The sequence below is a fragment of the Rhododendron vialii genome, chromosome 5a, assembly GCF_030253575.1.
Source record: "Rhododendron vialii isolate Sample 1 chromosome 5a, ASM3025357v1".
Lineage (NCBI taxonomy): Eukaryota > Viridiplantae > Streptophyta > Magnoliopsida > Ericales > Ericaceae > Rhododendron > Rhododendron vialii.
This window is the reverse complement of record NC_080561.1, coordinates 25,903,066-25,968,563: the sequence shown is the minus strand read 5'-3', so window position 1 is coordinate 25,968,563 and position 65,498 is coordinate 25,903,066. Positions and strand designations below refer to the sequence as shown.

The window sequence follows — 65,498 nt, the reverse complement described above, 5'->3', positions numbered from 1 at the left end:
GGAGAGAAGAGGGCCTTAGAGATAATTATTAAAAGACACCTAGTCCATCAAAGTCTCTTTTATTATCATGAGTTTTCCTTAATCTATAATTCTAATTAGTTATCGTAATGAACCATATCACTTCATTGGCTTATCTGATAGTGGAGTCCCACATACACAAAACGTGAAGGCTAGTGGGCCACACTAATGGGAAAAAACTAACATAAGGTACTTGTTTTTTTGAAAAATAATCAGTTTTTCCCTATGTCTTATATTTTGTGCTCCATCTATTTCAAAAAGTTGATTCATTCTTCCATTTTGGGATTTCAATAGAAAAAAAATTAAGTTGTTTCCTTGTTTGCCCTTCATTCTCATATTCAAATTCAAACACAAAAATATTGGGGGGGGGGGGGGGGGGGAATTAATTAGAGTTTAAAAAGATGTCATTGCATTTTAAAAATAATGAGGACTATTTTGATAATTCACTTACTTGGGAGAAAATATTGTCTTCCCTTAAGAAGTTTAGATTCCCCAAAAGGGACGAACTTTGGGGACAGACCGCCAGAGGGAGTATTAGTTACGCCTATGTTAATTTGGAACTTGGGGATTGGATGAGAAAGGAAGAAAAAATATTTAAGAGGGAAAGTCGAGAAGAAATTGGAGTGAAAATCGAACTTGTTTTTTAAACTTTCCCTTGTCTTTCTTTTAGTAACCAAACAATGGACATTATTTTTTTAAAATTTTCTCTTCATGTCCATTTCTTTCCCCTAGTTCCAAACACACCTTAAACATTTTATATCCCCAGTTCCAAACACACCCAGAACGTTTGTTAGTTCTAAACAATTAGAAAATAAAGTTAATTTGATGTGATGATATCGCATCTGCATTAAACTCATTACTCCCCTCGTGGCGGTAGACTGACGAGCAAAAGTGAACAAAACTCTTTGCACCAATCTCGCCTTTGATTGGATCAAACTAACATTTGCTACAGTCACTCTCTTGAAGAAGGGAGCCAAATTCATAGGTTAACTAATATTTTATTGTTTTTAACACCACATCCATTCTAAGCAATATATGTATTATTTTATTATTTTTAAGGTGTAATATTTGGCTTTAGGAGATTAAATATTCAATTTTTATTTAGTTTTATGACTCTCTTAGGATTCTTATTGAAAGATCTAGAGTCAAAAGTTTATTATAATCCTTTAGGATAAAATGATAAAAGAATAAAATTTTCGCACCTGTTCAAACGGATTGAAAAAAAAAAATTTCAATCCGTTTGAACTGGTGCAAAATTTTTATTTTTCTAATCATTTTATCCTAAAATTTTCAATCCGTTTGAACAGGTGCGGAAATTTTATTTTTCTAATCATTTTATCCTAAAGGGTCAAAATTTATATTTGTGTCTAGGGCTTTCGTAATTAAATATATGTTCTTTCATTTGATTTTATGACTCTCTTAGGGCTCTCGTTGAAAGCCCTCTAGCCAAATATTAATTATGATCCTTTAGGAAAAAATGATCAGAAAAATAAGATATTTGCACTTGTTCAAACGGATTGAAAATTGGAACACTTAATTTTTTAACTATTTTTTAATATATAAACAGTCTAAAAAAATTAAATAATCTAATTTTTAATCTGTTTGAACATTAGTTGCTTTTAAAAAAAAATTTTAATATATAAGTAGGGTTTGGTTTGGTTTGCTTGTTTTTTCTTAAATAAAGAAATAATATTTTTAATTGGGATAATTTTAATATAAAGAGTATGATGCAGTAGATATTTTAAAAGTAAGTAGCTAAAGTAATAAATTGGCTTTTTAAAGTGTAATTTGGTCCAAAATATTGAGAGCTTGATGCAGGTGCTCTTAACAAGAAAACTTCTAGATATAAATAGCTAGCGACTACTTATTTCTATAAAGAATCATTCCTCAAAATAAAGCTAGCTATGTGAAAACGATAAACAAGTTAAAAATCAAGCGACACACTTAAATAAAAAAAAAACCAAATACCACAAAACTCCTGCAAACAAGGAGCCTCGATGGCATCAAAATCAAGGCCAAGACAACACATCAAAAGCCCTAAAGCAAAACAATCTAAACCACAATCAACGTATGGCAACAGAAGAAACTGCAGAAACTAGACCGGAACAAATTCCAAAGTTCCATGACATAAGTTTCAAATCCGTATTTTGACAGTATCTCATGGAGTATCTGAATCGTTCATCTCTATATCTGTTATAGCTTGTCTGTTGGGAAAATTTGATCTGCCAGTCATAACATTGATTTGAACATGTTTTTCCTTCGCAAAAAGGGCAAAAAGTTGCAGTCTGCAAACAAACAGAAAGTCTGGAAGGTAGATATCCAGATACTAAACTCACCTTCCTATATAATTAAGAGGGTTGGTTAATGATACCCGAAGATGTACTTGGAAACCAGTGTTGGGGTATGAATCCCCCCCTTGAGATTAGAGCAGCACTGCGCGCCCTGTCAAGGTGGAAACTAAGTGTTTGAGCCCGAAGTGGCACAAACTATCTATGTAGACGTCAGGTGGCCGGCACTCACGTAGTGGATTTGACGTTCTCGTTTCAGAAAGAGGTTCAATAGGACAATGTTTTCAAGCATGATCTATGTTATCTTGTGTCTTATTGGTAGTACACACTGTACACTATGGGCGCACAAACTCATTGGTTACATATTTCTCTCTGAAAAAAGGAGGGGTCATGTACTAAGGTGGTCAACAGCGTTGTCTAAAACAAACCATGTTACTTATGTTTGTATCACTATTTGTTGGGGTAAAAAATTCATTCTTCCACTGCTTTTAATACAATTGTATTGGCAGTTTGTGGAATACCACAAGATGATATACTTGGACGGGGACATCCAAGTCTACGACAACATCGACCACCTCTTTGACTTGCCGGACGGCTCCTTCTATGGTGTGGGGGACTGCTTGTGTATGGGCTGGGATGAGCAGTGCCCCGACAAGGTCCCATGGTCTTCAGAGTTGGGACCGGAACCAGCTCTCTACTTCAATGCCGGCATGTTAGTTTTCGAGCCCAGCCTCTCAACCTATGATGATCTCTTGAACACCCTCAAAGTCACACCTCATACACCTTTTGCTGAACAGGTAGTATATAAGATCTTTTTGCCTCCATGACTGGGTTCTAACATCAGCTTGGTTTGGATCGGGGCTTAGAAACTTTCAAAGCTGATCAATTAACTCAGTTATTACCTAAGTGAGTTGGTATGTGGAATTACCCTATTGCCCTCCTTCAAAAAATAGGTTGGCAGCTAGCTAGGTAACCTGAACCACTATGAACTCAATGATATTGGTTATGATACAACAATGCATGTAAAACAAATACACTTTATCAATCAAATACACTTTAAGTGCGTGGGTTCCAGATGAAATTTTTGTTTATCAATCAAGTTAAAATTTTCTCTGAGTTCCTTCCCCAATCTGAACCGATCCAAGCTATTTACGTCCCTCACATTTGATAATTTCTTTGTTCTCTATTGAATAGCCTAGTTGCGTGTGTTTACTTAGCAATTGTACAAACTAATAAAAGGGATTGGGTGATTGTTCTTTTCAGGACTTCTTAAACATGTTCTTCAAGGATATTTTCAAACCCGTCCCACCGATTTACAACCTTATTGTGGCCACATTGTGGCGTCACCCAGGACACATTGAGATCGACAAAGTGAAAGTTGTTCATTATTGTGCAGAGGTGATTGATCACTTTCACTTATCCAATCAATAAACTTTAACTTTCCTATTTTTCAGGTAGATTATATTAATGTTGGTCTAAATGTACTAAAGGTAAACGATTGATTTTTTGTCAGGTATCGAAGCCGTGGAGATATAATGGGAAAGGGAAGAACATGGACAGGGAAGACATAAGGATGCTAGTGAACAAGTGGTGGGACATATACAATGACGAGTCATTGAACTACAAATGGATCAGCGTATCATCAGCTGTAGACGGTATGACTGAAAAAACTTCATGGTGATGCAATTGGAGGCTGGTGGCGTTCATCACCTTATAGCTCCGCCCAGTGCCTAAACTGTGTCTGTAGGGCCTTCTGAATCTTGTTTTGCCTTCTGAGACTTTGTTTTCTTTTAAAAGTTTAAACATAAAAATAGGGTCATCTTCCTTGATGTGCAGGAACGTTAAAGTAGGACGGGGATTTTCTCTATTGTATAAAGATTTTATTTGATTTGTATTTTGTTTGGCCTGTTAATATACAATGATATGCAGGTATAAAAGCTTTAGTAATTAGTACCAAGATTTTGGATAATTTGCTCTGACAAAACTAAAACCCAGGTAACCTACGGAATTTGCCTCTCATTATCTGCTACTCTATGCAAAGAAGGTCGCACACAGCAAACTGAACTTGCTAAACCAAACTACGGGAGGAGATGTTAACATGTACACATGGGGATCGTGTGAAACTTTTAGGCCATAGGAGATTCAAGTTGGATTCATCAAGCCAATAAAGCAAGACAGTCCTCCAGAACTGCCAGCTGTGTCAGTTAATGTCTCATAGTCGCACTGGATGGGCATCTCCATTTCACAGAATGGATTCTTTAGAACAAAATCTGCGTACAGTTCCTAGGTATGCTTCAAGAGCCCATCCACATGCTGTATAGCCGGCTCTGAGACAGAATTTTGTGCCTGCAGGCGAAACAGCACCAGTTTCATTATTTCTCTGCGCAAAGCCATATCCAAAGAGACATAACATTGTCCTACAAACTTAAATGAACTGTACCCTAAATTTTATACCATTCTCGAGCATACCCTGTTCAAAAGGAACTGTGATCCTATATATCAGGAAGGAACGGAGCGCAGCCAAAATCCTCATGCTGGAGTGTCTCTAATGGACATATATTGTAGCCGATAAAAAAGGTTTAGCCCAGTGCATTCTGACTAAGTACCCACTTTTTTCCGGTTGTGAATTGGACATTACTTTGAGAACTCTAAAACTAGACATGAAATGCATGGGGACAAATAGACATCAAAACCATGTGGCAGAGTACCGTATACAGTAAAAACTACTTAAACGAAAATACCATGATCACATGATAATAATGGATCTTCAATTCCTTAGTCCTTGCTGCTATATTCACCAAGTGGTTCTATGATCTCAGTGAACCATTTTTAGTCACACTAAACCCAAAATAATAACCGTAGAAGTTAACTATTATTCTACAATTCCCCTGATTATGCTCACATTTTGATCTACTTGAAAAATCTGATAATCACCCTTTATTCTTTATTATATTCTGTATATGTTAAATCTTGAGGTATATTTCAAGTTCTCTAACTCGCCCTCTCCCTCACTTCGTCCAGTGAACGACAAGTAATCTTCTCTAGTCTGGACCCAGACACCCCCAACACATACAGACCCCAAACACAAAGAAACAACAAAATTAACGCGATTCCCGATTTCTTCTGTCCACTGGCAGTGGCTTTTTCTTATGAACGGGATCATTATCACTCAAATCTCATTTTACAATAGCAGAAGAAACAAATATGTATAAGGAAAATGCAAACTATTGCTCAAGCATGCATGAGCCAATTGGTTAATGTGTGGTTTCTTCAAGTTAAAGAAAACTGGCTGCCATGAATTCAAGCCACTCCTACTTGATCTTCCTTAGTCTTCTCCTTGTGAGACATGTGAGCTTATCCAAAAGGATAGAGCCAAGAACTTCGAACCAGATCTCCAACAATCTCTACTTCTACATAATACAAATCAACAACTAAAGAAGATGTCCTCGAGCAAATTCCACAACAAGGTAACACTTATTTTCTCCATCACTGAATACTTCTGATCCTTCGCAAGGCATAATCGGGTTATGCCACAAACTTGCCAAGTCAATCTATACTTATCTTGATCTCTCACATCCTCAGATCTTTTATCCAAAACAACATCCAACTCCTATCAGAGCAACACGCCCATCACCTCGCACAACTTGATTCCATTGACTTTTACACTTTAAATCACGCGTTGGAAAACATTGTCAAAACATGTTCCTCTATTAAAAACGGAAGATAACATGGTCCCTCTATTAAAAACGGAAGACAACATGGTTCCTCTCACAGAGCTGGTTGAGGGCCTTGGCTTCTTTGCTTTAGAAGATTCTGAGATCCAAGCTCCTTATGCTCCACCACAATCAAGTTCCAATGTCAGAAAATAACAAGGAACCCTCATTTTTAAGCTCCAAAAGGATAATGCAACAACGTCCATGCGAATTATGAAAAATGGAGACCATAGTTGGATCCGAGACGTTGTAAAGATGTGGTATCCATACAACAATAAGCAAAATCAGCCAAAAAAATGTTTAAACCGGCTCAAATAGTGTGCCGAAACCAGTCAATTAACCCAATTTGGTCCAGTCACACGCAAATTGTTACCGTCAGTAGTCAACAGCTCGATCAATGACGGCTCAGTGCAGTCAACAGCTTGGCAACAAGTCAACGGCTCAGCTCGGGCCAAATAAGGGTAAATGGTTCCGGCCAACAAGGACAGATTCTGATCTGGGTTGGTCTTTAGTCGGGTCTCGGGTTGGGTCAGTGTTCTAAATGGCGGCCGCCTAGGCGCTTGGAGGTACCCTGCCGCCACGCTAATACCCCTTGGCGTTTGATTTGGCGCCCAGAGAGGTTTGGCAGTGTTTGGCGGCCGCCTAGGCGGCCTTGGCGGCCATGGCGGTCTCGGCGATTTGGCGCCCAGGGAGGTTTGGCGGCCGCCTAGGCGGCCTTGGCGGTCTTGGCGGGCCTTGGCGGCATCATCGACATCTTTGGAGGCCTTTGGCGGCCTAAAATGTATAGTATTAAACTAATGTAGATCAAGTTTTGGAAGGGTATGGAGGAGAAGAGTTAAAGAAAGGAGATGAACTTTTAACTTGGCATTAGGGATCTCCGATCTCGTTTATTTCTACTTATTGTCTTATTCAACTTATTTGCTAGTTGCTACTACTTAATTTCATTTGGGTTTGTACATTAAACTTTGCATTATGGTTATGTAGAACTTTGAACTTGTATTATAGATACATAGAATATAGTTTGATTGGATAATGGTTTGTTAAAAAAAAAAAAAAATGCCGAATTACTTGGTAGCGCCTAGGCGGCTTGGCGCTTGGAGGTGGGTCTCCGCCCTACTAGCGCCAAGCGCCATTTAGAACATTGGGTTGGGTCAAATAGCGCAGAAGAAGACAGCATGCACATGATTTTACATGTATCAAATTTTATAGGCACGTTAGATCGCATGGAATGTCGGATGATTGCGCCCTTTAGCTTATTGGACCTTTTTTCATGAGAAGAATCCAATGGTGTTCACGGAAGTTGATTTCAATCACTTGGATTGTGACAAAAGCAAAAAGAACATATTTAGTTTTGTTCCCCTGGCTCTAATAGCATTTGTTTGTGCACCAAAAACACACACGCACGCACCAAACATATAGAAACAACAAAATTGACGTGCTTCAGCAATTATCAAGAGTTTACGTGCAGCGAGTTTGTGTGCTTCAGCGAGTTTCCGTGCAGCAAAATTACGTGCTTCAGTAATCTTGCCTAAGTGGAGATTGTTGTGGAGATCTGGTTCAAAATTGTTGGCTCAATCCTTTACATAAGCTCACATGTCTCAAAACGAGATGATTGAGGAAGATCAAGACCAAATCCTCTGAAGATTGCTTGAATTCATGGCAGCCACCTTTCTTGACTTTAAGAAACTACACGTGAAGCAATTGGCTCAAGCATATGCTTGAGCACTACTCTCCTTTTCCATTACCTTTAAGTACGTGTATCTTCTGTTATTGTAAAAACTATTTGAAAGATTGGTGACATGGATGTACACTAGTATTAGAGTTTGAGTGATTTTAATTTCTCCGTAATATAGATTTGTCTCTCGTGGACGTAAACAATTGCCGAACCACGTACGTTATGTTGTTGTTGTTGCTCTGTGTTTGGGTGTGCGTGTATGTATTCTTGGAGCACAACAGTCTCTTCTCCCTCTTTGTCTTCTTCTCCTCTCATACCATTCACGTATTTTTAGTTCAAAAAAATTCAGAAACTTTGTCTACCAATTTATGTGTCAAACTACATTTTTTTATGAAAACCTACAAGATCAGTACATTATTTTCTAGAATATAGACGTGATAGTAAGCTTCAAAATCAATCCTAAACAACTGGAATGTTTGACACCCCTAACAACATTCCACCAAAGAACATTATATTTAGTACCGCAACCGCAAAAGTTAACCTATTGTTCATTCATCCATTTTCGTTTCTTCTGTATTTCTTTCTTTCTTGTGCTTCATTTGCAAGCAACAAACAAACTATTTCTCCAAAGTTGAAACCCATATGACATCTATATTTAGAAAACCTTCAGTATCCTTTTTAAGATTGTGTGTACTTCAGAGTAGTAAACATGAATAAAAAACGGATCAAAAACAAAACATGAATAAATAAATAAATAGGTAATTACACATACTTATCACTTCAGAACAGTAAAAATAAATGAATTGGTCTCTACCCATCCTTATCACTACACCTACAATCCACCTATAGGGAAAAAGGGGCATCAAGTTCAAGCAAATCTAATCTTCATGGGATTTGGAATACATGTTGGCAACTTCCCACTCAGCCTAAGGTAAGGCTGAATCAGTTGAACATTTGTTATTTTTATTTAAAGAGTCTAACAACACTTTTGATATTTTGTATTGTCCGTTTGAGATTATTTCTCATTGAGAAATATTAAATACTTGTATCTTTTTTGGGAAAGGAACTTTATGTACTTTATATTTTATCGTAAAAATTCATAAATGGCATCAATTTTGATTTTCTTTTTAGACCCCTGAAAAGTCACGGCCGACCCTGATCGGAGAGGTTAACACTCTGGGTACCATGTGATGTGTAACTGTGTCACCGATGCAGTGTCACTAATGCATTGATAGAATGTCCCCATTTATCATGTAACGGACCACATTCTACCAAGGCAACGGCAACATCACATGGTCACCAAAATGTGATCACATAGCATTAGAACTCCACGCTCATCTAAGCATGTTCACTCCTATTTCACTCTCCGTAGTTAATGATCTTCTCTGTAGCCTTTAATTGATTAATGGCATTTTATTGAATCAAGTATCACACACAATGCATGTGCGTGCACCCTCTAATCCAACATAAACTACACAAATAGGTTTTCCCTAAACAAACAACAATGAAAATTCCAATATATATACATACCAGCAAGCGATTGGAAGCGTGAATTGGGAAAATTCCAGTGGAGAATGGAGATCGAAAGAATCGGCTATTCTCAAGCTAGCGTTCGTGTTCATTCGTACCGCAGATACATAATCCTGATATCTTCCCCAATTCATGTCCATAAACATAAACTCGCTATTTGGTTTTTGAGAGTGGAAGAGAGAGATTGGAAACATTACCTTGTGTAAGATAAGACCGTCCTTGATTTGTTGATGATGTATATAGCGGCCATTTCCGGAGTCCAGCTGTGTGGGGACGGGTTTTCCTTCGTGATCCTTTCAAGTGTAGCTGCTGTGAGAAATGACGCCAGTCTTGGTATACCTGCAGAACCGGAGGGGGTTGTTCCTCCGGGAAGAAGCTCCGACGATCTTGTCAGTAGATGAAGAGAAGAGAAGAAGTTTTTGTAAGAAAAATATGCTGAGAAGACAGTATGGTATTCTTATCCAGAAGTCCAAACCGAGTCTTAGTAACAATACCCCTCCTATTTATAAGCAGAGGGGTTGTGTGTTGAACAAGATTGCCACGCGTCAAGCACCACTCGGATGACATCAGGTTGCAGAATCATTTAATGAATTTCACTTCCCAAGTTTTACAGAGTCACATGGGCCGATGTCAGAAAGGTCACATCGTTCAGACCTGTCACTTCGAATATCAGATACGACAGCTCACATATCACAAGATATTTCTAGAAGGTTCCATCATCATCTGTACTCGGTGGACACTCATCTGACGCATGATAAATTCCCAAGCTTCGGAGATTCTTTCCGAAGAACAGCGTATTCGAACAGGAGAAAATCCGAGCGTTTGGAAAGCGCGGGGTGAACTTAAATGCATCCTTGTTCGGACGCTCGGTGAGACGTTAACCTATCCTTCGGATATTTCGGCCCCCTACAATAGCCCCTCAACTCTTGCTTTTCTCGCTCGGATGAAAAGGAGGAGTTGAACAGAAGTTGGCCGAACAAAAAAAATGTAGCTCCGAAGAGCGAACGACTAGACGAACCGTCAAAGTTATTTGACCTGAAAAAGGCTTGGAATCTTTTAGGGTCGTGTTTGCAGCTTTCATTTAATGCCCCTGCAACCGCTGATTTGAAACGTCGCCAGGTGTCACGATTGTATTGGGTGGCGGTACGGCACAGCCCTCACTTGCCACGTGTCGATCATCGAGCGTTACATCAATCTCCCGCCTAAATCCAACGGCTAGGGTTCAAGCCCGTTTTGAATTCCGAGCTCAGTATAAAAAGGGGCAGGGTAGGAGAGAGAAAATCACTCTCTCTCCTTTGTCGATTGTCTTCTCTGTTCAAGCGCCGTTTCAGACCAGAAATCACGAGAAATCCGCAAATTTCGAAGGTTTTGATCATAGATTTCCCTTGATTTTCAGGTATTCTCTCCAGTTCTTTCATCTGTTGATGTGATTCGATTGTTTTCGAATGCTTTTGCCTTCCTTTTGTTGGCTTTTTATTTCCGTTTGGACTGAAACGATCGCCTGGTAACCCAGGTGTTCATGTGTTCTTCCGAACATGTGAACATCTTCAAATCGTGTTCTTCCGAACACGAGGGCACCTTTAAGTGAGGTTTTTCCAAAGGGATAATCTTTAAGAAGCTTAACAGGGCTTGTTAAGCCCCCTTAATTTTTGTTTGCCCATTGGAAACGCGTAGGGCTCCCTATCGTTTTCCTGGGCGGTACAGATCCCTCTTTCGGAATTTCTTTCAAAGGGATATCCCTCGGGAAATAGCCGAGCAGACTTGGGATCTCCTCTAACAACGTAGAACACCGAACATAGGCACGTAGACTCCTGACCATGCAAATCGCTAACGGTCTCCTCCCATGCACCGATCTATTTTTAGGTATGGAGTCTTCAAAGTCAACATCCTCGGCTGAATCTTATCGCTCGATGGACACTGGAGCTTCAGATTTTGGTAGAGCCGATCCAGGTCTGGCCGATGCTATAAGAGACTTCGCTCGGAATTACCGAACGGGGTCAAGTAGCAGAGTTCCCGAGGGAGTTGAAGGAATCGACTACCCCGCAGGGGTAACCCCTCTCCGAACAATGGGGCCAGACCCCAACATAATAGACATAGATGAGGAGTCGCCTGATAGAGAGCCTCTTCATGACGAAGCAGAAGGGGAAGAGAACGCCGAGGGAGCTGACGAAGCTGAGTCGGAAAAGGAAATTCCAGTCGCTTCTTCCAGCCGAACGATCGAGGAAACCGGTGTCTTTGGAGAATCTTCGTCTAATCCTCCCAAGGCGAAGAGAAAAATTGTTCAACTGGACCCCGACGTGATTCCCGACCGAACGGGAAGGGATCCTTGTCCCTACTGGGACTCCTTCAAAGATCAGGCCAGTCTTGATTCTTTCCGAAGAGCCTACAACGTTCCCAACGACGTCGTCATAACTCCCCTACAGGGCAACCGTATAACATTCGGTGACGAGCACGTCACCGTGCCCCTGATGGCCATCACCGAAGGCGGGATTCGGTTCCCAATGCATAGGATATTGAGGGAGATCCTGCACCGGTTCGAACTCACCCCATGCCAACTGAGCGTTAATTCATACCGAATCGTGCACTCAATAATAAAGTTGGCCGAGCTAAAGATGTTCAGGCTCGAAGCTCATCACATCTTTGAGAACTACATGATGTCTCGGAATGTTAGGTATTCCAGATATTATCTATGTTCCCGAAGAAACATGGTAAAAATCATACCCGAAGGGATGTACGACTCGGAGAAGTGGGCCTCGGACTATGTCGAAGTCCGAGGTAATTATGAGTTCCCACTTCTCGAGTACGGCATGTTCGGGGTCGCAACTCACAGGGGCTCGCCAAGTAAGAAATACGTTTTCAACTTCAATAGCTCATTTCTCATGCTTGGATATTAGCTATCTTTTCTAATTCGTTATCATTTTTTTTTTTTTTTTGTTTTTTGTTTTCTGCTCTATCCAGATACCACTAAAGTCAACAAGGACTTGTTGAGGGCTGCCAAGGATTGTGGGTTAGCTACAGCGCTTCGCACAATCCCAAGAGAAGAGAGAGACGCACCAACGATCCTCAATTACAAACCAGCCTACGGAGGGAGAATCCGAGGGAAGGTGACGGACGAGGGTGATTTGGCCTCCCGAGCAAGTTCTGAAGATCTACACGAAGAGTTTCTTCCGAGCGAGGACAGACCTCTCCGAGGAATTTTTCGATTTCCTACCGAAGGGGACCCTTTTATCGAGCAAGAAGATATGCCTCCGAGGAATCTCAAGGATGTTCTCCAAAAGAAGCAGAAGGAGAAGGAGAGGCAAAAGGCCCAGCTTCGGAAGGCTGGAGCCCAAGGTGCGTCGGGTTCGGTTCCGAGCAAGAAAACCCCACCCCCACCTGCTTCCAAAAAATGACCACAGAGTGCCCCTCCTTCCCCGAAGGAGCCTCTCGCCAGCAAGAAGGCGAAGGCTGTCCCGAAGGGAAAGGGCCAAGAAGTCGAGCTTCGGGGAAGGGCTCGAACTGAGGGGGAAAGGGAACTTGCTTCGGAAGCCGACACCCCGTGGGTGCCCAATTTCATCACCCCGACCAAGAAACAAATCCTCACCTCCGACAGTCTTAAAGAGGATCCCTCTTTGGCTTTCACACTTCACTCGGGGCTAGCTTTACCGAGGGACATACAGAGTCCCCCGTCTTTAAAGCAGCCCTGAGTGAATATTACTACCATGCTGGAAGAGTAAGTAAAGTCAAATCATTTAAGATGATTATTAGTTTAATCTCGCTTTTTGGAATAACTTTAATTCTACTTATGATCGCAGGCCACTCAATCCATCATGAGTGCCCAACTTCATCTCACCGACCACGACAAGAAGTCGAGGCTGCTGAAGCAATCGGTTGAGTACAATAAAGGCCTGGCCGAGGATTACAAGAAGGGCTTGGAGCAATCCGAGTCCGTAAGACAAGGCCTGGAAGTTCAGGTTGCAAACCTGAACGACCTAATTAAGGGACTGCAAGAGTCGGCCGAACGAACAAGGGCCGAAGGAAAGGACGAAGGCCTAGCCGAAGGGAGGGCCCTCGGGAGAGAAGAGATGAAGAAGGAGATGGAGGGGGAGATGCAGGGGCAGTTCGAAAAGGGGTACGCCCAGGCTGAAGAAGACGTGGCTGATCAAATCTTGGAAGTCCAGGGTGAGATCAAAGAAAGCCAACATCAGGAAAGCTTCATGCTCGGTTACAACAGGGGTTTCGATGATGCAGGAATCGAGCCTGATGATGAAAGGAGGAGTCTGGTAGAAATACCTCCCCTCGCCCCTGCCGAAGCTGGAGCGAAAGACTCAACGGCTGGTGCTGCCGACTCTGCCACCATTCTAGCCCCTGCAGATGCTCCAACAAACCCAACAGTTTGAACTGGACTTCCCTTTTCTTGTGTTGTTTTTTTTGTTATGATTATGGTTGGCTCCGAACAATTGGGATTTTGCCAAACCATGGGATGTAACTAAGACATGGAGAATTTCTTTTTTTGAATGCTAATCGTCTATTCGTTCAGTATGGATGTTGTTTCCAAGTATACACATATTTGCCAAGCCTTTTTATTCGGTAGATACATCACAACTCAGAAATTTTCGAAGTCTTTTCATTCGGAAGGATTGTTTATGTGATTTTGAAGTCACTAAGAGATGAACTCAGGTTTACCCATATAGTAGCCCCCTGCCCTATTGTATTACTAGAGGAATAGAATAAGGCAGTAGGATGGGAAAACTGAGCCGAAAAAGTTATCACGGGTTGCGAGAGTTTCACCCGAACAAACAAATTAGCATGGGCTTCGAGAGTTTCACCCGAACAAACAAATTATCATGGGTTTCGAGAATTTCACCCGAACAAACAAATTATCATGGGCTTCGAGAATTTCACCCGAACAAAAGATGTAACCGGAGCTAGACTAAATACCCCATGTATAAGAAGTAAAAATAAAGCAGAATAGTGAAGACAAACTTGTATGAAGTACACGACGCTCAAAAGCGTATACGCCGAACGAACATAAAAAATAAAAAATAAAAAATAATACATAAGAGACCAATACTAGCCATGGAATTTCCTAAGCTTTTGGGCATTCCATGGATTAGCAATTGACGTACCATCCATCTCAGCAAGCTTGTACACACCATGGCCGATCTTCTCAACCACTCGGTAAGGTCCTTCATAGGGATCCTTCAGCTTGGTCAATTTTGACGCTTCGGTAACCATCCGAAGGACTAAGTCCCCGACGTTGAATGGTCAAGCACGAACATTGCGGTTGTAGCCCCTTGCAACTTCTTGCTGGTACGCGGCGTGCCTAAGGTTAGCATTGTCGCGTAGTTCTTCGGCTAAATCTAACTCGGCACCCACAAGAGCATTGTTATCTACAGGGTTAAAATTCTCCATGCGGGCTGTAGGGATCATAGTAGATAAAAGGAGGACAGCCTCCATACCGTAGGCCATAGCAAACGGAGTACGGCCGGTGGACCGCCGAGGTGTTGTTCGATAGGCTCACAAGACGTGTGGAAGCTCTTCCACCCATCTACCGAGCTTCCGATCCAGACGGCGCTTCAGCCCCCGAGTGATGGTCTTGTTTGACGCTTCGGCTTGCCCGTTACCCTAAGGATAGGCCACCGAGGAATTATGGATCGTGATGTGGCGTTTTGTATAAAAAGCTTTGATAGCGGATGAAACAAACTGGGAGCCATTGTCAAAAAGTATGGCGTACGGCACGCCGAACCTTGAGATGATATGCTTCCAAATAAAACGTTCCACGTCACCAGCTGTAGTTTTGACCAAGGGGGAGGCTTCAACCCATTTAGTAAACAAATCCGTGGCTGTGAGCATATACTCGAATCCTCTAGGCGCCTTCGGCATCTTGCCAACTATGTCAAAAGCCCAAACCGCAAATGGCCATGGACTAGTGATCATCTTGAGGGGAAAGGCAGGCTGATGGATGAGAGATGCTTGCTTCTGGCACCGAACACACTGCTTGACGTAGTCCTCGGACTGCTTCACCATCTTCGGCCACCAGTAGCCATGTGTTAACGCTCGGTGTGCAAGGGATCGTCCGCCTAAGTGCGCACCACAACTTCCCGAATGGAGTTCCTCCAGAACAGCTTGTACAAGGTCGTCGTGGACGACACGTAGATCTGGTCCGGTGAATGTTCGTCGGTAAAGGTCATCGTTCGGACCAAGGAAGAAGTTAGCCGCTCGGCAACGGAGCTTGTAAGCTTCTCGCTTGTTCGTTGGTACCACTTGGTTCTTTAAATAAGCGATCACTGGGTCCAGCTGACTTAAACCAAGGGAGATGGCCATCACCTGTTCGCACGGCCGCTCAAAGCTCGGTGTTGCCACTTCATCGAAAGTAATAGTGCGACCGCCCGAGGTCTTGTAAACTGAAACAAGACCTGCAAGGGCGTCAGCGTGTGCATTGTGCTCCCGAGCGATCCATTCCACTTCTACTCGGCCAAACCCGCCGAACAAAGCTAGTACGTGGCAGACGTAGGCATTCATACGCTGGTCTTTGGCTTGATAATCTTCGTTTAAGTGACCCACAATCAGCTGTGAATCACAAAAGACATGCACCGAATCTGCGTTAAGCCGAAGAGCAAGTTGGAGGCCTGCAATCAGGGCTTCGTATTCTGCTTCGTTGTTCGTCGCCGGGTATCCAATCGAGACGACGCTTTCGTGCACCGTCCCACTCGGAGACACCAGGACGATACCTGCCCCAGCCCTGTGAACGTTGGACGCTCCATCCACGGCCAGTCGCCAAGCGTCGCCGGAGAACAGCCTCTATTGTCGCTTCGGTTTCTTTCGTCCGAGGGAGTACCGAGCACGAAGGGGCTCCGAAGGACAGTTGGAAGGGCCTTCAAGAACCTCTTCCTCTCGTTTTCGAGCTTCTTCAACGCCAGTGGCCAGAGCATTGGCTTCGTCTTGCAAGCCGAGGGTGAGCTCGGCAAAGAAATCTGCCAAGGCCTGACCCTTGATGGCCGTCCGTGGTTCGAATTGGATGTCGAAATTGGCCAAGTCTTGGGAGAACTTCAGGATCCGACTCGACGTGTCTGTCTTCCGAAGGACAGCTCTGAGTGGAAACTCAGTGAGGACCACAATCCTATGGGTTTGAAAGTAAGGCAAGAGGCTCGTTTTAGCATAAACAAGAGCCAATGCCAATTTCTCCATAGGCAGATACCTTGTCTGAGAGTCCATCATCGTTTTGCTGGAGTAGAAGATCGGTTGATGCTCCAATCCCTCTTTCCGAACAAGAACCGCGCTCGTAGCGTGATCAGAAACAACAAGGTACAGATACAGGTCTTCGTCAGGTAGGGGCTTGACGAGCAAAGGAGCGTGAGATAGGTATTGCTTTAAAGATTGCAAAGCCTGCTCACACTCCTCTGTCCATACAAATCTGCGTCGGCTCGTCGTGATTGCGCGGAAGAACGATCGGCAGAGATCGCTCGAACGTCGAATGAAACGGTTCAAGGCAGCAACCATCCCCGTGAGCCGCTGTACCTCTTTAATAGTCGTCGGAGCTCGGAGCCTCTGCACAGCCAAAATTTGGGTAGGGTCAGCTTCGATTCCTCGGCGACTCACCATATACCCTAGGAATTTCCCCGAGCTAACACCGAATGCACACTTCTTGGCGTTGAGACGTAGCTTCCTATGTTTTAGAACAGCAAAGACCTCTCCCAGATCCCGAAGGTGATCCCGAGCGAATAAGCTTCTGCAAACCAAATCGTCAATATAAGCTTCTACTTTAACGCCGAGCATGCTAGGAAACATCTTCGTGATGGAGCGCTGGAAGGTGGCGCCTGCATTCTTTAGGCCGAACGGGACAACCTTGTAGCAGAAAGTTCCCCGAGGCGAGATGAAGGCCGTCTTTTCCTGATCTTCCGGATCCAAAGCTATTTGATGATAGCCCCGATACGCATCCATGAAGCTCAAGCGTTCACATCCTGCCGTTGCATCTACCATCTGCTCAATCCGAGGAAGTGGAAATCGATCCATAGGGCAGGCATCATTGAGGTTCGTGTAATCGACACAAACCCGTATCTTCCCATTTTTCTTCGGGACAACCACCGGGTTGGCAAGCCAGGTGGGATATAGCACTTCCCGAATGACGCCAGCTTCCAATAGTTGATTCACCTCTGCAATCACAGCTTCGGTATGTGTGGCTGACGAGCGTCGGACTTTTTGCACAACCGGTCGCCTATTCGGATCTACATTCAATGAGTGCATGGCGAACGAAGGATCCACGCCCGGCATGTCTTGTGGAGTCCAAGCAAAGACCTCTATGTTTCTCATCAAGAATTGGTACATCTCCTCACGTTCGGCCATGCTTAATGAATTCCCGATCAAAAAATATCTTCCCTCTTCCCCAGGAATGGAGAAACGTATTAGCTCCTCGGTTGACCATTGTTCGGCAAGTACACCAACATCCTCAATTACTGGGGTAGGAGCGGCAGCCACGCATTGTACCTCCATACAGCTCTGTTTATTCATCACAGTGCTGATGTAGCATTTCTTGGATTGGATTTGATCGTCTCGGAGGCTCTCCTGACGTCCGTTCCATCCGACGAATTTACCACCTGGTGATAGGTTGAAGCAACCGCTTGCATTTCGTGCAGCCTGGTTCGGCCAAGAATGACGTTGTACGGACTTGGCGAAGCGACCACCACAAATTCGATCTCCAGGACGCGCGATCCAGCTCGCACAGGGAGGGTAATCAGGCCGAGTGGCCACACCGGGGCTCCCGTAAAACTGACAAGGGGAGTTGACGCCGTCCGAAGTTGAGCGGGAGATAGTCCGAGGCTCTGATAGGTGGAGAAAAACATGACATCGGCCGAGCTTCCCTGATCTATCAATACCCGCTGTACGGTTGATTTTTCAATAGTAACAGTGACGACGAGGGCATCCGCGTGTGGAAGTTGCACTCCTTTTAAGTCGTTGGAAGAAAAAATTATGGTGCTGCCGGAGCTCGGATCTTCCCACTTTCGCTTTATCGAAGCGCCCATGTTGCAGAAAGATAGAGAGGTGACAGCTCTGTCAATTTCTGAACGAAGCTCGGCCGCCCTTCCTTCAGAAACTAGCCCTTGTATAACGCTTACGAGATTGCCAACAAGAGGTGGAGGCGGAGGAAGTGGATTTTGCCGAACGTCAATCCACTGATTGAGGTGTCCGGCAGTTGCTAGCTCTTCTAGATACCTTTTGAAAGGTGGGCATTGCGTGGTGTAGTGGCCACGTTCCTTATGATACGTGCACATCCCTGGTCCGCTTCCGACGGAGCCTAAGAGTACCGTTGGCCAAACAAAGAATGGCAATTTGCCAATGATGTTAAGGAGTTTATAGATAGGTTTAGTGAATACCGTACGCTCGGCGACGTACTCGTCCGGCTGTGGTTCTCTTTTCGTTTGTGTCCAGGATTGTGACTGAGGGTGCTGCGGGGGTCGGCCCTTGTTGTTCGGCTTATTCGATGCCTGGCCCGAGCTTCCCTGGCTTCCTTGCCCTTGGCGAACGTTCGATACCTGCTTCTTTGGCCCTATTGTTTTGGCAGGTTCAGCCTTTGGCGTGTGTCGCTCGGCCATTGCTTCTTCGTGAATGCAATCCTTCTCGATTATTGTCATGAGCTCTCCCATCGTCTTAGGTGGATTACGTGAGAGGTCACGAAACATTGCCGAGGTTGGATCCAACCCATTCATGAAAGACTCGGCTGCCACTCCTTGATCACAGTCGGGAATAAGGTTATAGACCTCCCAGTAATGCTCGGTATAAAGCCGCAGTGTTTCTCCCGCTGCTCTCCGCATGTTCACCAGCATCGATAACGTCTTCGGTTGAATGTTGCTAGTAACGAAGCGTTTACTAAACTCCAATTCTAGCTCGTTGAAGCAAGAAATGGATTTGGGCTTCAACTGATTGTACCATATCATGATTGGTTCACTGAGAGTGAGCGGAAAGATTTTACACATAAGGGCGTCAGAAAAGTTATGGAGGCTCATGGTTTGCCTGAAACGACAAACGAACGCGACTGCGTCTTCTTTTGCCTTATAACGTTTCAGCTTCGGCATGACGAATCTGTCTGGCGGCCGCTCTTGTTGAATGGCATCCACGAAGGGGGAAGCCTTTGCCTTCCCGAGCTTCGAATTGTCTTCGGCTGCGACCTGCGGGACAACAGGGGGAGGAACATCAGTATGCCGCTCCGGATTCTTTCTTTTTTCTCGCCGATGGTGCCGACGGTGCTCCTCTTTTTCCCTTGGTGGCCGAGCAGATAACATTAAGGGCGCATGTGCCTCCCTCAAGCTCGTCAATGGAGCATTCCGAGGCTGAAGAGCCGGGTCAACGGGTTGATACACGGTTGGCAGGCCTGTGAATTTATCGTACAAGACAATCGTATTATCGTGTTCCGAACGGTTTCCTCGGCTTTCTATTCGCTGTCGACTGCCAGAGTTGGCAGAGTGTCGCCCATCGTGACGTTCAGAATCGTGTCGCGATCGAAACGAATATTCCCGGTTGCTACTGGTACGGGGTCGCCGAGGTGGATCATTTAAGTCCACGGGCCTCTTCCCACTTCTCTGACTCATCCGTCGTTCGGAATGGTATTGTGTTCGGACAGACTCGCCTCCCTTATTGGTTCCAGCTGTGGAGCCTGTGGCCGAGGATCATGTACTCTCGGCACGAATAATGCTCGTCAACCGAGGTCGTGAAACCCCCTGATCAAGGCGCTCAAAGACAGTGCGTCGTTCGGGAACGGCGAGTTTGGCCGTTTGGGCTGGGCGAGACGGTCTGCTTCGTTTGTGGGATCTCTTCGGTCGGCTGGGCTCAGCTCGATATTCGTGCGTAGGGGTTGCAGTCACCCCTCCATCTCGCTCCTCCAGCCGTTGTTGCAGCATGGCAATAACCGCCGCCTGTCGTTTTTGTTCGGCCAATGCGATATCCAATTCGGTAGGTGGGAAAGAAAGTTGGTGGGCCACTGGTGGAACCGTCCTAGCCTCTTGACGGGGTTCGAGGCTTATAGATCCATAGCCCTCGAGCCCTAAAGTGAAATTCTCCGGACCCGGAGGTGAGAGGTGTTGCGCCATTTGTTCAACTCAAATATGAGGAACCGAATGAATTTGAGAGAAAGAGCTTGTTAGGACCTTAATTAGTAAAGAACACGAAGAACACAAAGAACACCCCAAGAGTTGTCACGTCTTCCCCAGCGGAGTCGCCAATTGTGGGGACGGGTTTTCCTTCGTGATCCTTTCAAGTGTAGCTGCTGTGAGAAATGACGCCAGTCTTGGTATACCTGCAGAACCGGAGGGGGTTGTTCCTCCGGGAAGAAGCTCCGACGATCTTGTCAGTAGATGAAGAGAAGAGAAGAAGTTTTTGTAAGAAAAATATGCTGAGAAGACAGTATGGTATTCTTATCCAGAAGTCCAGACCGAGTCTTAGTAACAATACCCCTCCTATTTATAAGCAGAGGGGTTGTGTGTTGAACAAGATTGCCTTGCTTTCCACGCGTCAACCACCGCTCGGATGACATCAGGTTGCAGAATCATTTAATGAATTTCACTTCCCAAGTTTTACAGAGTCACATGGGCCGATGTCAGAAAGGTCACATCGTTCAGAGCTGTCACTTCGAATATCAGATACGACAGCTCACATATCACAAGATATTTCTGGAAGGTTCCATCATCATCTGTACTCGGTGGACACTCATCTGACGCATGATAAATTCCCGAGCTTCGGAGATTCTTTCCGAAGAACAGCGTATCCGAACAGGAGAAAATCCGAGCGTTTGGAAAGCGCGGGGTGAACTTAAATGCATCCTTGTTCGGCGGAGGCACGTGACGCTCGGTGAGACGTTAACCTATCCTTCGGATATTTCGGCCCCCTACAAGCTGGAACCTATTTTGATCGATCATTGATCGCTGTTCTCAGTTCTGGCTGCAGGAGTGGAGTTGCAGCCTGAAGGGAGTACCCAAAATAAAGCCCAGTGTTTTTCACTTTGCATGCTCCGCTGAAAACCCCAAAAACTCATTTTAGTTTGGAGTTTGGAATGGATCTCTAGGGTTTGACTCATATGAATAGAAGGTTGGCTCTCCTACTCGCAGTAGTAATCGAACAGCTATTAACATCCTAACAACGTATCTTCTGGCAAAAAAAAAAAGGACTTTCTAATAGGAGTGAACATCATTTTTTTTTCTAATAGGAGTGAACACCACTTTCTAAAGCCCAGCTCTCTTTTTTTTCTTGTATAAAAAAACAAAAAAAAAAAACTCCATTTTCGTTTTTGAAATTTTGGATTTGAGATATTTTCTCTGCGCACGATTTTTAACAATTTTTTTTTATTTACTATTACTTTCATTTCTCTGTATCTATCTCTCTCTTCATCACCCAAAATTCCAAAATAAAAATCGCAAAACGAACATGGTCTTAGTGCTCTTGAAGCACCTCACCGCCACACTTTGTTGTGGAGCTCACGCCAAGATCAAGTAATAATTATCGGAGCAAATCAAATACAACAAATGTTAGAATAGATAAAATTTGAGTTATGTTCGTCTTGTTTTAATTTTTACTAGTGTTGGATGCACAGTTTCAATTTATCTTACTGAGACGAATTTAAGATTTTAATATTTTTAATTACAAATAATTTGTTTACTAATATTAACAAATAAGTCAATTGCTGTAAAAGAGGAAAACTTGCTCTTGGTGGTGGGAGCGCATACCAATGTGTGGTAAAAGAGGGCAGTTGTGGTGGAGTGATGGTGGTAGTAGTGGCGGCGGTGGAGTGATGGCCGTGGCGGTGACGGCGGTGGCAACGGCAGTGACGAAGTGTTTTTGTGGCAGGAGTGATGGTAGTGGCAATGCCGGTGGGAGTAATGGTGGTGGTGACGACAATAGTGGTGAGATGGTGGAGATGAGAGTGGTGGTGACGACAATGATATGAGCGGCAGTGTGGAAGGTAGTGGTGGAGGAGGAAATGATTGAAATGTAAGCACTCATGAATTCCGACAAAAAATAAGTAGTTCAAAACTATTGTACTTAATATTTTTTTGAATGGCAAATTTTTTTTACAACCCTTTAGCCTACCTTTTAAGACGTACTTAATTTCTAAAGCAATGTAAAATGTTATTATTATTATTATTAAACCTACTTAATTAATTATTATTTAATTCATTCAATTTTAAGTGTTGAATTTAGTTTATCAAACAACCTTTACTCTTAAAAAAGAACAGAACGAGTTACTTGGAAAACTATGTAAATTTGCGCGTATACAAATGATATTATGATAATGCCTAGAGTAGTTTTCCTCCCATTCAGTATGGGATCTACCTCTCGACTCCCAAATATATCCAACCAATAGTACCAGGGACGAACGCATGAATTTAAGGTTGAGTGGACACACATTAAAACAATTATATATACATATAAAATGCAATACTATTAATTTTGCCAATATAACTTGTAAACATGCCTTTTCAAAAAAAAAAAAAACTTGTAAACATGCTACACAAAAACATTATTGTATGTATTCAATCAAAATATTTCTACAAATACAATTATTTTTCTCAAAACTTTTTGTTGGATGGGTGAACATTGTGGCGAGCTCGGCTCGGCGGAGAGAGCCACGTCAAGATGGCTAACCCAAACCTGCACACATGGGCCGGCTGGTTCGGCAATGTACAGGAGCTATGTGTTCGCCGAACCATTCTCTCCAGACCAAGATCATTCGTCAGCATTGGTCATAGACCCGGACAGGGGTAGTTTGGTTATATGTGTCGTTCGGCGGAGATCCGTCGGACCAATTGACAATTCTGCAGAAGTGTTTCAGTCGAGCCAAATAGTTCAGCAGAGTCCTTAGCTACCGAACCACCCCCGCTCCCTGACTTAAAGAGGAAGTCAGGAAGAGTCGGGTAGGAGTGGTAGGTGGCGTGATTCGGTTTCCTTAAATACACGAGCAGATCGTGGGGATCGTCAGGGCTGTGATTGCGGACCTGATTTGGTGTCACGATTGAAGAGCCAATCATGGGGCGCGTGACGCATGTACGTAGGTTGGCCTCCATGTTTCCTCTGCCTATAAAAGGAGAAGTTCCCCTAGGGATGAAGGTGATTGAATTCTAACCCTCTGAAACCCTAAACACTATTTCGAAAGCTTTTCTCTTCTCATACTTACTTGACCATCGGAGTGCCTACTCCGGACCCCCAAGATTCGGGTTTGGGCACTAACACGGGTGTTACTTGTGCATGACTCATCCTCATCCAAGATATATTAACCCAGCCACCTTAATTCCTAAAGTTCGATTGGAGAAAGCTCAGTCCCACAAATATCAAGATTCTAAATTTCTCTAGGCACTAGTCGAAGAGCGGGCACCGCCTAGCGCCTCAGCCGATTTATCGGTGATTAGTTAGCGCCTAGACATTATGCGCATTTTCTATTTTTTTTAAATTTTAAATATTATCCTACCCCTCCCAAGTTTTTAGAGCAAATATAACAATATAAGTGGAACAAAATATTAAATAACATGAAAACTCAGTAATATTGCCAATTCCAACGTTCAAAGTTCAAGTCAAATGGGTAGACTGATAATTGTCGATCTGGGTAAGTGCATCTGGGGTTTTGATATTTACCGCTTTGGAAATTTTGGATCGTGCAAGAAAAGTGTGTAGACTGGAAATGTGTATATTATAGTAAAACTATGCCGAAGCCCTTTATATTATACTACAACACTAAAGCCCTTCATTTTTTAAAATTACATCGCCTACTCGCCTATTCGTCCGCCTAGGCCCACCTAGCCCATTAATCCCACTTAGTGGCTGATTAGTCGGCCCGACACCTAGACAAATGCCTAGGCAAGACGGCGAGGTACTCCCTAGCATCTAGATGCCGATTAATCAGCCGCCTAGGCCGTTTTTTAAAACACTGACCAACATGGATAATTTTTTAATGTTTTTGAGATAAAAAAATATTATAATACTAGTAGAAATTTAAAACTTGGGTACGGTCATCTGGACTAATCCGCCATTAAGTTTGTATTAATAGTACCCCACATCATCAGAGCATGTACATCAGTAAATAGGTAAAATCGCTATCAAAAATCTTCAAACGGTAGTTTTACGTATTCACTTTACATTACAAGTTGCAACAATTCTTGATTTTTTACCTATCCCTTGATTATAATATTATTAGATTATTGGTAGGACATGTACATGAAGTAAGAGCATCTCCAGCAGCCTCAGCTGGTGGAGATTTCCAACAGACTGGCGAGGAAAACCTCCCAAAGCCACACCCAGCAGCCTCATCTCCAACTCGCTATTTAACCCGCCGCCAAAATTCCACGCTCGTTCTGGCGAGATTTTCCAGCTCACTTACCCTCGCCTTTCTCTCTCACTCTCTCTCTCTCTCTCTCTCTGCAGACCAAGCAGCTTCCCTTACCCTTGACAATGGCAGAAACGTAGATCTGGTGGAATTGACGACGGTACCTCTCTCACTATCGTCAGTTGTCGACTCCCCGGCGAGTTCCCCGGTGGGTTCTTGAAATTTTTACTGGTGTGTGCGTGTGTGTATATATAGGCGTATGTATATTTGCGTCAGCTGGATTGAATTTGTGGGTTTCAACTTCAATTTGTTGACTGGATTTGATTTGTGGGTTTTATTTTGAGATTTGATTTGGTTTTTAGGTTTGATTTAGTATTTGAATTTTGAGGGTTGAGGTTTGTCAACTGGTTTTGTTTTCTCTGTTGACTGGGTTTGTGTTGCAGCGGAGAGAGACAGAGGAGAGAGGATTGATTCAGTACAAATGGCATTTGGTTTTGCCTAGGCTGTTGGGTACCCATCTGTTAAAATGACTAGCTAAAGTCTAGAAATCACAATTTTCCTAAGCATTTTGGCTAGGATTGTACCTAGGCTCTTGGAGATGCTCTAAGACTCTTGGAGATGCTCTAAGAGGAATGAATGAGAGAAGAGGGAGAAAGTACATGGGGATCACAAAAAGAATAAAGTATAGAAAATCTAATGAATAGTTCTTCGGCACTTTTGACTAAGAAATGTAGCAAATTTGTTTTATCTTGGCATGTACAGAGCCTACTGTATGGGCATTTTTGTACTCCTTTTTTTTTATAATAAAAAATGATGAGAGGGGACGACCAGCGTAGCAACTCTCTTTAGGCGACTATAGGGGCTCCCTATCCGCCAATAGAATGTCCAGTTCGAGCCATAACTACTATCCGGAAGGACGGACCGTCATCACGGTACCACTTTAATACATAATTGGTGAAAACTCCTCCACTTTAGTCCACAGACGAGGTTCGAGTACATGCCGGGACTCGAATAATGAGCCTCACCAACTGGGCTACCACCTCGGTGGTTACTATGATGTACTTGCTCTCTGAAGGCATAAAATCCAGCTTGGTAGCTTAACTTCAAATTTGTAGACGTGGCAAGATATCACACGTTACTTTAGTCGGCATCTCTCTACATCCCACGCACCAAATTACTCCGTATAATTATATTCCTCTACGACGATTGAGTACTGTAGTGACCAAAACCGCGCCACGCCTCACTCCGACAAACTCGTCCCCATTTTTAAGGAACCCCAAGCCCCTACACTTCATCGAAACTCTCTCTCTCTCTCTCTCTCTCTCTCTACGTGTAGTAATAAGTAATGGCAGTGAAGAATTCCAATCCAACGGTCGTGATCACCAACCTCAGCTTCACGTACCCCGGAATCGATGGCCATCCCCCGCCGGGCTCCACCCCTCTCATCGACGAGTTCTCTCTCACTCTCCACTCCGGCGACCGATGCCTCCTCGTCGGATCAAATGGCGCAGGTTCGATCCCGTCCACAACTCTCACCAACCTCCCTTAGGTCGCCAAGAAAATTGGAAACGAAAAAAAAAATTGGTTTGTCTGTTGATTGATTGATTGATTTGGTTTGGTGTGACCGTGAATATTAGGGAAAACGACGATACTGAAGATACTGGGAGGGAAGCACATGGTGGAGCCCAGCATGGTTCGCGTGCTGGGGCGATCGGCTTTTCACGACACCGCCTTGACGTCTTCTGGAGATCTCTGCTATCTCGGAGGGGAGGTTTGTTTGTTTGTTTGTTTTGTGTGTGGAATTTGTGTTAATTTCATGGGAACTGTGCATTTGCATTACGTGCGGGGACGTTTATCATGTGAATTCTACATTTCCATTAAGTGTAATTGAGCTGGGGAAAGTCTATTCAATCCCCCCCTCCCCATTTTTACAACCGAACTTACAACTGATTTGTCACGTTAGCATATAAGCTCCATCATTTCGATGATTGGAAACGTTCACCTGATAGTGTGTTAAAAATATTAGTCACATCAAAATTCATATTTATATGATTTCTATAAATGCATGATCAGAACATGTTTATCTGCTATGTGAGTTAGTTTGTTTTGTGTTCTGATCATGCGTTTATTTGAAATTCTGTAAACATGAATTTTGTATTCTTATTATTTTCGATGTGTTCTATAATGTGAATGTTTTCTATCATCAAAATGATAAATGTGAATGTTTTCGATCATCAAAATGATAGAAGAGCCTATATGCTAATGTAGTAAATTGGTTGTATGTTTTGTTGTAAAAATGGAAGTTTCACTAGATTTCCCCAGTTGAGATGTGAGGAAGAAGATTGCGTAAACGGAGGCTGATTAGTTAGCTTGTACCTGTCAATGTACTGATTAAAGGAGTTGGATTAACTTTTCCATCTGCTGTCGGGTTTGTTTGGGCCCAGAATCCTAACTATTCATCTCGCAGCATTCAATTGAGCAGATCGAGTGCCCATAGCAATAGGATCGGATTTCGTTTAACTAGATTAGAGGACTTGTATGATTTGGCAAAAAAAAAATACTGCCGTTAATGTGTTGGTCGAGTTAATCTGATAATTAATGTACTATACCCATGCATTTGTGACTTATCACATGATAATCAAAATTTAATCACCTTAGAGTTCCTGTTTTGAAAAATACCATCTAGTTTTCCAAACATGAATGTGATCCAACCGTGTGGCTGCATTCTTGTGATCTATGATCTATCCATTTAGATCGTGCCTAGTTGATCTGTGTTTGTCAATTGGAATTTCATAGACTTGGCTCAAATTATTTGAATTGAGGGTGGAGGTTTTTCCCTTGATTCTTATCTCCATGTGGGAGTTCACGAGACCTAACATGAACTGCAATTCCCCTACTAGATAGAGTCACTAGTCAAGGGAAAGATTACTATATAGGAATGAAATAAGTCATACATTTGCTAGTGAACTAAAGACAACTTTTATTTATTTATTATTATTTATCATTGACACATAAATTGATTTGGGTCTCTTGGCCTGCCCTCTCTGCCATTTCGCTTTGATTTGGGGGCATGGTTCCGCAGCAAAACAAGTATAGGGGGGCTACTGTTTCAGTGGTATTCTGAGAGCAACCACTTTGTGCATATTGCCAAAGGTTAGGTCTGTCTCCAATCCTCTCCCGCGCATACCCCAAATGATTGGGGACTAAATGGATTCTGTTGTTGAGGACCTCTTAGTAATTTTCTAATGGGCAGTGGACCTCTTTCATGCGCCATTCCATTCTAAATATTCCCGAACTGGTTCTGATCTGTCAGTTGTTTCCCCACCTTCCACTCAAATGCTGCTGCTAACTGGAATTTTATAAGACCTCATTTCCCTATTGAGACTTGGCATTAACTTCTTTGGTTCCCTACATCCATTTATAGGCACTTATTCATGGTTTGGATTGCCATCGACGGAAAACTTTGGACTAAAGACAACCTTAAAGATTGGGGGTTGTAGAGTCTGCTACTTGCCTCTGCCGGCAAGTGATTAAAATCTCCCTCGCGTATTTTTTGAATGCACTTATTCTCGGAGAAATTTGAAAGCCATTTGTTGAGTCAGTTGCATCTCTAGACCTCAGCCTTTGTGAGATAAGGAAATCTCCTAGGTTGGTGGGGAATTTAATGGGAAAGTCTTTTCACAACATTGTTGGATAAATTGCTGGGGGTGCTATGGTTCACAACATATAGCACATAAGGAACTACAGGGTTTTCGAGGATTACCACATGCCTATGTCTCGTTTTGTGGATCCAAATTGTTATGACGTTAGAGTTAAAGGTTCTCCTTTTGCGTCTGTTAAGTATTTTCATGTCGTAAACCTTGACTGTTTAGTACTGGCAGATCCAATGGAGTTTTAACTCTCATTAGTCTAACAACCTCTTCTGTATGTGGGAAATAGGTATGCCTGCCTTCATCCTTTGGAAAGTAGGTGCATTTTAAAGTAATGGCCTTTGGAAAATCCATGTTTATTTTGTTCCCATACTCCTAACCCCAAAGAAACCTAATTTCTTTCATTCCGTGTCTGCAAGTAACAAACATGGCGTAAAGCATGTTGAAGGAGCAAATGTATGAAACCATAGAGAACATCCATGTTTCAAAATTTGAAGTTGCATACGAATAAAAGCTTTTCTTTTGCAGTGGAGGCGAGATGTTGCTTTTGCTGGGTTTGAGGTTCCAATACAAATGGATGTTTCTGCTGATAAGATGATTTTCGGAGTCTCAGGGATTGATCCTCATAGAAGAGCTGAACTGATCAAGGTAAAACATTATTTCTTCAGAAAATAGTCTTTTTAAGTTTATGAGCTAATATTTGTTTATTTAATCCCTGTTGTAGTTTGCTAGCACAAGCGTTTGTGGTTTCCTTATCGTTTACTTTTCAAATCTAGGGCATTCGTATAGGCCAACCTGTAAAAGATTTCTGCTTACTTGGTTTTTTAGGTGTTAGATATCGATCTATCATGGAGAATGCATAAAGTATCTGATGGTCAGAGAAGACGTGTGCAGATCTGTATGGGTCTGTTAAAGCCATTCAAGGTATCTTAAAGTTGCTTCTCTTTTTTTTATCTGGTATCTTAATGTTGCTTGACATTTAAGCTTTTTGCTTTTTGACCACTTCTTTTTGTCTGGTGATTTTATTTTTGAAATCTTTGCTCATTAAGGCTCCGTTTGATTGGGCGTTAAATGTTTTCTATTTTCCGGTGTTTGGTTGTGTAAAAAATAAGGAAAACATTTTTCATGACTTGGATGAAAATGACTTACCCTTAAATCTTCCCTAAGTTATTTTCTGAAATGAATCCTCTGCCTTTTACTACAATTCTCATTGCTCAGTTTCCTTAATCGTCAGTCTTGACCCACATTCAATTCCAATATTCTCAAATCTTTCTACTGTTTAAGAAAGCCCCCCCCCCCCCACCCCCACACACACACACACACACTAATTTGTCGATTTTTGATAATATTTTTCAAGTGCCAACCAAACACCAGAAAGTAAAAGTTTGAAGTTTGTTTTCTGAAAAAACATTTTACATGGAAAACATTTTACATCGAAACAAACAGAACCTAAAGCTACTCTTGCTACTCTACTTGTTTATACAGGTACTTCTTCTTGATGAGATTACAGTTGATCTGGACGTGCTTGCGAGGGCTGACCTGCTGAAGTTTCTTAGAAAGGAATGTGAAGAGAGAGGTGCTACAATTATATATGCCACCCATATATTTGATGGTCTTGAGAGTTGGCCATCACATATCGTATGTTCTTTCTTCTTGTTCTGTCCATACGTTGTTCATGATATCTAAACACCCAATGAGTTTTTATTTGCTAGTTTGAAATCAGAATCGTTTGTCTGTATTTAGGTTTATGTGGCTCATGGAAATCTGCAACTAGCAATGCCGATGGATAAAGTTAAGGAGATCAGCAACATGTCACTAATGGTCAGTTTTTCTTCACTCTCAGAACAACAGAATTCTAACCTTGCAGCAGCCATTCAACTTTTCATGAATGCTGTTAGATAGGGTGCTTATTTAATGTGGTTTGACTCTATGTATCTACCCTATATAAGGATTAGAAATTTGTGCAATGTTTGGCTGGCTGTTACTTTCAGTATCAAAATTTACTGGTCTTTTCCGGAATTTCTTTTGAAAACAAATTACTCATCATTTTCAAATCTTGTTCACTTTTAAGTGAAATCGGTTCACGAGGATTTGAAATATGTATGTTTAATGTTTCCTCATAAAATGGATTCTCTCAAAATATTTCGAGAAACAAATCTTGGTGACTGTTAACCAAACAAGATTCAGCAGTAATTGTGGGGTTTCTAGTTATGATCAGTGGGCTGGCTTTGGCTCTCTGGTTCACTTCTGCTCGCTCCATACTTCCTCCTCCTCGTGACCTGCACCAAGTCACTTGGGCTGGGTCCAGCCCAGCGACCCTCCAAAGGTCAAGTTAGTATAGGAAGGAGAAGTGAGAAGTACTATTTGGTGGGAACGGCATACCACATTAGGATTTCAATCCTCCCTTTATATAGAACTCACTTGACTTGCTGGTGAGGTAAGCGCGTACATGGCAAACTCGGTAACTGCCTCGGGTAACGTCACATATGACGCACCGGATAAGGCAGTTATGGTGCACATGGACTGAGCTGGCCGTAATGGTAACGTTCGCCACATGCTGTAACCTCCTCGACCTACGTCACGATGACGCATGTAGCCAGGTGGTTGGGTGCATGTGAGCGAGATGATTGCTGTGAATCATGCAGGTCGAGCCAGTTGGATCCGAGCCGATTGCGCCCGACATACAGCTAGGCAATCCGGTACCAGATGCAATGGAGGGGACTCTCACAAGACACCCGAGCGAGCAGGTTACATCGAGCGATCTGTCCCTATGAGGAGGATCCTGTCTGCCTAACGGGTCCAAACGAACCTGACTGAGCCGCACGGCTCAGTCATGGTCCGAGCCAGTTATTCCGGGCCACTACAGTAATGTTCTGCAAAACTTCTAAAAATAGCAGCTAAACAAGGTCCGGGTTTTGAGCTACGAATCCTTTGCGCTCTACGGTTTCAAAAATCCTCTCCCCCTTTTGCATCACAATTCTGTCTTTAATGTATGTTGTGGGCATATTGTGCGTTTGTTGAAGTTGTTTTTATACTTTTGAGGATGTTGATATCGTTGTGTCTTCTGGGGCTTTGGTTTATAGAGAACCGTGGAGCAATGGCTGAGAAAAGAGAGAGATGAGGAGAGGAAGAGAAGGAAAGATAGAAAGGCAAAGGGTCTTCCAGAATTTGAGAAGCAAGTTGATGGAAGTCGCGTGGCTGGGGGTCCAGTCATTGCTGCTGTACGCGCAACGAACAATGGTTGGGCTGCAGGAAGGCTGCACTCCACCATTGCCGGTGAAGAGAATTTTGTATTCAGCTCGAACAGAGTTCTGAGACAATGATTGAATTTATTTCAACCCAAAATAATCCTCCCAAGCTTAGAATGCTTTTGTCGTAGCCAAGTTGGTAATGTCTTGCGTGAGTTTTTCAGCCCAAAAGAGCATGACGGCTGCATTCTTCAAGTATAGTCTGTGTAGAGGTGCAAATAGTTAGTGGGTGTGTAATTCGTTCGAGTTTGTACTGTTTGTGCCTTCTGGCCTGAATGCTAAATGTATTGTTTATGTTGTGATGAAAGTGATTGCTGATTTTGTTCGATTGCGAAAAGTTCACAATCAAAAGATCGAATGAGAAATTTGATATTCCATTGCTCATTTTCTTGATTTTGAGTTACTTTGTCAAAAGTTGGCCAATCTTGACTACAGCATTTTTTGTGACATCAGTAAGTGTTCAAATTTCTGTTAGAGCATATCCGCAATGGTAATAATCAAAACCAATAATCAAATGTGTCACGTCAGCATTTGATTATCCATTTAGTTTATAATCAAACTTAACAACATCTACCTTCACATTGGTTATTTTTGCATCTCTAACCAAAAAAAACCCCACAATATAAAATGCACATTTGTCCAATCACAAACGAATTTCAATTACGCACCCGATCACACCAAATTATTCGTCTCGATGAGACGATTCTAATGTGGGTTGTTTTTGAGTTATTGAGTTTGGTTAGTAAGTTTGGTTATTGATAAAAGTTGTTAAGTTTGATTATGGAATGAGTGAAATTTGATTATTTACTAAAAGACTTGTAACTTTGCTTACTACAATGTGGGGTATTTTTTGAACATTGTTATTAAGTTTGATTATCCAAACTCATTTGCTTATTACAATGTGGATTAGTTTGAGTTGCTTCAGGATTTACAGTTAAAATTTCTTGTTTTACTTTACTAATTAATCTACTGAACATCAGAATCTTCGATATTCACATATGTTCTTGGGGTGCTCTTGGGGATTGTGTTCTGGAGTCACAGACCTCCATTTTTGAATAACTAATCTTTGTCTCGGGGAATAACGAAAAAAAATGAACGACAATAACATGTTGATGATTCTACTCTATAATAGGAGTAGGAACTATTTATTCCTCTCTGTCCATCAATGTTACAGAAAACAAGAAGAAATAAGCAGTCTCTTTGGGATTAACTTCTCCCCTGGAATTTGCAATTTGTAAGAAAACAGATTGGACTGTTTAAGAAATAATTCTTAGAATTTTTCCGTATGAAGAGAGAGACTAGCTAGTACTATTTCTTTCCCCTCGCAAGGCATACAATATTTTCAAGCAACACTAATTTGCAATCCAACTTCTTCGCTAAGCGTTTTGTCTGAAGACTTCCGTTTGGAAGCTCAGAACACTGCATTTCCTGGTCGCCCTTCGCTTCTTGATTCTCTTCTCTCTCATCCCCGCCATTGCTCATCGCTTTTCTCTCTTTTCTTTCCCCAAATAACAGTATATAGTCCCTTGACAATCAAGACTGACCCTACAACGCTGAGATAAAAAACAACACTATAGTTTACAACAAAGCAACATGTAGGAACCTGTTGATAAGATTCCAGGGGAAAAAAACCGAAGTAAAAGTTTGTATACGCACGTTCCAACATATAATTTCTCTTGTAGAAGCATCCAATTGAGAATCGCCACAACAATGAGCAAGAGTGGACTGAACACTGAGACATACAGAGGACCTTTTCTCTTGACACACCATGCGATGAGGCAAAATGCTAGTGCAGTACACACTGTTGCCTGAAATTATTTTGTTTATTCTGCGTTAGCACAACAACAAAAGTACTAAATTTGCCTTTCCCTCGGTTGAAATTATTTTGTTTATTCTGCGTTAGCACAACAACAAAAGTACTAAAATTTGCCTTTCCCTCGGTTGAAACATTACTGTGTTAGGAAATTTAAGCCAAAATCAAATTTAATCACATGCTTCAAGGAACCTGACTTGGTGCTATCGCGCTATTCAAAAGTCATGGTCTCAACTACTAGAGTATGGATAACTCTTTCCTTCTCTTCTGCCGCTCCACTCCTATGCCGGACTTCATCCCCTATATTCAGAGGTGAATTCAGCCCAGAAAAAAGATGAATAGCCGGGGCGGTGCAAGTGCTACTTAATCAGCAAAACCAAGAGCTTCATACTAAGTTCAAGAGCCCGAAGCATCTTTGCTAGTTACAGGCTTACAGCTCTAGTCCAGTTCTACTAGTTTTCCAATGAAAATACAAATTCGAGGTTGGATATATATATAAAGGAACTATATTTTGTACCGCATATAGAGTTGAAACGACCCTGATGATGGGGCTCAGCGACCATGTGGATAGATAACGTACCACATTGATGCCTATAATCCCAGACTCGATGCTGGCCATCAAACATATCAATGCTGAGGTTGTATAAGGAGCTGAATAGTTCAGGCCTAATTTCGCCTGAGATCATAAAGAAGAAAAAATACAAAACTTACACTAATCTAATTAATCAAAGTCTACTCTGCATATCTTAGGCCTATATATACTACTAAAGGACTTCAGGATGTCAGACTATAATCTTCATATGTGTAGATAAAGCATTTGATGTACGACAAGTAGAAGAGTTCCTACAACAATAGGGTGATCAGCAAAAGTCTAAACAGCAAATTTACCGCCACAAATGTTCGGACACATACCAAACAGAGATACATGCACTTGGGCACCACATGCGATGCACTTGGGTCACACACTCATCGATGGTTGCTGTATGTGTCAGGGTATCTGTGTCCAATGCTTTTTCCTAGTCTAAACTAGGCCAAATTTCACAATCATGATGTTCGTCAGGTGAGCAATAATTAGTGCTCAATTACCTGGATAATGAGCCATGCCCCCCAAGAGAAGTTACTTAATTGCTATGAGGAGAAAAGGCCCCCACATGAACTTCTTGTCATTGGTGGTACTGCTGGAATTCCCTTTTCCCATATTATTAGCATACTTCCAATGGATGCTTCCCATGACTACACTTCCATGATAAAATGACAACAACATTGCTCCACCCACACACACCACTGTCCCTAAAACCTTGGCTTGCCCTGCTTTCTTCCCGATTCCCACACTTTCCAGCCTGCCAATTACAGTGATAGAAATAGCGTACATGTTGCGGATTTGATCCAACATACAATTTCACACGAAGAATAAATCAAGCAAGAACACAAAGAAACGACCGAGAAATTTTTACATGGTTCTCCCCTTGTGTAATTAGGTACATCCTCTCCTCACACAAGTTTTCACTACGTACCAAATGAAAAAGAAAGTGAGCAGATTAAATCGGTTGTTGTGTACAAAATGAATTTATATCGGTTTGTACCAGTTTTGGACCCACCAAATATTGGATACATGTGATTCAAAGATATTTAAATATTGTACTTTTAGGATGAAGAAACTTACCTATGATATTCTGGTTACCCTATTTCGGATTATGCTATTCATGTAAATTTCTGTTAAGTTGATTTAGAGAAATCATATACAGCTATTGCAGTTTTTTAATTGAATGTTCTACATATTGGGATGTACGATAAGAGGGACCGGATTATGAGACGCATGGCGAAGCAAATTTACCCGAAAGGGATGGCTAGAAGGAAAGTGAGAACCGGCTCCAAATTTGACAAAGCACATGCAATGGTTGGGGTAGAGTGATCTAGCCCAACAAAATAAAGAACCTGGTATAGAGTTGCCCGGCAAATTTCGTTCAACCCAAAATACATAAGGTCACAATTGGTAATCCTGTTTTGTTATATCATTGTCAAAAGGAGTTTTTCAAAACACCTTTCTCTAAAACAGTTTTCCAGATTGTTTTCGTACAATATCCATTTCGGAGTGAAAATAGCTCACACAAATCCAAAAAACCCATTTTAGGTTTTCTTTTGAAAATTTCAATAACAAGGTTTTTTTTTATTTTTTATTTTTTTAATATATATGTATTAATCAAGGGGATTTAATACTATAGTTTTGGCTTTCTCTAACTGTTTTTTTTTCCCTTAAAAATTGCTCTATCGTTTAGAGTACTATTTTTAGAAACAAGCCTTGGGCACCCAAATACCTTTGGCTGTCCCTACATGCTCGTGCCATGCTGTGTTGTTTAAGACCGTATCGTGCCATGACTGGCCCACTTTCGTGCCGTATCATGCCACATTTAAACGTGTCGTGTCGTACCAAACCAGCCCGCTTGACATCTCTAGTATTGAGTGACATTGTGTAACCAAATTCATGCATGGGCACTCTGGCCCCAACATTTTGAAGTTACTTTTACTTTTGGAGTTCCAAATTCAATCTATTAAAGAGCAGTAGTAGCTAGAATTTATTATCAAATTATGCAGATACATTGCATGTGCCTGATTTTAAGTACTACTGCTATTACGGTAGTATTACCCTAACAGAAAGGTAGCACTAGCACACTTATGACGAAGAGATTGCAACAGATCTCCACAACTTTTGCTTTAACTCAACTCTCTCTCTCTCTCTCTCTCTCTAGCATACCGCCAACTCTAGCTTTGCCACAGCAATCATCGCCCCACTCGCCTTCTTCTTGGAGTGGTACTTGCTATAATCGTCTACTGCGTGGGAAAAAGCATACTACTACTCCTATATTTTACTAATATCTATCATATCAGCCACAATACATAGATACATCTTTAATCTTATATCTGCGATCAATTTTTTTTTATTATTTTAAGAAAATATGTTTGTGTGCATCTGATTGTTGTTACCGTGTGGAGAATGACTTCGGTGTTTCAGGTCATTTTGAGGATACCGTAACTTTTAGCATAACAAAATCGTTATGAGTATAACCAAAACCTATCATGAGCATAACCAAAACCATTATGAGCATAACAGAACCATAGCAAAGCATAACTTGTCTGTTATGCCTTGGTTGAGTTTGATTATGCTTTGGTTGGTTTTTTGGATATTCCTTGGTTATACCTTGTTTGGGTTTGATTATGCTTGTAATGAGTTTTAGTTATGCTCATAATGGTGAAATTATGCCAAAAATTACAGTGTCCCCAAAATGACCGGGGACACCATAGCATCATCCTACTGTGTGTGTGTGTATATGTGTGTGTGTGTGTGTGTGTATATATATATATATATATATATATATATATAGATGATGATATGGTGTCCCCGGTCATTTTGGGGACACCGTAATTTTTGGCATAACTTCACCATTATGAGCATAACTAAAACCCATTACAAGCATAACAGAACCCAAACAAGGCATAACCAAGGAATATCCAAAAAACCAATCAAGGTATAACCAAACCCAACCAAGGCATAACAATCAAGTTATGCCTTGTTATGATTCTGTTATGCTTATAATGGTTTTAGTTATATTCATAATAGATTTTGGTTATGCTCATAGTGATTTTGTTATGCCAAAAGTTACGGTGTCCTCAAAATGACCGGGAACACCGAAGTCATTCCCATATATATATATATATATATATATATATATATATATATATATATATTTCACATATAGTAATTGCACCTTTTTCAAATCTTTGTGGTGGCGGCCGTCGCTACTTGTTCTCCTCTGGATCTTACCTAATTAGTTGGAACACCAGCGTAGTGGTACCATTTGTAAAAACTTTATGTCCATTTCAAATCAATTGGCAATAAGTGGAGAAGTCTCAAATGTTATTAAGTGACCACTCATTTCACTTTGAAGCAATGCGAGACTCTATTTCCTTAACATCCACTTTCACGTGCAATCACATTTGAGGTCTGTTATGTGTGGTCACTTTTTGAGTCCTATCATCGTGCAGCCTTTTTACTAGTCTGTCAACGTGGGGTGTAAATTGTTAATTTTTTAAAAATGTGAGGTGGATTGGGCCCTGCTCTAATACGATATGAAAATTTTATTTCCGTCTCATAATCAATTGGCAATGAGAAGGGAGGTCTCATACGTTATTAAATGATCACTCATTTCACTCCCAAGCAATCACACAATGAAATGGGCGGAAAACCCGTCGGCAAAGAAGCATCAAGGTTTTCGGAATAGAGGAAATTGGACCCTGAAAATTGTGCGAAGTTAATGATGTGAGGAGGAGAGTCTCACAGTGTGGGTGGAGGGCAGAAGGTGGAAGAGAATGTGGGGCACTCTCAGAAGTGGGTTGCGGTTGGCAAGATTGGAATTTGTTCAAAAGTTTTCAGTTATTTTTGTGATACATTTTGTTATGAGTGGCACAACAAAATCCGCACTGCCTAGTTGTCATATCCTTAGACAACATCATTATGGATCCCATACAAGTTACATAACACTCAAGATTAGTATAGGAGTATTATATTAGTTGGTATTTGAAAGTGACGCAAAAGTATAGTACAATTGTAACATTTTTTTCTTTCAAATAAAAATCTTCAATGCAGTATTTACCTGATACTTATCCTTTGTATGCAAGTATTTGGAGTACATGCTAAGTTATATACTAGTAGTAAATAATTTCAACTTAATGCAGACAAACGAGGCCTATGATGACTCGGGCCATTTTCTTCCAAATATTCTTATGTTCAATTTTTGGGTAAGTCTGGGACATTCATATTTGTATTCTTTCTATGATTATACCATTTTCAATTCAATAATTCATTTAAAAAAAACAATGTTCAATAGGCCCTCTGGTCACAGCTGTCTCACTCTTCTTTAAAACAAGTTTTCTTCTATTCTGTTTTTTTAAAAATGTATGCCAGTAATCACGTTTTATGTTTTGATTCTGTTGTTTGTATAAATAGGAAAAAAGAAATCTAATTTGGTTCAGTTCGGTCTAGTTGTAGATTTTTTGTTTAATAACTGAAACTTATTTTACGAAGAACCTTGTTATTGGATATCCAACTTGATGTGTTGGATATTGATGCTCTGAACTTGTTATGCTGGATAGTTCTATTTCAACTGATGATGTTTTGGCTGCTATGGATCTGATATGCTCTTTCTGAAATTTTGCTGAACATCCTTTAATGCATGGTTCAATTGCTGGTTATCTGAATTTTTGGCTGTTTTTTCCTATCCTATCGAAGCTGGTTCTTAGGATATGGATGGACTTAAGATAAGTAGATCGAGGATTGAATTCTGAAATAACTGAAGCCCTCCCTAAATTGGAGGTTTTGCTGCTGTGCTGATTGTTTCAATTGGTTTGGTTTGGAGATGTTATGATGCTGGAATTCTTAAATTATTCAAGTCACACCTGGATTAGAGTTTTGTTGCTGGTATTGTCTTTCCACTGGATTGAAAGTACTAATAATTGGGCCATTTTATTCTGGGCTCATTCAATATCCATTAAATGTAAATTTTTTTTTTCCTTTTCTTTCTTTTGTAGGCTTCTTGTGGTTCCTCATTCTTTGTGGTCTATAATTGGTCTCCGCTCGATGTACCCCTTGTCGAGTTCGAATAAAATTTTGTTGCCTATATATATATATATGATGAGTTGATCTAGATTAATTATTGGGATATGAGAATTAGTGGGCATAAGGGTTAAATACTTATAAACGATTGCAATAGAAAATGGATTAGATGGATGATACGACCGATGATAAATTAAGTTGTAGAATGTTTGATGCGATGTGTAAATTATTTGATGTCTTTCCTTGAGTTTGAGTATTTGGGCTTGCGGGATACTTGCAGTGAGTTAAACAGGATTTAGTGAATCACTTGGCATGAGTGCTTGGTTACTGAGCATTGATGGGTACTACATAGATGAGGATCTTTATAAGTATTTGCAAATTAGACTATTAATGGAGATGTCACCAAAGGTGGTCTATTAGGTGGTAAAATGAGATGTGAAATGAAGGGTTGATTTACTATGTGAAGGATGTGGGTTTTTATGCTTTCTTTATTGAAATGATGAAGATGAGATTATTTACGTGTAACTAAATCTAAGTATTGGTGTGAGAGATATGCTTTGCTATGAGTGGGGATTTGAGAAATGGTGGATAAAGAGATTGCTTGCTCAGTGAGAATATGTGACACTAATTGAACAATAATGAAAGGATTTCAGTGGACGCACGGGGGTCCTAAAAGCCCGGAATTTGATGAAAGGATTTCAGTGGACGCACGGGGGTCCTAAAAGCCCGGAATTGAAGGAAAGGATTTCAGTGGACGCACGGGGGTCCGAAAAGCCCGGAATTGAATGAAAGGATTTCAGTGGAAGCACGGGGGTCCTAAAAGCCCGGAATTGAAGGAAAGGATTTCAGTGGACGCACGGGGGTCCTGAAGGAAAGGATTTCAATGGACGCACGGGGGTCCTAAAAGCCCGGAATTGAATGGAAGGATTTCAGTGGACGCACGGGGGTCCTAAAAGCCCGAAAATAAAATCGAAACGCATGACATGGTGAAACGGAGAATCTTGTTATTATTTATTATCATACTAAGATTGAAAATGTCAGTTTGAGTTGGTAACTTGGAACGTCTAATGTGTCAATACATGTTTTCTTTTATTTTCCCCTTTAGACCGCCAAATCATTGTGGCTTGTTCTCCTGATGTGTGATAGGCAGTTTTGTGTGAACGTATAATTGGTACCTCATGGTGTGATGCATTGTGAGAGTTTCATGTACGGTATTTGCTTGTCAGACTTATAAGTGAAATCTTAATGTGGAGGAGTTTTGCTAGATGTTGAGATTTGAAGTTTGATTTGGGATTGACGGGTGAGTTTCCTTGTTGTTGAGGTGCGGTATTGTTCGACTTGTCATTGCTTACCTTATGTTCTAGCTCTACATGCCTAGTGTGTATATTTTTGGTGAGAGGTTGGTTGGTTGTATGAGAAAAGGGAGTGAAAACATTTTGTTAAAGAACTCAGACTAATCTTTAGATCATTGAAATGGAAATGAAAAAGCAGGTATTTGGTTGGGTAATGCCGTAGTGGTAAGCTGAGATTTTTAAGAATATTGGTGTGTGTGGGTGAGAGTGTTGGTGTTTAAGAAATGGAGTTAAATATTTTCCAGCGTGAGTATGACATTTTGAGCTTCACTTTTGACAAAACAAGTATGCTTTTGGAAAATGTTTTTCCTTGTGATATGTCTTCACTTCTGCATGTAATTTAGGTATGGATATCTCTACGAGCTAGTGTAGCTCACCCTATCCTTTCAGGTACTCGCCATGGCACTTAGCTTGGATTGCATGGAGTGCACATTGAGACTTCCCTCGAGAGCTTCATTGGAATCATTAAGGAGGTGTTTTATCATCTAGTCTAATTCATGTTGTGTACTTTACTCACAATTAAAGGTTGTATCTTTTGGTTAGAACATATGTGAAGCTAGGTATAAACTCCTCTCTTTGATTATTGTGAAGCCCTTTTAATGGAATACGTTTGGGAGACTATGTAAAAAAAAAAAATTTAGAGAGAAGAAGAAGAAGAGACTTTGATTTTTTGTTTGGATTGGCTTGACATTTAATGGTAAATATAGTTGAGGAAAAAGATTTTTGTTTATAGAAAATATATTATTATTTTAGTTGAAAATCGAGGGCGTGACAAAGTTTGTACTTTGGAAGGCTAGAAATGAGTTGGCATGGTCATAAATAACCTTAAGGCTATAAGGTAACTTGTGCAAGTGAACAAAAATACCATCACACACCTCACTCTCTCGGCCTCCCTCTCTCTCCTTGTACTATGTACAACATATATATATACATCTAGGAAAGTAAAACCTAAATAATTAGGCTTAAGGCTATGACCTAGGTGTACATGCATGGCATGGCTAGTCTTGCTTCTTTTGGTAGCAAAATGATGGCTATGATTTGTCTAGTCAAGTTATACACACTTTGGTAAGTCAAAGGTTTATTATCCAAGGGATAATAGTTCCCCTAGCATTTATTAACCAATGGACAAGGAAATAAAGAAGGTAGGCATGGGCTTGAATGACCATTCATGGGGTATAATAATTACCCCTAAAGGTCTAAGGGTTCAATTAGGGTTTAGGAGGGTTCATAAGGTTCAAAGATGGTCAAAAAGGTCCAACTAGGGTTAGGGAAAAGTAACTAGGTGGATTGATAGTCCGATTTCTCTAACTAATCGGTTGAAAACTAACTTTACTAGCCACGTAGGGTTTTTAATCAAGAAATGAATCTTAAAGGACTAAAATCTAATTATAACAAATTATAGAAATTAAAAAGGAATATTAAAAGTAATATATATTAAGTAATTAAAAAAAATTTCGATAAATAAATAAAATTTTTATTAAAAAAAATTCCGAGTCGTTACAAAGTCTGCTATAGATTTCCGATTGAGATTTTTTTTTTTCAAAAACCACTTTGTTAGTATTGAACCTTGTTATTTATAGAAGAGATAGAGATAGATACTACCTTTCCTTTTGAACAATATCTCTGATTATCTAAAAGGTTAACAAATTGAAATATTAGTAAATGTCTAAAAAGTTAGAAGAAAATTTGAGAATTGGTGACACGTGGCAAGCGCAAGGGGTTTCTCACTAAAAATCCCCCTGCAGTACTGTAGATAGATCCTTATCAAGTTCATATTTATGTACTTATTATTATCAATATTTTGTATAAAAAGTATATAGTTTATGTATGTTAATTATCATTTGCGGTCGAATCAAACGTAGGCCATTCACACTAGAGCTAGGGAATTCACAAGAAATCCCTCTTGCAACCTAACCTCAAATTCATATTTACCTTATATTTTTGGACTATCTTTCCTTTTCACATAAGTTTAATATTCCATGTATATCAATTAATTATAGAGGAAGTTTTGGTGATGTAGGACAAAAATGGAGAGTTTTTGTATTTTATTTTTATTATTTTAGAATAAAATTTTGGTTAGGAATATTTTCATTTGGGTTAGAATTATTAACTTTCCGTATTCGGTTTGATTTTGATTTCTACCTTTATTAGGATTCTTGGTCTATAAGAATTAGGATTTTATTTTAATTAATTAGAAAATATCTTTTATTAAATGCCGCTTATTTTGACATGATTTATTATTTCTTTTACTGTAGGATTTTTAGGGTTAGTATTATAAAAAGGGGTGTAACTTATTCAATTATTCAACTTTTAAAGCTTTTGATTAATAATATTGTAGAGATTTTCTCTTTCTTTCTTGTGCGCAAGAATTGCTTGTTGCGACGAGTTGTTTATCTCGTTTGGACTAGTATGCTAACTAGTCTCTCGTGAATTCCGCTGCGTCAAGTGGTATCAAAGCAAGGCTTTGCTTGGTTCGATGGCATGAAACAAAGTTGAAGACACATCCATTGACGTTGGTCATGGTGAAGGATTTAACAGAACTCGCACCAAGGGTTTTGCCCATGGTCAACCTGTTAAACGCAAAGTTGATAGAAACCGCGTTGAGGGATTTGCCCACAAACCAATCTAGAAGAAATTAAATAGCCGTCCTAGTTGGAGGACTTATTTAGGTGCACATCCTAGTGGTTTTGAATACTTATGTCCTCATCCTCAAAATGAATAGTTGCCCCATCATACCCCTATACAGAATATATATACATATTGTCTACCTAATTAATATTTTGATATATTACTAATATATTTTCCCCATCTGCCGTAATTAATTCTCTCCCTATCTAAACAATTCCTAACCCTAAATTATTCTCTCAACCTCTCTCTCTATACCGAAATCCCTCCCCCTACTCCATTTCTTCTCAGGCGATCCACCTTCGGAGAGTCCCATGTCCGGTGAGTTCTCTCTCGCGCGCGCGCTCTCTTCCCTCCTTTTCCCCCTCTCTTGGCCCCCTGTTTTCAGCAAAAAAAAGAAAGAAATTAAGAAAGGAGTGGCGGCGGCGGCGGCGACCCACCTCCATGAACGCTGCCGTTGTCATCGTTGACAATCTGCACCCCACCGCCACAAACGTCGTCCCTCATTCCTACAGATCTGACCATGAACGCCGCCGCCCACGTCGTATTGCTCAAAGCCCGACTCTAGTGCTCGGAGATATATCTAACATTATCTCAAATTTGTTGGGTTCCCTATCTTTTCGTGATGTATACATTTGTAGGTGGGTTTTCTTCTACCATAGATGCCGCCAATGATGTGTATGGAAGAGTATCACCAAGGTTGGTTTCTATGGTTTTGGGTATTTTTTTCGAACAGTTGAAGATGGGATTTGATGAGGCACATGGGTATTTTCTCATCCATCTTATAGCCCTCCTGTTGAATCATTGATTGAAACATTTGACTATCAAAATTGGATTTGACCAAAGGCAATACTCCCTGATGTGTTTCTGGTTAGTCAGAGGAGCAAAATTGTGTAATTTTTTGATTGATTTTTGTCAAAACAATTTATGATAAAACATGATTGGTTTGGAGAAAATAATCATGAACCGGTGTTGCGCGACAAATTTCTTGGTAATTTTGTAGAAACTATTTGTGAGAAGTATGGTTGATTTGATTTGAATGCATGGTTTGACTGATCATTTTGTGGCGAAATGGGTCGTGATAAAACATGGTGAAATTGCAGAATTTTGTCATAAAATGATTGTCGTAGTTGATCATCAATTCTCATGAAAATTTATGGTTTATGGTGATTTCACAATTTTTGTCATGATTTCGGTATGTGAGTTTTGATTTCTTCGAATTTTCTCATTATTTCGATTTAGTGTAGTGTATGTCGGCAATATTTTACGATACGTATTCATAATATTTTTTTCATGGTGATTTCATAAATTTTGTCATCATTTCAGTATGCGTGTTTTGATTTTTTCAAATTTTGTCATGATTTTAGTTTAATGTAGTTCTGTAGGGACTATTTTATTATGAATATTCATTTTCAAGTTTGTAGATTATAGTTTTATTTTAAATGTTGTTTTTAGATTTTAGGTGTGAGAAAATTGGAGAGAAAAGATTATGAAAGAAAAAGATAGGAGAGAGAATGAGATAAATTAGGAAAGATAAGGAGAGTAAAATATTATAAAGATTAGGAGAGAAAAAGGGTAGCTTAGGATTTATTTGAATTTGAGGATGGAAAGATAAGTTTTTAAACCCACTAGGATGGAGACTTAAGTATTTACATAGGAAAGGACCCATATTTAAGTTCCCCACCAATCTATTAACCAAAACGTCTCCAGAGGATATTCTTATTATCACTATGATAGTAGGAATAAATTTGAAGGCGGGCTATTCAAAAATCATGATGATAATTAGTTGACAAAGCGACAACCAAATTTTAGGTATTAAGATAGTTTACCAAAATTTAGTGGTCTTGAATTTTTTGAAGATCGTTTGGATTGGATACTAGACATCGAAGATTCCTTCGAGTATGCAAAAATTCCGACAGAACAAATGTGACGTCCCACTTTTTCAGTTAAAAAATTAATAATAATATTTTTGACGAAAATAATTAAATCTTTCATTTTTCTTTTCAAACTTCTTGCTATAAATATATATATACATATATATATGTTGGGCTGCTTATTTTTGGCATAAGTTACACGTATCGCTTAAAATCCTAAGTTTGGTTAAACTGGGAATGGATCCCCGCAAGTGATTAGTTAACGTAAAGAATAATGTTGGGTAGATTGTGTAATTAGACTAGATAAGTTTTAAGTTTGAACGTGGACAGTTTATTAGGGTGAGGAAGCGTTTAGGGTTATTTTATTCCACAAAGTTGAGAACGAGAGGGAGGAAGAGAGAAGCTACAGTTGAGAGTTCGCGGTAGTTTTTGGATCGGTGAATCTTCGGGTAAGGTTTTCATCGTCTCTTTTTCTTCCTTGTTGAGTATATAGTTTATGGTTATACAAACACGTAGAAATAGGGGCTTTGATTTGGAAAATAGTGTGGTTTTATTTGGTGGCGCCGAGTGAATGGAGGAGAGAGAAGGAGGGGTGGCAATGGTGATGAGGTTGTGCGCACGGGGTGTTGGTTGTAGTGTGTGTTGTGCTTGGTTTACAAGTGTGAGAATATGTATATATATTAGTATATTATGAACCTGTATGCATGTGGAGTGTGTGCGTGTGTCGAGGCGAGAGAATTGAGAGATTAATAATGGTTGTTCCTGGTGTTAACTTAAGGGAAGTCAATATTAGAAGTAACTATATTGGTATTAGTTTCACTGGTAACTAGCGTAGTCAATTTCATTGAATTGATTTCCATAATGCATTCTTTTGTTCAGACTAGCAGAGTACTCGAGCAATATTACATTTTGCGATTTATCTATCCAATCGAGGTGAATGGTTAAGCATGTGATCCCTTTCTTGGAATCCTCTTGAGCCTACCTATTCTTGACAATTCGTTTATTCGTTGTTGATTCGATAAGTGAAATTCTTATTCATGTTCTCATATTCTTTATTGACGATTGACGTACCCTTTGGCATACAAAGTTATTTGAGAATATTTGTCATTGATTGATTGTCTATACTTTTATTGTCGTTGATTCGTTGACTCCGTAATATTATTGTGACTCTGCAACGGCACGGGGAATAATCCTGGTGCAGGTGCCTCCGGCTCGCTGTTGTTCTATTTGTGCTTGGGACCATGGACTATGTTTATATTTATTTAAGTCCAAGGAAAAGACCTGTGAGATATCGTGGTGACTTTGGCCACTAGGGAAAAGACTTGTGAAATACCCTGTGACTTTAGTGCTCAACGGATAGGGAAAAGACTTGTGAAATACCCTGTGACCCTATTCCGGATCAGCTTAGGGAAAAGGTCCCAGGCGCCATCCTGTGGTGACTCTAAGTACGGTGTTGGATCCAACGAGCGAAGCCCTGAGAAAATATTTGGCATTTGACAATTGGTGATTTTGGTTCCCACTTTGATTTGGATTTCCATATTATTGTTGTTGGTCATTCTTAATATCATCTGGCAAACTGTTTGATGTAAATGCTCATTAGTGCGATTCGATTATTGATCCTGGTATTCGTTAATCAATTGTTGAGGCCATTGATACTGCTTGTTGGGCCGTTCATCTTGTCCTTTCTTATTTAGTTGTTGCTATTCATTGACCCATCGATCATTACTATTGAAAACCATTTCTTTGGAGCACTCGTTATCGTTCATTTATACGTATGCCATTTTGTATTACCCTTAGCATGCTTAACTACTCACTGAGCACGTCAGCTGACGGATTTATTCCACATTATTTTTCAGGTTAGTTCATGGAGCATTATATTGGACTCTGCGGCGTTGTTGGGACCTTGTGTTTGGACCTCTAGGGCGTCTGCATTCTTATTTTTGTTTCTATTGTCAAACAACTTCCGCACTTTTATTTATTAGCTTCCGCATTTTGTTAATTGGCAGTTCATTGTGAAATTTGGAGATTGGAAAATATCGGATATCGTATCATTTGCTCAAGAAAAATATTGGTTTTGTGTCGCACATTTTTTTTAATAAAATATTCAGTTTTTGTTTATTGGTTTCAAGTTGCAAAAAATATTTTTTAATTAGGCTTCGTGTCCCATGATTGCTTCATGGTACACGGCCGGTCATGCTCCCGGATTTGGGGCGTGACAACAAATGTGAAGGTATTTGTTAGTGAAGCTTACGGGGTCTAGCGCTACGATGGTGGCTAGATATACAATTTCTAAGAGATCGATTGGGCAAGTATCAAATTTATGCATGGTACAGAATTAAAAAATGTATGATGGAAAGATTTTTACCAAGGAATTATGGGCAATTGTTGGAGGAAAAATATAGGCCAAAACAGTATCATGCAGAACAAATTATTGTAGAAGCTGTGGGAGAGGTCAAAATTGAAATTGAAGATCAAGACGAAATTAACATCGATGCTTGTGTGCAAGAGGATACTGAAATTATTTCCGATGCGGTTGTAAAGGAACAAAATAATATTGTATTGGAGGTTTGTGCATTTGGGCTTGATGAATCACCCACAATGGAGTTGACTACAACACTACAAGAAAATATGGTTGTTGCTGAAATCCGATTTTTTGACAAAGTAGTGCCAACCAACTCTATAATAAATCAAAGTCTAGAGAACCAGTAACTTCAGCATAAGGTTCTAGTTGTCGATTTTCTTGGAGCGCAACAATTTAATTGGGTTCCCAACATTCATCTAATGAATTTTGTCAACAAGTTAAAGCATACTGAGAAACAATCTTTGCAAATACATTTTTTCTTGAAGTTTTATTTCAAATTAAGAAAGGAGTTGAAGTATTATAAGCACCTGTTTCTTTGGCATGGAAGATGAGAGATTCCCAACGAGAACTCGAGGTCGAGTTCGATCTTTTGAAGAAAATGAGACTGATGTAGGACAAAAATGGAGAGTTTTTGTATTTTATTTTTATTGTTTTAGAATAAGATTTTGGTTAGGAATATTTTCATTTAGGTTAGAATTATTAACTTTCCGTATTCGGTTTGATTTTGATTTCTACATTTATTAGGATTCTTGGTCTACAAGAATTAGGATTTTATTTTAATTAATTAGAAAATATCTTTTATTTAATGCCGCTTGTTTTGGCATGATTTATTATTTCTTTTACTGTAAGATTTCTAGGATTAGGGTCTTATAAAAAGGGCTATAACCTATTCAATTATTCAACTTTTAAAGCTTTTAATTAGTAATATTGCAGAGATTTTCTCTTTCTTTCTTGTGCACAAGAATTGCTCATTGCGACGAGTTGTTTATCTCGTTTGGACTAGTACGCTAACTAGTCTCTCGTGAATTCCGCTGCGTCATTTGGACACCAATATTTTATTGGTTGACGACATAAAGTTTTGAATACCAACTTTCAGTATTCAGGAATCATAAACTTTGGCTAAAGTTTAAACTTCATTCTTTCATAGTAATACGATATCTCTAAGAATTAACAAATGCTAGTTCATAGAGCCCAATTTCTTTTAATTTTGAGCACCCAATATTATGTAAGTGAGATTGTGCAGTAATGACACTGGATGTTTTCGAATGATATGATAGCAACAATACTCGAGATTAATTCTTCAATTTATCAAAACCGTTCAATAAAAGCTTGAATGACACCGAACAAAAGTTCCTTTCATAGTTCGGCTCCCCCCGATTTCATTTCTTGGCTCCGCCATTGCAAATGGTGCCACATATAATGTGATAAATGAGTTAAGCTATCAGAATTCTATTTACATTCAACTCATTAAAAGCCTCTTAGAGATCAGTTTGTTGCATAAGCAAGCTAAACTTCAACATTTTTTTGCATAAGCTTCGACTCATCTCGATAAGCTTAGTATGTTCAAAAAAATCAAGCTCCTCGATATCAATTCTTGATCAAGCTCGATCGAATATCAATTCTTGATCAAGCTCGATCGAAGTTAGTTTGAGATCGATTTGTGTTATAAACAAGACAAAGTTGAATTTATTTTTTATGCTCGTTAAATTTTCAAACCAAGTTCGTGCAATCCCCTGCTCGACTCTTTTATCAGCATAGACAATGTATGAATAATTTATGCTTGGAATTTAAGTTCAAGTGGATCCTATGGGTTTTGTGGACATCTTTTTTGAACAGAGGGTTTTGTGTGAACATCTGTGTCCCTATTCTGGGATCAAGGTCTTCTCCATTTTTTTGGCAACTCAACTTTGTATCAGGCTAGGGAGGAATGAGAACAATAAAATCGGTTTTTTTTTTAGTGTAAATTCTCATTAAGAAATAAAATGCAAATATCCATGCGATCGAGTTTCCTCCTAATTAATCATCCAATATTAACACATCCGATTTTCGATGTATATGTATGATATAATAAAGACAAGTTGTACTTATTACTCTGCTCCATCCCTAATTCTCCATCAATGTGCTTAACACAGCAAGAAAATGAGCAGAAGATTTTTTTGCAGAACATTTCCCCATCAGTTAGCATTTTGTAAGAAAACAGTTGGACTCTTGAAGACTAGATGAGTGAAACAAGAGAATGACTAGCCATCTAACTCTTTCTCTTGCAAGGCCATCCATTTTTCCTCATGAAACACAAATCAATTCCCAACCCATTTGTTTCCTTGGATTTTCATCTGAAAATTGCCGTTTGAAAGCTCGGGGAACTGCATTTCCACGTCGCCCTTATCTTCTGGCTTCTCTTCTCCCTCATCTCCAGCGTTGCTCATTGCATCCGACTCTCTGTTCTTTCCCCAGAGAACAGCATAGAGTCCTAAAACAATCAAGGCCGACCCTCCAACACTGATTGCAAAAAACCCCCACCAAGTATGAGTGTTAAAGATTAATCATGTAGTAGAATAATACCAAATGTTGATCAAATTCAGAAACAAAATAAACTTAAAGTAAAATACTGTAGTTATACGCACGTTCCAACGTATAATTTCTCTGCGAGAAGCGCCCAACTGAGAACGGCCACGATGACAAGAAGGAGTGGACTGAACACAGAGACATAGAGAGGGCCTTTCCTCTGGATACACCATGACATGAGGCAAAATGCTAGTGCACTACCAATAGCACCCTGAAACAACAATTTGTCTTTCTTAGTTCATTTATTTTAAATTCTCCTAAATAAAATAAGTATACATTGGCAATGTAAAAATGATGGATTTTACTTCAGCAACCAGGTTTTGTTTCAAGGACAGCAAAAACGACACAAACCTAAATTGGAATGATTGTTGGTGTATCATATCCCAATACAAAAGAAAAACATTTTAAGATCCAAAAATTAATATCTGACGGAAAAAAAAAAAAAACGACCAAAAATTTGTACCGCATAAAGACTTGAAACAACCCTGATAGCAGGGCTCAATGACCATGCAGATAGGTTATGTTCTGCAATGAAGCCAATAATCCCACATTCGACGCTGGACATCAAACATATTAATGCTGAACTTGTATAAGGAGCTGAATAATTCTCGCCCATTCTCGCCTGAGATGACAAAAAAAAAAAAACACTTCAGAACTCTTATAAATGAAGTTAATCGAAGCGTTAATCTGTCTTTGTTCTTCTACTATAGTACTACTAGATATATTACTTGAGGATATCAAATAAAATGTGCCTCTCTGGTAATTGGAACTTTTTAATTTCTAGGTCCACTGTTTTAAGTGAATCCAATTTAAAGATGCTGTTCCTTGATATTACCAACCCATATGTATAGCCAGGTAGTCCTTTCTACGTCCACTGTGTTAAACCCACCAGATTTAGGCCTGTTTTGGCTTTAATTATTCTCAAGGTTTATCTAGTAGTATCACTATTCGAAAACTTTCACATTTGTTAGTTTTAAGTTAATTGATTGGAGATTATTGGTAAATCTCGACGAGAGAAATTGAAATGCAAAAATTGTGTACAATACTATTTTTCCAAATAAAGACGTAAATAATCAAAAACACGAAAATAATTCAAAAATCAGCTTGTTTTAATGGGATCATTTTGTCTTCATTCAAGAAAAAAATAGTTCTGAACATAATATATATATTTTAGATTCCGCTCATCGAGACAGACTAATAATAATTCACGAAAGGATTGACGCAAAACTAATAAATACAAAAAAAATTGAGTAAAGATAAAAATAAAAATAAAAAATCCAAATGGATTACTGTTGGTGTTCTCTTGTCTTGAATATAAAAAAACCTATATATCTAGTTGCCCGTTTTTGTAGGTCCACTGTTTTAAGTAGGTTCGAGAGTATTATGATTCTATATGTCTGGTTGGTCTTTTCTTTTCTAGGTCCACCGTTTAAAGCGGATATATTCCACAAAATTATTGAAAAACTAAACCACAAATTTCCATTATTGATGAAAAACATGATTGGGTAAGAGAAAGATAGACTTATTCATGGAGTCGCGCGATCTCGACCGTCCATTTTGGCTATGGACAATTCGGATTGAAATGAAACTTTTCCAGGAACTCTTTTTCGGAAAAGTTTCATCAGAATCCGAACTGTCCAAAAGTACACTTTGAACGTTCGAGATCCACTTTCGTAAACAACTAATCTCGAAAAACTCTATGAAAAAGTTTTTCTCATTGGTGTAATCATATGGCTAAATTAATGAGTGCTTACTTGAATAATGAACCATATTGCCCAGGCTATGGTACTAGCAATGATTAGAAAGGGCCCAGACATGAAGTTGTTTCCATGGGTTTGAGAAGTACTACTACTTCCTTTTCCCATATCATCAGCGTACTTCCAATGGATGCTGGATCCTCCCATCACGCTTCTTCCATGGTAAAATGACAGCAACATTGCTCCACCCACGCATATCAATGTCCCCACAACCTTGGCTTGCCCTTCTTTCCTCCTCATTCCTACACTTTCCAGCCTACCAAACCAAAATAGAAACGTACGTAATGCATTTGATCTTTTTTTTATGCGTATAAGCCTTGTTATATATCCTAAGGGCTTTAGGGACATTTTGGCTTTTTTTATGTTTTGTCTTTATTCATATTTTTTTGTATTTGTTAGTTTTGCATCAAAAAATTTGTGAATTATTTATTTGTTTGGACGAGAGGAAAATCGGAAAACCAAAAAACTTTTACGTACATTTACCTAAATAATTTTTTGGAAATATCAAAAGATAATATAAAGCCTCAAAGACCAACTTTTTGAGCTTTATCTTCATGAATATTTTCAAGAATATTTGGGTAAAAGTAAATTTTTTTAACATTTATACATTTGTTGGTTAAAATAAATGTAGTGAAATCACACGCGCTAGTATATGTTATCCGAGCTTGTTTTTCATGTGGATTTACACGTACGTATAGTAGTACGTACACACAAAAATTAAATAGCGACTGTTTTTCATCAAAATGTGACACTTAATTAATTATATGGTGAAAGTATGTATGTAAACCAAGCAATTACCTGAAAGGGACGGCTAGGATGAAAGTGAGTGCTGGCAGCAAATTCGACAAAGCACATGCAATTGTTGGGGTAGAGTTATGCAGCCCGACAAAGTAAAGAACCTGGTTCATGGTTGCCCTGCAAATTTCAACGTCCAATGCGAATTAAATTCGTAAACTCACATTTGGTAATATTCCTGTTTCGTTTTAATTCTTTGTCAAAACCGCGCGATTTTGCGAAACACGAAAGAGTTTCGTACAAGGCGTGTTCATTTTGGATCAATGGAAATAGTTTTCTCAGATTTATAGAGTTATTTTAGGTTTTCCCTTGAAGAGTTTGTAGAAAAAGTCCTCCCGAAAATTGCTTTTGAAATCTGTTTTGCCAAATAAATTTCCTTATAACGATGAGAATAGTAAACAAAAATCCAAAACAATACCAAATATATTGAACCAAATTAATTAGTTTTCTTTTTTTTTTTTTGCATTTCAAACAGTAGAAACCAATTGTTTTGATACGGTTTTGAGATGCAAACATATTTTCAGTAAACATAAAGACCCTGTTTGTTTTGGATTTTGAGAGAGGTTTTAAGAATAATAAGTGAAGAGAGATCAATAGATAGAGAAAATTTATTGGGACCATGCGCAGTGGTTTTGAGACCCCTAAACGAACAAGACGAAAATGATGAAACCTAGCTAGTTTTGTTTTGAAAACGAGTGAGACAACGGCTGGAGGGGGTTGGCCTTTGATTTTTAAAACGAGATCAATAGATCATGAGCTCAAATATGTTGTTAGTAATTACAATCAAAGATTCAGTAGATGATATTCAATGTCCTGGACTTACCCAAAAATTGAAGATAAGAATATCTGGAAGAAGATAACCCTTGTCATCTTAGGCCTTGTTTTTCTGCAAAATATATATAAGTTGAAATTTCTAGTGATTTAGCAAGCAGGAAAAAAGACAATATATAGTTTTTGTGCCATATGCATGTAGCTAGCTTAGGATATGGAATATATGATAGATACTATAATATTGATACATTACTTGAAATATCAAGCCAATCTACTTGCTAACTACACGTTTATAGCTGCAAAATTTGTTTTTTGTTGGAAAAAGGTTTTCAATTGAAAAAACACAAAATTAAAGCTTCTAATTAAGTAACCATAACGGTACACTGATGGCATTTGTTCATTTTGTTATAAATTAAAAAAAACACACACACACAAGGTCCATGCTGGTAACTTAAGGAACCAACTCTTCTCCAGTCGTTACAATAAAATTAGGATGTGTTATCGTGATCTTTCGTGGGCCCTTCTAGAGCTCATTTTAATTATCGGAATATCGTTCATCTTTTAGATATCTTCTCGTTCAACAATTCTACTTAATAGAAAATCATATTGATTGGATTTCGGTAAGTACATGATCAAAACACATTTGTTTGGAAAAATGATTTGCTTTATCTTTTACAAGAAAATTTAAGTGTTCTAAAATCGTAACGATCAAAATCTGTTGACTTCAATTTTTGACAGGATTGATGTTCTTTAATTAAAAGAATCTAGAAAAGGAATAAAAGTGAACTAAAAAGGAGCTCATAAATGAGCCAACAACTTGGTCAAGTCCTGAGAGTATTATCCTCCATGAAATAACACCTTGCATGACGAGCCCGGCTCCTCTCTAATCCCTTTAAATGGATTGGAGAGAACACTCTCTCCAATTCCGGCTAGGGAAAAACTTTTTAAATCACACTTCAATGATCGGAATTGTTCATAATTTTTAATGCACTGAAAGCATCAAGCATGCAGAAAATTATTTTGATCAATTATCGTTTGATATGATTTCGAAACAAATTTATATTGAAAAAAATTAGAAAGGGGTTTTGTTCTAATGTTGCAATCTTATATTTTGCAAGATAATGTGTTCTAATGTGTTTCAAAATCATATCTAATGATGTCCAATAAACTTAACTTTTGGCATACTTCATGTTCTCAACGAGAAAAATAAAATGAACTATTTCGATCATTGACATAAGTCGTAAAAAAATTTTATGAGCCGAGATTGGAGAAAGTGTTCTCTCGAATAATTGGAGAGGAGCCAGACTCTTGCATGACTCCATCACTTGTGCTTTGACGGTCCATACAAGACGTTACTAGAATTCTAATAAGAATGGAATAATAAAAGTAAAGGGACCAAAGCACGCGAGTTTGGTCACGTGATACGACCAAAAACATACGTCAAAGAATGATCGTGCATCGCATAGCACGTGACAAGAATGTAACAAAAATACGCACGTAAACCTTGATGCCCATGGACATTGAAGGAAGGTTCAACAGAAACACCACCCATCCAGGCATTCTGTAAACAAATTGTACACAAGATGATCTGTGGGATCCACTATGAGGTCCCCACAAACGATCTAAACCGTTTATTAGCTTTAAATTCAATTTTTAAGGCACTCCTCAAGAAATCAATTCCATTTGATACCTCTAAGTACTTAATCCAATCGTCTAAATATTTCTTCAAATTTCAAGATCCTAAATTCTAAAAGAAAATTTGAAACATTGGATAAAGTATTTCGATGTATTGAATTGAGTAGATTTTTTCTAAATACTAATGAAAAATTCGGATCGATTGTGGGGACGCCGTAGTGGTCCTACGGAGCCGTCTGTGCATGATTTGTGCACATGATGCCTGTGCGGGTAACATCTCTGAAGTTTTAACACTCTTTCAATTACATGATGTGGTGAACATATTGGTTAGAGGTCCTTTGTCCCCTTAGGCCATCCACAGTGGTATAATTAAAAGTCAATTATTTTTAAAGTTAAAAATTTTGGTGTAAAAAATGCATCACAATAGTATAATCAAACTTAGCAACATTCTTAGAAATAATCAAATTTTGAATTTTGGATAACCAAAACTAACAACCTTTTTCAATAATCAAAATTTATAGACTCCATACCACATAAGTTAATTAGTTCCAAAATTTGCATACACGCGTGTTTCAACTTGTATTTTCTTCTTTTCTTTTTCACTTACTCTATATCTTCTTCACTTCACTTACAAATTATTTCTCTTTATTTCCCTCAAAAAGTAAAACTCATATCTCTCGATCATCTACAATTCAACCCATCGTTACCAGATTAAGGTATTTCACTATTCCCTCCTATTTCTATCCCCTCCCCCAAATATATATATATATATATATATATATATATATATATATATATATATATATATATATATATATATATATAATAGGAGGGAAAAAAGTCATTGATTTTTCTCCAAAATTAAGAGAGAGAATCAATATATTTTTGCCAAAAAAAAACGTAAATGGAGGGAAGTGAATGGCGGTAGACAGAGGGGGAGAGAGAGAGTGAAACTGTAGTACACCCTTATTTTGGTTATGGGCTAGAAGTGACCATTGTGAAACTCAATATTATTAAGCTTAGCAACCTCTTAAGTAAATAATCAAAAGCTGATGTGTCAACTTTTGATTATCATTTTTTTATTATACCACTATGGATGGCCTTATGGGAAAGTCTATAATACACACCCCCTTAAAAAATGTACCATATACACTTATTTTATAGTTCATTCATAACATTTTAATGTGTTTTGTAATTTTTGTTCTAGAATTCATAACCTTTTAGCAATATGATTCGTAACATTTTCATTATGATTTATAATATTTTGATGTATCTCGTAACTTTTATAAGATTCGTAACTTTTATACGATTCGTAACTTTTTAGCAATACGATTCGTAACATTTTCTTTATAATTCATAATATTTTTGGAGTACATATGATATATACCAAAATAAGATGTGTGTGTTGTAGTCTTTTCCCTATCTTATATTAATGAGTCGATTTTTAGTTTTTTGAACTTTGGATAACTTTGCATGAATTTTTTTTAATATTCAGCATTGTCTTGACGTGAGAGGAAAAAATGAAGTGATGACAAAAAGCTACTTCTTCTTATATACAATTGGTCTTCTTCTTCTTCCTCTCTCTCTCTCTCTCTCTCTCTCTGTTTTTTTTTTTGTCTTTACTACTGTAAGTTTTTTCAACTTACTATTATGTCTACATATTTTAGATATTTATGAATCCTTGCGTCCAGAAGAAAATCTTCCCAAATATTTTGACAAAAACTTTAAAAACAAAAGGTTCACTAGCCGCCAAAAATACTCATTTTCTTCAAAATACTTATCTATGACGTCATTGTGGATTGTCAAAAGTTAACTTATAAAATTGTTACTTGATTATTTTCTTCAAATTCTGTACTTTTTTACCGTCGAATCAAAAGTAATGGAGACCAAAGGCTTCATTTGTGCCAAATTTTAGCAAGCGCAAAAGAAATTAATCCTTTTGGCAAAATTTGGTACTGCACTTTTGCTCATTTCTTGATAGTGAAAATGGAAGGGAATTCGCTAAGCAAGTGGAGATGCTCTTTAAGATGCATTTTTTTTTTTCCTTTCTCTTTACCAATATAAAATGATCCTCGTTTTATTTTATCTCTGAAACAAAAAAATTCTTCAGCTACAACTCTTTTTACACATATAATTTGACAGTGATTACACCGCTGTGGCGCAACCAATAATGCTACATATGCAAAGATTTACCACAACTACGTCACTACAAAAAAAATGAGCGATACTGACAAAACAATTGTCATTGAGTTATTACTAAAAGTGTGTTGCTAAAACTTTTTAGTGACATCTTTTCATCTATAGTGACAACTGTCTGTTACTATAGATGAAAAGTTGTTACTAAAAGTTTTTAGCAACACACTTTTAGTGAAAACTCAGTGACAATTTTTTTGTCACTGTTGCTCAATTTTTTTGTAGTGGTGCTGAGGACCTTATATGCGGACCTCCCATTTCTCGCCTTTTCCGATTGGATTTCGATGATCCGAGCCGCTCAATGTGTTCAGAACGTGATTTTAAGGGTAATTGAGAGGAATCGGAAAAAAAAATGACCGGGAAGGGCTTGATTTGAGCAGTTGTTATTTGAACCGTTAGATAAAAAACAAACAAAACCTGCTCGGATGAAGCCCTTCCCGGTCTTTTTTTTTTGCTGATTTCTCGCGGGTACCCTTAAAATCACGTTCTGAACACAATGAGCAGCTCGGATCATTGAAATTTGACCGGGAAAGAAAGATCCGCATTTTATTAAAATAAGGTAGTCCTTATAAGAAGGGGACTCTATCTTTGTATATGTAAATTAAATCTTTGTGTATGTAGCATTATTGTTAAAAATGGGACAAGATTATTGGAAACCCAGTATTCCTGCCGTCACACCGTTGCTAGCCTGTCTTTTTAGTTAATTGTATCGGAAGCCGATCAATCTCAAACAATTAATGTTAACAAACCTAATTAATATACGTAAATAGCTAGCTAGCTCCAGGTTGTTTAATTTCCCATTTGCATTTGCCTCTTCATTCAATAAACTCGGCATGTCAAAATAGCCCTAGTACTTTTCGAATTCGAGTTGATCCATGTAAATGTAACCTTACGTGCAAGAAAGTGATGACATTGAAAAAAACGTCCGTTTTTCAAAAACCAAAAAAAAAAAAAAAATACCCATTGTAGTAAGCTCGACTATATATGCGTACACTTGCTGAAAATAGAAGAAGATGTAATTGATTATCACACTCTTCATTTTTATCATTACAAATACATATACTCTTATTTGTATATGCACACATTCATATAAGTATAAATACAGACGGAGTTAGAATTTTAGCGTAGGGGGCAAGCTATATTTCTAAATCAGAGGCAAGACTATATATTTTGATAAAAAATTATATTTCCAACGTAATAGTTGTACTTTTTTAAACCGTAGAGGAGGCTACCGCCCCTACTAACCCCCTGGCTCCATCATATACTCCATGTTACTACTTGCATAAAATAAGAAATTATATAGTAGAAGAATATCAATATGTATACCTCTCCAAGAAGTAGGCGAAGGGGGCAATAACAACGGTGGCAAAGATTTGCCGGTACGCCACGTGGACAAATGGGTTCATTCCAGAATCCATGGCAAGCTTCGAGAGTATATTCATTCCGGCATACCCAACTTGTACAATCACCATTGTCAAGAATGGCAAGAAATCTCCTTCCATTTTCTTCAATCTAGCTCCCGACTACGTGTGTGTATATATATATATATCTATCTTAATTCTACTACGTACTGCTACTAATTTCTAAGAGCTTGACAAGGGAGAGAGATAGAGAGATGTATATATACATATATATAGAGTGAGAGAAAAGAAGAGAGAGAGAGAGAGAGAGAGAGAGAGAGAGAGAGAGAGAGGTGGACGGAAGAACAGAAGAGTGAAGAAAACAAAATGGGAAAAAGGTGTGCGAAAAACAAAAGTATGTGGGGGAGATTTCTTGTAACTCTCTTCCTAATAATTAAATCACACGAGAAGAGACGAGAGGAGAGGAGAGGAGAGGAGAGCTGATGAATCCAACTGCATTAAAGTGCTTGCCTTTCAGTTAGTAATGCTGCAACTTCGGTGTTTGCCAGCTTTGGCCCTATTCATATACTTGTCGCAACCAAATTCCCATTCCTGCCACGTCCCTTAATTCTGGACAAATTTCCCGTGGCGTCCGCACCTCTTGGCGGTGGTAGGACTACTGTCCAAAAATTCAAGAACTGGTAAACCGAACTGAACCAAACCGGATCGAACCGTGCCTTTTGAAATGGTTCTACGGTTTAATGGTCAAGTTTTAGCCCTAAACAATTAAAAACAAGTAAATTTGGTTTGGTTACTGTTTTTTTTTTTTTAAAATACCGTGGTTCAAAACCGAACTGGAACCGATTTACTAGTAATATATGCATATATACGTATCATGCTATATCTGTACCTACTTAACCTATTTTGTTAGTTTATGCAATCTCTTTTGATGAGCCATTTAATGGTGATAGTGTATGAACTATTTTGTACTAATTTTGGCTCTAAGAGCAACCCCCTATAAGAAGCAAATGAGTATAGATAAATAAATTTAACAATAATACTCAAAAATATCTTACATTGTAATAAGTAAAGTTACAAATCTTTTAGCAAATTACTAAATTCCACTCATTCCATAACCAAACTTAACAACTTTTACCAATAACCAAACTCAATAATGTAAACACCCCACATTGAAATCGTCTCATCGAGATGAATAATTTGGTGTGGTCGGGTTCGTGATTGGAACTCGTTTACGAATGGACAAATGTGCATTGTGCATTGTGGAATTTTTTTATGTTAGGGATGTAAAAATAACCAATGTAGATGTAGAGGTTGTTAAGTTTGACTATAGACTAAATAGATAATCAAATATTGACGTGACACATTTTGGTTATTGATTTTGATTATTACCATTGCGGATGCTCTAAGACTTGTAGTGCTAGTGAAGTTGAGGGCTATTTTATGAACAATTTTGCAATTATATTTTTCAATACATATTTTATGGAAATATTTGGATGCTAATTGGGTCAAACCGAAACCGGACCGGTATGGCAGTTTGGTTATGGTTAGGTTCTATATTTATAATGGTTAGGTTTCGGTTCCCATTTTTTTGGAACCGTTAGAAATGGTTTGCATGGTTACTGGATTCTTATGGAACCAGCCCAATCCGGACCATGGACCCCTAGGCAGTGGTTTGTAAACAAAAATGGATAAGTGTTTCAATTACTATCAGTACTTGTGGGGTTCCTAATTAAATTCAGAAGAAAATTCTGTATGAATCCTAAAGAAACTGATAGTACCTAAAAGATTTTGAACCTGATTCCTTAGAAGGAAGTAACCCCTAAGTCAGCTATATTCGAAAATTACCGAGAGCTTTGTCGAGACATGTGGGTGAGGTTTTGTTTCTTGATTTCAAGTTCAAATCTATTGAGTGCTGTAGATAATTTGGGGTCACTTCATATGGAGATAGTCGAGCTTTACTCCGGTTTTAAATCTAAATTGTGCTCTCTATTTTTTCCGAATTTTTTTTATAAGTAATATAGTACTTTTTCTTAATTTGAGTGCAACTTATAATAAGCTAAAATATTATTGGGGCGTCAAGGATTTATTTTTCGATACAATATCACGTAATGGGAGAGTTACAGCTAAAGAGCTGATACAGATAATAACGGAACACTATATCATGTCATGTGAGGTTTAATTTGTAACAATTAATTAAATTAAGCTCACCACAAAAAGGTCCAAGAAATAAACCATGCATACGGGGTACTATACGGGTGATCGAGCTAGCTAGTAATATCCATTAATTCTTGTCTGCGACAATATTAAACCGCTCGCTAGAGACCGTACAAGAGTGGCAAAAAACTAGGGCGTCCAAGAATTTGTTACGCAGAAAGTGTGAATTGAAGGGTAGTAGCCAGCCCCGTGTAAATAAATCTAATTAACATCGCTAGCTTGATTGATAAGAAAATAAACAGGAAACAAATTACTTAATTAATATGGCGAACGCATTATTTTGCATACGAATCTCTTTATCATAAGAGAGATATCAGGTGATATATATATATTACCCTGCTCAATCGAACGTCTAAATGAATTAAATTCATTTGTGTACACACACTATAAGTAATAACGTACGTGGGGATGTGCCTAATTGCCACATTGGAAGTCCGTACAAGAAACTATTGCGAAGAAATGTGCATATATATGATTAATTGTTGAGTTATTTATGCATGTTTGCTAACGATATATACTAAAATCATGAATATATTAAAGACGGAACTAGCATGCACGCACTTAATTGGCTGGCTCCCCTGGCCTTTTGAAAATTTCAGTAATTTAATTACCAAGAATTTTTAACCTTTTTTTTTATGCTTGGCCTCCCGCGCGTTTTATTAATCGTTTATCGTTTGTTAGGAGCACGTGCAGATAAGGTTTTGTATCACCAGTACCACGTACTACATATGTCTGGGCCGGGGGACTCACCGTAAGCAACTACATGGGCTAACTCAAGTAGCTAGCTAGAACCTGATGTTGATAACTTCAAACAATGGGATTTTAGTTCAGCGATAATAAAAATGTACTAAAGTTTGTATACCAAACGTTATACTCCCTCCAGAGGTGGCTCTATGTGTTGTATTCCATGGTCAACTGAACACGTACCCAAACAAATTTTATTTGCTTAGAATATATTTAAAAATTATGGCTAGTCTTTCTTTGAACACCCAACTCAAATATTTCTAATAGTCTTGAACACGTAAGCCAAAAGAATTGAATACCAACCCAAAATCAATTGAACCTCAATCAAAACCCAATTACAGCCCATCAATAAAACTAGGAGAACAGACGGCTTATGTAGACATACATGCATGCATTATGCATACAGGCTACAACATACTATATTACCATCTCTAGTCTAGTATACATACCGTCATTCTGTTTGGTGTAACCATTATGCTCTGCGTTCTCTTTCTATCTTTATTGTTGATGGTTTAAATGTGCTAATTTCACATTCATGACAATAATTACTACAGTTTTTTTTTTTTTTTGGTCTAGTTAGCTAATAGAATTATGGACAAAACTTTAAAAAAATTCAACTACATTGCAAACCCTATTAACTTGAACAATATTCCTTCGAATTTGAGACTACCATAGAAAATCTCCTCACATCATCCTAAAGAATAATATATTTTCGAGAAGGTCAGCCCTAACATACTCGCTACAATTTCTTTCAAAAGGGATTTAGTAGATTGATACGCCGGTTAAACGTTGACACAAATTATGAGAACTCATCTAGGATAATTGTAAAATTTTACCCCTTCCATTCTTGAAACACTGTCGACTCGCAATACGACAACTTTCAAAAAATTTAATTTAAAAAAAAAAATAGTACTCCCTCCATCCCTATTTAATTGTTCACTACGGTTTTATGTGCATTTTCAACAGTTTATATCTCTCGACGTATAGTATGTTTTATGTTTTTGAAATCATTGTCTAATAAAAAAATTTGAGATCTATCAAATAAGATCCATATTACGTATTTTTAGCAATATACGTTGAGAGATATAAGATGTTGAAAATGCATACAAAACCTTAGTAAACAATTAAATAGAAACGGAGGGAGTATGTATTTTTAAGTTCTCATTTTGCCTCGTAGTTATTTTTTTTAAAATAGCGGTTATGTTTTTTTTATCACACTATTTATACAACTATATGAGATTTTGTACATATATTATTGATTAATAGATTAGCTAGTAGAGTTAAGGTAATTTCTGAACACGTACCCTATTACAAATTTCTGGAGCCACCACTGACTCCCTCTGTCCCTTTTTTAGAGTCCAATATTTCATTTTTATTGTGGGTTGTTCCTTAATAAGTGTCCATTTTGTAAAATTATTGGGTAAAAGTTGGTGTATTTTCATTTTACCTCTAAAAGTATATTCTATTTTGAAAAGTTAGTGAGTAAAAGTGTAATGATAATATCTCCATAGAGGGCAAGTATGGAAAGTGAAGATAAAAGTTGATGTGAAAGGTGTAATGATGATGTCTCCTTAATAAATTGGAGTTACGAAGCTGAATAATTAAAAAGAGACAGAGGGAGTATAATTATTTTTTACTTATTTTGGTTGAAAATTTATCGAGCATAATCTATTTTGTTTTATTGAGGTACTTGATCTATTTAGAAATTGAAGTGAATTTTCATTTACCCTTGACTTGTACAGATAATCCAATTAATAAATGCATACAACATGAAAGAAAAAGTAAATTATTACATGCAAGAAAATATATAAAATGTTACTGTATTTTTTTAACCAGGTGGTTCGCTTGAATCCTGAAAGCCTAGTGGAACTGCCCCTGACTTCAAAGTTGTCATGTTTGACTTTTAATAGGAAGATCAATAGTTAACTATCTTCATTAATTTCTTAGTGTCTCTTGAAACTGTTACTCCAAGACTTGTAACCAAATAACTTCCTCAACAAAAATCAGAAAACCCACCCTATGCCTGTAGACAAAGGGGTTGTTTGGCATTTTAATTAAGCAATAAATCTTTTTTGTTCTTATTCAAAAAAATTTGCATTTGCTTATTTTTTGTTGATTTTTTTTAGGATTATTGCTTATTAATGACGAGACGAATCCGAAAAGTACAAAATTACGATTAAAATTCAATTTTTTAATAAAGACAAAAATAAGCCAATAAACCAATTTTTTCGTCTTTATTAAAAAAATAGATTTTGATCGTAATTTTTTACTTTTTAAATTTCTCTTGTCAGGAAGAAGCAATAATCCATCCTCAAAAAATCGACAAAAAACTAACAAATGCGAATTTTTTTTTGAATAATAACAAAAAAAGCTTTCTGGCTTAATTAAAATGTCAAACAACCCCAAAGTGAGGGACTATACCATGCTATAAAAGGCTTTTTCTTTTACAAAGGGTTTAGGCTAAGTTCCGCTAAGTATTTTTTAGAATTTTTGGGTTTTTTCTTGTTTTATCCTTATTCAAAAAAAAATCGCATTTGTTAATTTTGCACATAAGGGCTTTTTTGAGCCTTATCTTGGATATTTTTAAAAATATTTTGGTATAAGTCATAATTTTTTAATTTTCCGATTTGTCTTGACAAGATGAATTAATAATCTACAAAAGTTGTGTTTTTTTTAGCTTTATCTTGAATATTTCTGAAAAATATTGGGTAAAAGTAACAATTTATTTACTTTTCCAATTTGTGTTGACGAGATGAATTAATAATCCACAAAAGTTAGGTATAAAAGTAACAAACACGAAAAAAAAAATTGAATAAGGACAAAATAAGAAAAAAAAACTCAAAATTTCAGCGGATAGCTCAGTAATCTTCACGTGTGAACAAAAAACAATGTTAACTTCAACGTACAAAACACCACTTAATTAATTGAATAACTTACTTATATGATTTCCATTTTAATCCTCATGATAGTCCCATTTTGAGGTAGGATTCAATTTATATAGTGGCTATCAATTAATAGATTATGATTATTACTGCATTTAGGTTCCCTAGGTACATATGACAATTCCTTTCACTACTCCTTGTCTTATTCCTTAGGATTGTCCAGAAATTGCTTAATTTGTAGAGTACTATTGGAAGAAGTTTAAATGGTTGTGCAACCTATATGTCTGTGCGTTTATATTGTTGAGATTTAGAAGAGTGTTAGGTACAAAGAAAATCTACCCGAAAATTATCCCAAATGGGCAAATCAATGGTACATATACAATTCAAAGTGAATCTGTACCATTGATTTGCTCTTTCAGGATAATTTCCGGGTAAATTTTTTTTGCACTTAGCATTTCTCTGAGATTTAACATAAGTAAAAAACAAAGTTGACTTGCGTTCTTCTTACTTTCTTTGGTCGAAAAAAATTTGAAATACCGTTATAGCTTAACTTTCAAGATGAAAAATTTTATATTCATACACGACTCCGAGAGATGAAAGCGACGTCCTTAATTCGCACCAAAAACTGGGGGATTAGGTCATGTAGTATGGTTGGTAAGACTAATATTTGAAGAGATACGTTATTCTATGCTTAAAGTGTGTAATTCTGTGAACTAATAATCATGAGACTAGCTAGCTAGCTACTAAATATCGCTCCCTGCATATTTTGGGTGACTTGGAGCTTTCAAATTTTGAAGTTTGGTTTCAGCGGCCAAAAGACTGAGAATGGAAATTGGCATCAGGGGATCTAGACATTGATATTTTGGTTATTGATATAGCTAGTGAGTATGGAAAGGTAAGAGCTTGGATGGTGGCAGGTTGTGGTGTGATGACGGTGGCTGTTGTCTTGTTGTGGCGGCGGTGGATGTTGCACTTTGTCAGAGTTAGTTTTGGTGCTAGGCGTGGCCCAATTCTTTGGGCTGAGCCCTTCAAAGTGTGGGTCAGACCCATATGCATTTAGGGTTTTATTTTTTTTGGGGCCTGACCCATTTGGGTGTGTTTGGGCTTTACCCCAACATTTTTTTTTTAATTTTTTCATCCAACCCTTTGTTGGATTCCCTCCCCCTCCCCCATCTTGATGTACCCTTTGTCAAGATTTCTGAATAAATTTTTTTTTGCCGATCAAAAACAAAAGTTATTCTATATTTGGTTGAGAAAATTAAAGTTGAACTGTCACACCATATTGGTCTCCGGATCTTATTATTCTTTTTTTTTTATGAATGGTGCGCAAAAAAAAAAAAAAAATTGGTGTTCAGATCTTACGATAGTATTCGATGCATTGGCATATTGTCAATTTCACGCTATGCTCTTTTAATTTGTACTGTTAATTATGGCAAAACCAAACAAATCTCTCTCTCTCTCTCTCTCTCTGTGGGTGTGTAAAGTGGCCTCACGAAGTGTGCAAAACCAAAAAACACCACAGTGTCACATGTAAGTCGTGAG

At 38.7% G+C, this 65,498-nt stretch overlaps 6 protein-coding genes across 6 annotated transcripts in view; 2 read left to right on the top strand and 4 right to left on the bottom strand.

The window, feature by feature from the left end:
• The window catches only part of LOC131327034 (galactinol synthase 2-like), a 13,433-nt gene extending 9,237 nt beyond the window's left edge, over positions 1–4,196 (top strand). Inside the window, exons 2-4 of the mRNA XM_058359998.1 lie at positions 2,816–3,103; positions 3,570–3,704; positions 3,820–4,196. Of these exons, the coding sequence (XP_058215981.1) occupies positions 2,816–3,103; positions 3,570–3,704; positions 3,820–3,987 (591 nt within the window). The 3' untranslated portion in view covers positions 3,988–4,196. The remainder of the gene's footprint in view (positions 1–2,815; positions 3,104–3,569; positions 3,705–3,819) is intronic.
• Positions 4,197–14,471: 10,275 nt separating this feature from the next.
• On the bottom strand, positions 14,472–17,696 carry LOC131327735 (uncharacterized). The gene is made up of 4 exons (XM_058360872.1): positions 16,405–17,696; positions 16,045–16,326; positions 15,200–15,948; positions 14,472–14,596 (listed from the first exon to the last, which is right to left on the bottom strand). Exons 1-4 carry the CDS (start codon positions 17,694–17,696, stop codon positions 14,472–14,474), a joined length of 2,448 nt encoding a protein of 815 aa, XP_058216855.1.
• Positions 17,697–17,713: 17 nt separating this feature from the next.
• On the bottom strand, positions 17,714–19,789 carry LOC131327734 (uncharacterized). The gene has a single exon (XM_058360870.1). It carries the CDS (start codon positions 19,787–19,789, stop codon positions 17,714–17,716), a length of 2,076 nt encoding a protein of 691 aa, XP_058216853.1.
• Positions 19,790–25,695: 5,906 nt separating this feature from the next.
• On the top strand, positions 25,696–31,789 carry LOC131325828 (ABC transporter I family member 20). The gene is made up of 7 exons (XM_058358298.1): positions 25,696–26,018; positions 26,145–26,278; positions 28,686–28,805; positions 28,986–29,081; positions 29,643–29,795; positions 29,901–29,978; positions 31,241–31,789. The coding sequence occupies exons 1-7, from the start codon at positions 25,853–25,855 to the stop codon at positions 31,478–31,480; spliced, it is 987 nt and encodes a 328-aa protein (XP_058214281.1). The 5' UTR covers positions 25,696–25,852; the 3' UTR covers positions 31,481–31,789.
• An 857-nt stretch (positions 31,790–32,646) lies between these two features.
• Positions 32,647–35,234, bottom strand: LOC131327733 (WAT1-related protein At1g09380-like). The gene is made up of 5 exons (XM_058360869.1): positions 35,053–35,234; positions 34,339–34,558; positions 33,736–33,894; positions 33,062–33,213; positions 32,647–32,958 (listed from the first exon to the last, which is right to left on the bottom strand). Exons 1-5 carry the CDS (start codon positions 35,196–35,198, stop codon positions 32,868–32,870), a joined length of 768 nt encoding a protein of 255 aa, XP_058216852.1. The 5' UTR covers positions 35,199–35,234; the 3' UTR covers positions 32,647–32,867.
• A 13,891-nt stretch (positions 35,235–49,125) lies between these two features.
• LOC131325827 (WAT1-related protein At1g09380-like) lies at positions 49,126–58,369 on the bottom strand. Its single transcript, XM_058358297.1, has 7 exons — positions 58,082–58,369; positions 52,980–53,042; positions 52,160–52,276; positions 51,359–51,617; positions 50,068–50,226; positions 49,664–49,815; positions 49,126–49,538 (listed from the first exon to the last, which is right to left on the bottom strand). The coding sequence occupies exons 1-7, from the start codon at positions 58,255–58,257 to the stop codon at positions 49,337–49,339; spliced, it is 1,128 nt and encodes a 375-aa protein (XP_058214280.1). The 5' UTR covers positions 58,258–58,369; the 3' UTR covers positions 49,126–49,336.
• Positions 58,370–65,498: the final 7,129 nt, after the last annotated feature.

What these genes read in the sequence shown, in the direction of transcription:
- LOC131327735 (XM_058360872.1), bottom strand. Translation starts at nt 17,696, where the DNA reads ATGGAGGTACAATGCGTGGCTGCCGCTCCTACCCCAGTAATTGAGGAT. An exon ending in ATGATGGACTCTCAGACAAG is followed by an intron (nt 16,327 to 16,404) that starts GTATCTGCCTAT and finishes TCAAACCCATAG; the next exon opens with GATTGTGGTCCTCACTGAGT. An exon ending in CGAGGACTACGTCAAGCAGT is followed by an intron (nt 14,597 to 15,199) that starts GTGTTCGGTGCC and finishes TTAACCCTGTAG; the next exon opens with ATAACAATGCTCTTGTGGGT.
- LOC131327733 (XM_058360869.1), bottom strand. Translation starts at nt 35,198, where the DNA reads ATGTATTTTGGGTTGAACGAAATTTGCCGGGCAACTCTATACCAGGTT. An exon ending in TTCTCCTCATAGCAATTAAG is followed by an intron (nt 33,895 to 34,338) that starts TAACTTCTCTTG and finishes TTATGATCTCAG; the next exon opens with GCGAAATTAGGCCTGAACTA. An exon ending in TCGTTTCAACTCTATATGCG is followed by an intron (nt 33,214 to 33,735) that starts GTACAAAATATA and finishes AAATAATTTCAG; the next exon opens with GCAACAGTGTGTACTGCACT.
- LOC131325828 (XM_058358298.1), top strand. Translation starts at nt 25,853, where the DNA reads ATGGCAGTGAAGAATTCCAATCCAACGGTCGTGATCACCAACCTCAGC. An exon ending in CGTCGGATCAAATGGCGCAG is followed by an intron (nt 26,019 to 26,144) that starts GTTCGATCCCGT and finishes CGTGAATATTAG; the next exon opens with GGAAAACGACGATACTGAAG. An exon ending in AGAGTTGGCCATCACATATC is followed by an intron (nt 29,796 to 29,900) that starts GTATGTTCTTTC and finishes GTCTGTATTTAG; the next exon opens with GTTTATGTGGCTCATGGAAA.
- LOC131325827 (XM_058358297.1), bottom strand. Translation starts at nt 58,257, where the DNA reads ATGGAAGGAGATTTCTTGCCATTCTTGACAATGGTGATTGTACAAGTT. An exon ending in CAATATGGTTCATTATTCAA is followed by an intron (nt 50,227 to 51,358) that starts GTAAGCACTCAT and finishes TTGTCATCTCAG; the next exon opens with GCGAGAATGGGCGAGAATTA. An exon ending in GAGAAATTATACGTTGGAAC is followed by an intron (nt 49,539 to 49,663) that starts GTGCGTATAACT and finishes TTTTGCAATCAG; the next exon opens with TGTTGGAGGGTCGGCCTTGA.
- LOC131327734 (XM_058360870.1), bottom strand. Translation starts at nt 19,789, where the DNA reads ATGAGTCAGAGAAGTGGGAAGAGGCCCGTGGACTTAAATGATCCACCT.